This window comes from Ctenopharyngodon idella, chromosome 17 (assembly GCF_019924925.1).
Source record: "Ctenopharyngodon idella isolate HZGC_01 chromosome 17, HZGC01, whole genome shotgun sequence".
Classification (NCBI taxonomy): Eukaryota; Metazoa; Chordata; class Actinopteri; order Cypriniformes; family Xenocyprididae; genus Ctenopharyngodon; species Ctenopharyngodon idella.
The window spans coordinates 20,813,866-20,885,954 of record NC_067236.1 but is presented as its reverse complement, the minus strand read 5'-3'; the positions used below and the strand labels follow the sequence as shown (position 1 = coordinate 20,885,954).

Sequence of the window (72,089 nt, the reverse complement as noted above, 5' to 3'; positions counted from 1 at the left end):
GATTTTCACAATAAATAAGCAAGAATAGGTGTGTAATAGGAACAAATAGGAAGAATAAATCAGTCATACTATAAATTCTCTCTATTAACTAACTATTAACTACTACTTTTGCCACAATGAATTCCTAATTACTGGTAGTTGTTAAGTTTAGGTATTGGGTAGGATTAAAGGATGCAGAATATGGTCATGCAGGATAAGGCATTAATATGTGCTTAATAAGTACTAACAAATAGTCAATATAATAAGCAACTAGTTAATAGCAAAGACTTTATATACAGAAAGACAGTCCACTCGTATTACTATGATTAAGAGAAGTGCAACACTCAATATGGCGGAATAAGTCCCGCCTTCTAAATAAAAGAGCCAATCGCGTTTGGTAAATCATCATCGCGTCACTGCAGCTGCCGTTAGAAGCTCTGGTTTACGGCGTTTCAAAGATGGCCACCGAGTGAAATGACTTGTCTTAAAGGGATTTTGTTAATAGTGAGAAATGAACCCTAAACTAAAGTGTTACCAATAAATCTTTTGGTACCCCAAACTTTTGAAACGTAGTGTGTACATATTTTTTAATATACAGTATATAATAAATAAAGACATACTTCATCCAAAGATATGTTGGTATATTTTTTTGTGTGTCCAGATGGTGTAAAACAAAAATAACTTGCACCTTTGATTCCTGTGAGTGAGAGAGCTTACAGATAGAAAAGAAAAATGACCAGGAAATCTTATAGAATATTTTAAAGTTGGGACATTGTGGGTTAAGGGAATTTTTTTATTTTTTTTATTTTTGCATGGGATCCTGGATGCATTGGTGCAAATCAGTGATCAGAGCCAATTCCTACAATGTCACGCCTGCCATTTTTTGTACACACTCTTATCTTTCAACATTCTCAGGATGAGAGTGGCCGGCGCATTTAAGCTCTTTACTTCTCAAGTCTTTAGGCTTTAGAGATGAAGGGCTCAGTTAGAATGGACCATTGCCAAATGTGCAAGGTGGATATAGTAAAGCCCCTGAAAATGTACATGTAATGTGTCTGCGGGATGCTGGCGTGGTGTTAGTTGGATCGGAATGAGTACGGCTGGTCATATGGAACTGACCTTGAAGGGATGACATGGAAATATGCAAAGCCATCCCATCGTAAGTGTGAAGTGCGTTCCCCCTGACACTAATCTTTTTGCTTCCCATGCAAAATAAACCATGGCCTGTTCCCCGCAGTTTAGGATTTTACAGTTTGTCAGTCTAATCTGACCCCTGCTAAAACACGCTGATCCAGCTGCCTGCATTTAACCGCACATTGGAAGCCATTGTGTGTATACCAATCACTATTGGTTTCAAGGTGATTTAGTGGCTGTATGAATCAGTTCCCCTCAAAGTTCATCACACTGACTATGAACATGTTCTACTAATATTTGATAACCAGAAAGTGTCCAAATACTTTTTGTCCTCATGTGAAATGCTATTGTTTTATCATTGAAACTCTAATACAGTTCGTTTTATGGAGTGTTCTAGTTGAAAGTGTGCTTATACTATCTATAAAATAAATAAATAAACAAACAAACAAACACTTATATTTTCATACTTTTCATACATTTTTATGTGTTGCAGTAGCAATAGTTGACTAATGGCCAACTTTTTTCAAGGAAGTTTTACTTTTTTATGCCAATTAAGCACATTTTAACTGCAAATTATTGTGTTTGGATGTTTTTACAAAAAGTACAGCAATTTTGTACACACACACACACACATAATATACATATATAAAACATTTATTTAAATCAGCTACTCTATCGTTCAGAAGTTTGGGGTTGTTTTTTAAAGAAGTCTCTTATGCTTATACAAAGGCTGCATATATTTGATCAAAAAAACAGTAATATTGTGAAATATTATTACAATTTAAAATGGCTGATATTTATTTTAATATATTGAATGTGTCATTTTTTATATTGGGGAAAAGCTGAATTTTCAGCATCATTACTCCAGTCTTTAGTGTCACATGATCCTTCAGAAATCATTTTAATATGCTGATTTGGTGATAAAGTATAACATTTCTTACCAACGATTGACCGTGTGTCTGACCCCAAACTTTTGAACAATATTGTACTACTGTCACATCCACGCCTTCCCGGACTCCGTTTCCCAGAATCCTCCTGTTCCGCACTCCTGTTTGCACTTCCCTCATCAGTCTTCCCGCCATCTCCCCGGATTCCCAGCACCTGTTGTCCTCGTCAGCACTCCCTTTAAGTTGGACTCACTCCCTGCACTCCTTGTCCGTTATATTGTTAGCTTTCTGTGTGTTAGTGTTGTTTCTGCTCCTCCGTTCATTAAAGACCCTTACTTAGTGGATTTCCGTGTATTGCCTGATCCCTGCAGCACCACACGTAACAACTACCCTGATGAATAAAATAGTTTTCAATTTAAATATTATATAATTTTTTATTCTTTAAAAGATGCCGCCAAAACAGTCTACTTAAATACACATATCTTTCCCAATCACACACATTGATACGCACACAAACACACTGAATCACACCCCCTCCATATGAATCATCCGCTCAGCCTCCCTTGATTTTAGACAGAGCTTTTAGATTGTCTCTGAGGGAATGACACGCTTCCTCAGCCAACTTGATATTAAAAGCTCAACCATCCCTGCAGGCATGTATCCAGAGAGAAACCCCACTGTGGCAGAGCTGTTTGCTATCCTTGGCATGTGCATCTCTCACGACACGCATCCAGAGGTCCTCCCCTGCCATTACCAAAACACACCCTCACTTGCTGGAGATCGTTTGTCTCTGTTTCCTCTTTCAGTTGTCACAAAATTCTCAGATAAGTGAAAGTTTATTGTCCATTAAGAAAACTTCCACCCCAGTTCTCATTACCATTAGGCAAAAATCCATTCTTATATATATATATATATATATATATAATTTAAATTGGAAAATGGTAGTATTTCTTGGATTGCCTGTAGTGTATGCGGATTTAAATAGAACAAAATAATTGTATTATAATATTTTTTTTTCTTTAACATAGTTAAAACAATAAAAAATTAAGCGTCCCGACACATTTCGGTAGTTTCCCTTAAAATCTGCTTAATTGTCATGAAAATAATGTCATGATATAAAAAGTCAAAATATAATATCTTGGTAACACTTTATAATAACTCACGCTAATCATTAGTTAAGCATTAGTAAATAGTTAATTCATCATTTATAAAGCATTGTCCCTGCATTAATAGACATTAGTAAGCAGTTTATAAATACAGCTATAAATGCTTTATTCTTGATTCATAGGCATATCTATAATGTGCTTAATAATTGTATTTTTATACTTTATTAATAATCAATTAAACATTTTTACATTATTTACAAACCAGTTATTTAGGAGTTGTCAGTGGTTCATAAGATCATTTAGTAAGTGTAAGTAAATGATTAGTAAACTATTTAAATGTATATTTATACATCTTATTATTAATAGTTACTCAGTAATAGAAGTAATAGTAATAGTAATAGTTACTCAGTGTGTTAATAAATGCTTTATTGACATGTATTCCTACTGTAAAACCTGATTAAATCAGGTAGTTATCAAACGTGGTAACACTTTATTTTAGGGTCTTTTAACTAGTTGCTTATTAGCATGCATATTAATAGAATATTGGCTATTTATTAGTACTTATTAAGCACATATTACTTATTCTGCATGACCTTATTCTACATTCTTAATCCTACCCAATACCTAAACTTAACAACTACCTTACTAACTATTAATAAGCAGTAAATGAGTTGTTTATTGAGGCAAAAGTCATAGTTAATAGTTTGTATGTGTTCCCCATACTGAAGTGTTACCTAAAACATTTAGTAGTTGTCAGTTAACTATTTTTGTGAGCTTATCTAAAGTGAGGACTATTTATGCATCTTTATATATTTGTATATTTTCAATACATAAATGGCACAAAAATTATGTATTACACAAGTTTGGGGTCTTTAAGATGTTGTGATTTATTTTTAAGAAGTCTCTTATGCTCACCATGGCTGCATGCATTTATTTGATCAATACAGTAATAACAGTAATATTGTGAAATATCAGTACAATAACTGTTATATTTTAAAATGTAATTTACTCTTGTGACGGCAAAACTGAATTTTCAGCAGCCATTTCTCAAGTCTCAAGTATTGTTTATTTTCTTTTTAAGTCTTTACTGTTACTTTTGATCAATTTAGTGCATCCTTGCTGAATAAAAGTAAAAGTATAAATGTAAAAATACTTACTGACCCCAAACTTTTAAACAGTTTTCTTGTTGATTTTTGGGCAGATTGTGGCTGCATATTGAATTTTACCCAAATAAAAACAAGGCTGTGAGGGACTGTCTGACAGTCTGTTTAATGGCACACACTGTATAAAGGTCCTAGATCATGTAATTTTCACAACTTTAAACTGTTTTATGGAGTTTTTGTCTACTGAGAGTTTTTTCGTCAGCTGAAAAATTGCCATGTTGTTAAACAAGAGTACAATCCATTGAACTCACTGTACTTTCACCCCTCACAGCTATCATTCCTGTCAAATATGGTGCCACCCTGACTACGGTCTGTGGCCCAATTTTATCGATCTAAGCACATGGTCTGAAGTTCATGGCGCAAGTGCACTTAGGGCGTGTCCGAATCCACTTTTGCTAGTTTAACGACAGAAAAAATGGTCGGCAGGCCAGGTGCATGGTCCAAAAGGGTTGTACCTAGTCTCTTAATGAGTCATGGGAGTGTTTTGGGTGTAACGTGCAATAAACCAATCAGAGTGTCATCTCCCATTCTCTTTAAAAGCCAGGTGTGCTTGCACCATGGGGGATTGCTATTTACATATAGACACCCTCAACCTGACGAGTCAGTTTAAAGGGTTAGTTCACCCAAAAATGAAAATAATGTCATTAATTACTCACCCTCATGTCGTTCTACACCCGTAAGACCTTCGTTCATCTTCAGAACACAAATTAAGATATTTTTGATGAAATCCGATGGCTCAGTGAGGCCTCTATAGCCAGCAAGTTAATTTACACTTTCAGTGCCCAGAAAGGTACTAAAAACATATATAAAACAGTTCATGTGACTACAGTGGTTCAACCTTAATATTATAAAGCGACGAGAATACCTTTTGTGCGCCAAAAAAACAAAATAATGACTTCAACAATATCTAGTGATGGCCGATTTCAAAACACTGCTTCGAATCTTTTGTTTTGAATCAGCGGTTCGGATCGCATATCAAACTGCCAAACTGCTGAAATCACGTGACTTTGGCGCTCTAAATCCCTGATTCGAAACAAAAGATTTGAAGCAGTGTTTTGAAATTGCCCATCACTAGATATTGTTGAAAAGACATTATTTAGTTTTTTGGCGCACAAAAAGTATTCTCGTCGCTTTATAATATTAAGGTTGAACCACTGAACCATTGTTTTAAATATCTTTTTAGTACCTTTCTGGGCATCTGAAAGTGTAAATTAACTTGCTGGCTATAGAGACCTCACTGAGCCAGTGGATTTCATCAAAAATATCTTAATTTGTGTTCTGAAGATGAACGAAAGTCTTACGGGTGTAGAACGACATGAGGATGAGTAATTAATGACATTATTTTCATTTTTGGGTGAACTAACCCTTTAAATACATGTGTTTATTCCCACAATTGGTCAAATAATTAGCCAGTTTCATTTGTCATTACTGCAAATAGGTCATTCTGATGCATGCAATGACTATCCATTATGACATAAAGGCATTTTTATCTTTATGTACACAATAATAATCTTTTACATTGTAATCCTTTTATTTTTAATGTTTGGTTTGTTTGTGTGCTGCGCGTCCATGTATGTGTAACAAGCAGAGTGTATGCGTGTTGTGCACCCGCCTATAGGTGCATATTACTAACTCACCCTTTAAATAATAATAAAATACTGACTTTAGAGCAGGTTTTTGTTGGTCAATGATGCAGTCGTTTTCAGCTCCTTCAAAATAGCAACACGCCAACAATGTGCCTAAACACACCTTGTTTTTAGACCAGCACGCCCATGGGTGAACAGATGGGCACAAGTGCATTTTCTATTTAAACAACGTGGCGCAGGACGTGAAAATGATATCTGGGTCGGGCTCAAACTAGCAAAAAACACTTGCGTCACACCTAGCGCCACATTGCGCCGGGTGTATGATAGGGCCCTAAATCTGTCACGGGTTGTCTGAAGCATAATCCAAAAAACAATGCTTGATGCAGAATGAACAATAACATTAGCACGAGACAATGAACAGAGAAGAACTGAGTGCTTCCATGCACAGAGGGAAGATAATCAACAGAACCAGGAACAGGTGTGGATCTAATTAGAAACCATGATGACAGATGAGTAACTAGAATTAAAGCCAACGGTGACAAAGAAAACTAAGGATAGGTTTACACGGCAACGATATGCTTAAAACAGAGAAGTTTTTCCTTTGAGTTTTCTGCACACAGACGACACCATTGTCAAAACGATCCCCATTCACACAGATCCGCAAAAACGACTAAAAATGCTGTATTCTGCTGCCAGGACATTAGACGGTGATGAAAAACCATAGACTGAACATGTAATACGCATGTGCATGACGTCATCATTTCCACAGATTCGTGTTTTTGTTGTTTACACGGAGGCAGTTTTCAAAAAGCTTGCGCTTTCAGGCACCCGAAACGCTGCTGTCGTGTAAATGATCAGCTAAAATGCATTAAAAGCTTTACATTTTTAGTTGAAAACGGTGTCGTGTAAACGGCCCCTCAGACTGAAAACTAAACAAGACAGAAACAACATGACCATGATAATAGCAGTGATACCTTCAAGGTGGAAATGAGAATTGCACCTACAGCTCACCTTTTTTAGTCTCCAAGTTAAGGACAATATTTTCCCAGATCACTTTTCTCTGTCTCAGCCCTCTCACTCTATCTTTCTTTCTTGAAATGGCGTTTTGAACAAGACGAATACAATGCACGAATACAATACCGGTGAACCTTGGAGTTTTTGTTAGTAGCGTTTCTTAAGCACACAACAGTGAGGCTGTCAGTTGTCCTTTGTGATAATTGTGTTCCAGCCCAATGTTCTGCCTCCCTTCCTCTGTGCCTCCGCATATGAGCCCTGGAGACACTGCTTTGATCGTTTCGTGTTGTGACTGTTACACATGGGAGCATACCTTTATTTCATCACGTAAGCCGAGCGTTGATGACTGAATCTTTACTGTGAGGAATGACAGAAAGGAAATAGGGTATCAGCAATACAAAAGAACTCGTACCTGAATGTGAATCCGCTGAACGCTGCGATTCAAAGAAGTTTTCTGCATTTCAGGGGTTGTTTTGTCATTACCGAGTTTTAATGGGTGATTTTCTGTATCACTACATGACTTGTAGTCAAATGAGTGTTTCTTTAGGGAGTGTGGAGGCACTTCATGGTACCAGACATTTAGATGTCATTAGATTAAAGAGGTCATATACGTTTTCACACTGTGGTCTACTTGTAATCATCAGACTCTCATACGTCATACATGCCGATTCATAAATATTATATGTTGTCTTGTTTCCTGGGGAAAAAATCTAAATGAAGTGCATTTTGCTTAAAAGAAGTAAAATTATCTGCCAATGGGGCAAGAAAAACAAATTTCCATTTGCATTAAGATTATTTTTCATACCCCACTGGCAGATAATTTTACTTGTTTTAAGCAACTTAATAATGTCCGTGCGTCGCCTAACAATGACATCATACCTGCTTTACCCTCGATTTCCAGTTTTATTTTGTAGAAACCATGGATACACCAAAGATGCTTTAAAGGGGTGGTTGATTATGATTTCACTTTTTTAACTTTAGTTAGTGTGTAATGTTGCTGTTTGAACATAAACAACATCTGCAAAGTTACGACGCTCAAAGTTCAATGCAAAGGGAGATATTTTCTTTTACAGAAATCGCTGTTTATAAGGACTACAACGAGCTGGTAGGGACTACAACAAGCTTCTTCATGGGTTAGGGACATCACTATCCCTAAAATTTACATAAACCTTGCCTCCGAAGATATGCAACAAAGAGAGTGAGGCCATGTTGGGCTGCTTTAGAGAAGAGGAAGAGTTGTTGTAGTACTGCATCATTTTACGCCAGACTGCTTCACAAGCGAGGGTCAGTTCAACGCTGGATTTGCACAAAAGATTAACATGACGGCACATGCTAGTCGATGAGTTGAATCAACTCCACAGCAACTACATAAATTTATCCACTAACCATTCAGAAACGTCCAGTGTCATTCTACAAGTTGTAACTTCTTCCTGAGTCTCTCCATCAGTGTCGACTCCGGTTTGAACAATGTAAGGCTGAACACCGTTACTGACAATCCTCATTTTGGCTGCGTGAGATTCTCCTGCTTTGTTGTTGTTGTTGAGCAACAGAAGCGCGAGCTGTTAAAGCTCCACCCTCTTCTGGAAAGGGGACCGGGAGCAGCAGCTCATTTACATTTAAAAGGACACACACAAAAATGGCGTGTTTTTGCTCACACCCAAATAGGGGCAAATTTGCCAAGCTATAATAAATGATCTGTGGGATATTTTGAGCTGAAACTTCACAAACACATTCTGGGGACACCAGAGACTTATATTACATCTTGTGAAAGGGGCATTATAGGTCCCCTTTAATATATTATGTGTTTTATTAGACAGGTGAGCAACTGTTTGGATACATTCATCGACAGAAAACCAATCATTGTTATATAGCTCAACACAGTTGTCTTATTGTTTAAATTGTGTTTTCTTGATTTACCGCGTAACATGTTTTACCATGCCTAATATCGATCTAGCTTACTGCAGTGTGCATTAAGTGTCTCATAGTAGCTCAGTTTAAACTTTAACTTTAGGAGAGCTAAGGAAGTTTTGAGTTCTCAAAGTTACAATATGTTTTCATAGTGCAGCAAGTTCATGTGTCTCAAAAGATCAAGGAAGATTAGATTTCTCAAATAACCCCTCTAACCACAGGAGAGGAATGAGAGTTGTTTCATTAAGCAGGTTAATTTAAAGTATGTTCAGGTTCTGATGACTAAATCCTAAATCAACTGTAGAAATTCGTAAAAGGCTGAAGAGAAAATAGCCACCCGTTTCAGCATGAAAACTCTCTCTCTAGCTTCATCCATTTACCCTTATTTCACCTTTATTCTCTCTTGTTTTATCTATCTGTCTGACATGATCGACAGCTGGTTCTGGGGGGTGGGGAGCGGAGATGCTGATTATCTGGGTTGAGCTGGAACAGTAGAGAAAAAGTGCAAATGTCAGTGAAACTGTCTGCTTCATTTACCCAGGACCAAAAAAGTGGCTTATTACAAAAGATTGATTCAGGATAGAGAGCTCAGGAGACCTTGAGGACCTGCAATGAAGGCAACAGGAATTCATACAGCTGAGCCAAGCATCCTTAATAGAACAAATTATTACTTTTCTTTTTTTGTTGCTTTTGACCTAAAGCTGATAACTAATAACTGATATAAAGGGCAGAAATTAAAGGTATAGTTCACCCAAAAACTCTTTTGTTCACCTCATGTCATTCCAAACATCATTCTGTATGACTTCTTCCACAAATCGAGCTATTTTGAACAAATGTTAATTACATTGTCAAATAGACTGAAATCTCACAAAGCTAAAATAAACATCACAGTAACAGCTCCAAGTTTATTTTGAATCAGACATAACTCTCATACTTTTCCTGTATGTCATCATTCTGTATGACTCCTTTCATGCGTGGAACACAAATAAAGCTTTTTTGAACAAATGTTAATTACACACTGTTATATGAGTCAGTAGACTGAAATCTCACAAACCCAAAATAAACATCACAGTTCCCGGTTTATTTTGAATCAGGCATAATTGAAAAACTACTCACATGACTCATTTTCTGTACATCATTATTCTCCTTTTATATGTGGAACACAAATAACAAACTTTTAAATAAATATTAATAACATATACAACTGTTTTGAGGGGAAAAAATGAATAAATGTTAATAATACATATGACTCATATGACTGAGTTAGCAAATATACTAAAATCTCACAAATCTGAAATAGATCATAGTGACCCGTGGGTCAGAGAGGGAGTCAGTAGTGTACTTATCTCTGAATAATGGACCGACTAAGTCTGATTCAAACTGCAAACTCACTAACTATTTTGTGATTCTTTTTAAAAACGGTTCATAAGAGTAATTTGTTCATGAATTGGACATTACGAATCATGCTGTAGCCTATGGGATGTTCCATGCAGTAAACACTGGTTCTGAAATAACTAACAGCATCTCACAAAAAGATATCTGAGCCACATATTTACGCATGCAGTTTTCCTGATTATTTTAGTTTTAGTTGAAGTTTCTATCTGATAGCTTTACATGAAGAACATTTCTACTACATAAGAAAAAGAAATCATGCTATGGTAAATCATTTAATGAGTCAAAATTATGACATAAAACATCGAAATTATGACATTAAAAGTCTAAATGTAAATTAAAAGTCATAATTATGACTTATCTCACAATAATTATGAATTTATGTTATCTTAATTTCTTTTTTGTCATAATTGACTTTCTTTTTTGTCAATTATAACGTCTGTCAAAATTTCGACTCATGTCATAATTTTGACTTTAATCTCATAATTATGACTAAGTATCGCATTTCAACTCTCTATGTCAAAATTATGATCAAAGCATGACTAGTGAAAAATAGTGAAAATCAGGAATACCATTGGTTCTCATAAATGAATTACGCAGCACACCAAAGTTGAAATGTGCGAACACAGAAATTAAAGAAATTACAGGATTTTGATTGTTGGATGAATAAATCTTTAAGGCAAATAAACCTCTATCATGTTTCAAGCCATGATATGAGAAATATGTGCACCTTGACAAAAATCTCACACATTTTCTTCAAGATCATCATACAAGGTTATAGAAGTCCTGAAATGCAGTGCAAAACTGACCTTCCTAGAAGAATTTGGCTATTCATGCTCATCCTAGAATATATTAAAATAAACAAAGGAACATTGTTTGCATCATATGGCCTTGGTTCAGTAAAATTACCTCATGTTCCTGAACATTCATTTACAATGGATAGCAAGCTTCAAACCAAATTACTCCTGTGAGAAGGCTGCATGTGCCATTGTGAACCTCCAGCAGGTTTAACAGCTCGTCACAGATGTGAACCAACAGCATTCTTTGGCTTTCCCCAAACATAAACCCTTCATGGTGGAGAAAAGATGACACATCAGACCATATTGGGCAATGCGATTTTGTGCTTTGGATTTGAATATAAGCGATTTGCCGAATGGCAACCCTGCCACAAATTCCCCAGCTCCATGAAGTTGACAACAACAGTTTGAGATTTGAATAAGTTTAGGATCACAAAACAGCTGATTCAGGAGATTTGAAACTATCTGAAAACATTTCGAGCATGTACTTCTGTGCAGTGTTGGGGGTAACACATTACAATTAGCGTGAGTTATGTAATCAGACTACTTTTTCAAGTAACAGTTAACATTACTTTAAAATTTGCAACAACGTGCATTTATCAGATATTTTAAACAACCAACAAGGACTTTAAATACTTAGTAACTGAGGGCAGAGAGTACATTTGAGCCACACGTCTCATAACCGTATTAAGCGGCGCTGCCATACTATCCATTAACATTTGCTCTAGAGTTTTGTTTTAGCATAGCCTTTTGGCCTCTGTTCTTTCATTTGGTTTTGAAAAAACATGTCAAAGTGATAATTGTCACACCTCTTCTGTTGCTCACATGTGCTGCTAATTGGCAATCATTGTGACTGAGCTGTGCTTGCAGGTTAGAAGTATCACATTTCTGAAACATTTTCAGAGTTGTATAGAAGTATTGTTTAAAAATGACTATATTGCTGGCCTAAAATGATCCCCAAATTGGTTGGAAATTAAAAATCAGACACATAATTACTAGAAGCAACAATAATAATCAAAAGGTGAACATTTAAGCAATTTAATGAATGTTTATTATTTAATTATTATTTATTCAATGTATTAATAAATGTTCAACATATTTATAAATGTTCATTTCCAAAATATTTTGGGTTCATTTTAGGTGAGCAATACAGTAATTTTTAAACAATAGTTGAGTTAAATAAAACTACCCAGCAGGTTGGCCAAACATTTAACACAACCACTGGGTTAAAACAACCCAATCACTTGGTTTGTCCATTTTCAACCCAACTTGGGTTATTTTTAACCCAGCATTTTTACAGTGGAGTATTGCTTTTAGTTGGACAAATTTCTGATTACAAAATCTACATATATTTTCCACTATTTTTTCATATAAATTCTTAATGTGTTCTCTACAGCCATTTGTGGATGTGAATCATTATTGTGGTAGTCCATCATAAATTTAAGAAATATCACACTTACAAACATGATGTTCGTCCTAAAGGCTGTGCTTACCTGCAGCATACAACAATTTAATAAACACGAAGTTAATATTGAGTAAATTACACTTTAGAAACAATATTGCCAATTACTTTGTCCATTTTTGCTACGCCAACAAAACGAACGAATCCACAATGGATAGGCAGTTGCATCTGAAACACAAAGTAAAAAAGGTTGAGTGAGTGATTCAATGATTCACAATGAGTACGTTTACATATGCACCAATAATGTGATTATTTCTAATAATCAGAGTAAGGTCTTAATCGCAGTAAGATGTTTACATGACACGAACAGAACTCTTCACTTCAATTTACATGCAATTTTCATTACTCTAATTATTCACTAATAGGTATGGTTATAAACCACTCAGTATGCATGTTACCGGCCATTGTTTTAATCTACGCACATGAAATTCAAAATAATGTTTTATGGACGTACTGGATATTATTTGGAGCTGTGATGAACATCAAAATGCCAGGTTTGCCTCGGGTTCGCCTACGCTGCCGTTGCGTTCTTCATGCCGTCGGGATGAAGATACGGAGCAGAGACTGCGCAGTGAGTTTATTGATTTCGAGAAGAGAAAACATCAGAATAATGTCACGGAGTTCATTCATGAAGTCGTGTGAACAACACACGGCATCTGTGTACGTCCGAGCACATGCGCACTTTGGTCAGAGCAGGAATGATGCGAGTAAGGTGTTTACATGCCTGTTTATTGCAATTAAAATCTGTGTGCACCACCTAGTTTAATGTGATTATGGTTACTACAAGTAAGAACTTAATTGCATTCATTTGATCAAAGTATTACGTTTACATGAGGTAAAGTTTAATCGCAATATTGCCAAAATCCCATTATAATCACATTATGAGGGTGCATGTAAACAAACTCAATGACTCAGTCACTTGCTTGTTTCATTGATTAGCGAATCAGTGTTTTGAACGAGTCATTTTAATGGATGTTCACTTATAAAGACAGTCACTTGTTGTATTAATGTTCCCTATTACACCACTATTACAGTCTGTCTGGAAGGAGCAGACAAGTAGAGTGATACAAACAGTAAAAGTCCCAGAGCTGTCTGCTAATGCTGCAAGGAGAAAAGTGCTACCTGAAAGAGTGACAGTACTCTAATGATGTTAGTATGCTAATTGTTCTGGGTTCTGGGCTTTAACAAAAAGGTTATAAGTTCAGCCCCAAATTGGTGTGAACCCTGGATTGAAGTTAATGAGATCTCAATGCTTCTCCATCACCACTGTGCCCTTTGCACTCATTTAACCCTAGGTTACGCAAGAAGACTGTCCTTGCAATCAGTACACTGTCATTTTCATTGGATTAACAGCATATGTTTAAATGACAATTAGCTGAATGTATGGTAGATAAGAGAATAGATAATATGAAATCTAAAGGAAGTAAGGTAAAAGATAAAGGTAATATATTTATCTATTTGGTTAGAACTGTTATTTAAAACATTCGACAAAGGCTCCTGTCTTCTGCTTCTTCCATTACCTGTTCTCATAATGTGTTAACATCATCAGAAATAGAACAGTAGCGTCAAATATACTTACAATAAATATTGACAAATCTAACTTTTAATCCTTGATAATTAAATTTGAATTTGGAATACAGGATGATTTCAAAATTGCTCCATCTACTTTAGAGAAAATCTGATAGCAATGACAAAATAATGATATTTTGCATATTCTGATGCATAAATACAGCTGCTAATTAAAGGGGACCTATAATGCCCCTTTTACCAGATGTAATATAAGTCTCTGGTGTCCCCAGAATGTGTCTGTGAAGTTTCAGCTCAAAATACCCCACAGATCATTTATTATAGCTTGTCAAATCTGCCCCTATTTGGGTGTGAGCAAAAACACACCATTTCTGTGTGTGTCCCTTTAAATGCAAATGAGCTGCTGCCCCGCCCCCCTTTCCAGAAGAGGGCGGAGCTTTAACAGCTCATGCTTCTGTTGCTCAACAACAACAAAGCTGGAGAATCTCACGCAGACAAAATGAGGATTGTCAGTAACGGTGTTTAGCCTTACATTGTTCAAACCGGAGTCGACACTGATGGAGAGACTCAGGAAGAAGTTACAACTTTTAGAATGAAACTGGACGTTTCTGAATGGTTAGTGGATAACTTGTTACTTTGCAGATTTTATGCTCAAACAGCAACATTACACACTATCTAAAGTTAAAAAAGTGAAATTATAATCAACCACATCTTTAATAGTTACAAATAGATCCTACTTAAAATGAGAGAAAGTACCTAAAAACCACCATTTAGGGGCCATTTACACGACACCATTTACAACTGAAAACAGAAAACTTTTAATGCATTTTGGCAATTAATTTACACAACAACTGTGTTTTGGGGGCCTGAAAAATGCAAACTTTTGAAAACGGGTTTTAAAGTGCTAGTTTTTTAAAATGATAATGTTATCACCTCCATGTAAACTACAAAAATGTGAACTTATGAAAATGATGACGTAATGCGAAAGAAATTAAAATGCATTCTGTATTTATGTTGTGATCCATTAATTTAGTGTGCATTAAAATTAATTTAGTAATCCATTAAAAGTTGAAATGTTGCTATTTTCAAAATATATCAAGAATCATTGTGATATTCTCATTAAGCAGCATACCAACAAACTTTAAAAGCAGCAGAAAGTCTAGGTTCAGAACAGCTCTTGTATCCGGCTTTGATTTAAATGAATTTTGCAAACATAAGCTGCTTCATTTTTCTCTGTGGATGTTTCCCACGTCCTTTTACCCTTTTGGTGCATGATGAAGATAAAGTAAGACAGCGGAAGAAGAAAATTGCAAATTATTGCTGCAGAGTCACTGATGAACACGCGGCTGCATGTCTGCTGTTATCCTACTGGAGAAATATACACCCAAATACCATTAATGGGGGAATTATGCGTGCCAACAGCCAAGTCATTTAATGACTTATACAGCAGTATAACATCTCGGAACATTTTAAATGAGACCCTGGAGAGCTGTTCATATTTATGGATGCGTGAACATCACAGACATATACAGATCACATAATCTTAAAAATACTTGAGACATAATATGCACCGTGCCGTCTGAACAGTTGCACAAACAAAGGTGACAGGCACTTTAATTGAGTTGTATTTTTCATACTCAACATACAGACAGTCAAAGTGACACAGATCCATCTTGCATATACAGATTTTTGAAAAGTTGGAATTGTTAAAAAACATCTTTTGAGGCTAATGGCAGCAAAAAAAAAAAAAAAAAAAAGAGCTCACTGAAAACAGATCTTCTGGAGCAGCTCAGCCTGTGGTTTGAATATTTGTAGAAATAAAAATACATTAAGGAATTTGAAAAACTTTGTTGGTAAATTCATCATACATCTTCTTTAAATAACAGTAATGGAAACAAGAAAATGTTTTATGGACAACAGCACAGTTCTCTGCCTGGGGAGCTTCAGCTCTGACTAATTCTGAACCACCCAGAGGAAAACTGTATTTCTTAAGACATCGCTTTTATGTAGCTCTTATGTAGGAGAATTAATACATTTCCAATTATGTTTCTTTTAAGTATCGACTTTGTGATGTTTCTCGTAAAAGCCTTTGGAGAAATTAAAATAGACTCAAATGAGACATTTGTTGACACAGTAAAGACTATAGAGCTGATTAAGCATCAGAGGATTCTGATGAGAAACATTTGTGTTCATTTTAAAATATCTGACGCACGACAGCAGTATCTTCATATCTGAGCACAGTGTGAGACAATATTGACTATCTCTGGAACTCTAAAGGTAAGTCTTTTTCTCATGAGAAAAGTACGAGCGGCTAATTTAAGAAAAAAATCTAATCTAATACTTAATCTTACTACTGGCACAATAGAGGTGTAAGAGATTTCATTGGTAATTTTTTCTTAATTTAAAATGTGTAAATCTTTGGTCTATCTGTAAATTTTGCAATTGAAAACCCATGGACCATTTTACACTACCTACAGCACATCAATACGCATACAGACTAAAGCCCAATGTATACTTGAATGCGCAGCCTTGCAAAGCACACTTCATTTGACTCGTGCGCATACACAGGCGTTCGACGCATGCGCAGTTTTGAGCAATCTCTCACCATGTAAATACCCATGTAAATATCTTTGTATTCTTTCATGCTAGATTTGTACAAACGAAGGTAATTTCTAACTTCTTTGCACAACATCTCATCTATGTAGGCCTCTATCATCGCTGTAGCTTGCATGAGCTCCAGTCTGTTCTGTTTATGCAGTTTTTCTTTGACTACCTTGTGAATTGATGCTCACAGGGCATGGTTGCCACCTTGTGGATAAACTAATTACTGCAAAAAAAAAATTGTGCGACCTGCACGTACAAAGTACAAAAATTTCTTTGCAATAGATGCTATTTACACTAAGTGAAAATAGCGATATATTCTATTTACACTAGCCTATATAAAAGTAGCAATTCTTTGCAAAAAGTGGAAATAGTTGTTAGACGCAATTTATTCTTAGAAGTAGCAACAGATATTGTTGTACATTAGCAGGATGCAATAACAACATAGAGTGTAAATGATTAAATTATTAAATGGATGCTGCATTATTGAGACAAAAAAGCCCTCCCTACACCTACCCCTAACCCTGCCCGATAAATACTTTATTATTAAACACTAGTTAGGCACTTAGTTTCCACTTTTCGAATATTTTCTTAATTTTTATTGAAAATAAATGCCTTTCCGATCTGATATGTGATGAGAAAAAGGAGGCCCTGTTTCCACCTGGTATTAAGATGTGTTTTAGTCGATCGGATCACAAGTAGACGAAGGAGACACATTTCCGTTTACACCTGGTGTTTTAATCCGTCTCTTTTGTCCACTTTCAAACACTTCTGTCCTGATTTCTTCAAGGGAAGGGTCTATGGGCAGGTAAATCTAAGGGTTTTTTCAGATCTTTCGATCTAATGGACAAAATAAGCTTGCGCAATTTACATATGAATGCGCCCAGAGATGACTGAAAAACACACGGAGAGGAGCAGCTTTTGTTTCTTCTCTGACAGCCACAAGACTGGCCGAACGCTGTGAGTGAGTGTTAGAAATCAGGAATGGTCAAAAGAATATTGTGCTTAGTACATTTTTCATCTTCGAACCAAACTTGGGTCTTCAGCCGACAAAGTTTAAATACCGTCTGGCTAGCGCGCTTCCCATAATGTTTTCGTGTTGGTGGAGAGTAGGCGGTCTTTTGTGGCTGAACATTAGTGAATGCGTTTTCGACTACAACTGGAAGTGGTCGAAAGTGGACAAGCTTAAAAAGTTTTACACCCCGTTTACACTTGTATTTAGCGTCTTCTACTTGTGATCCGAATGACCAAAACGCATCTTAATACCAGGTGGAAACAGGGCTGGAGAAGAACTAGTTTGTCAAAAGCTACTTTGACACACCATTTTCCCTACGGACTACGCCACTACAGATGTTGAGTGATGTGCATCTTTTTTAATCTCATGTGGCCCAACCAGACATTGGTGGGTGAAGTTAGTGTAAATAGACACTCTATACTCTATAATGTGTTTAAGTTGAACTTCTTTTAACTTGAGCCTCACATTTTAAGAACACTGTGTCATGCGTGAGACTCTACAAAAGACAGCAGGCGCAAACACAAAAATCTAACATGGCTGTCAAGTGCATATTTACATAGAAAACAGAGAAAAAACATTATACACTGGAATGCAAAAATTACAAAAACACTCCTAAACTCTACTGAGTTAGCAGTTGCCAACACAATATGATGTACACAGACTGTGGAGGTCTAATACAGTAGGCTTATGTGAAAAAAAGCTATCAGTTTGCATTCATCACCCATTCATCTCAATGACAGTTGCTTGGCTGGCACAACCTCACATAAGTATACAACCTGCATACTTCTTTGCTCTTAGGCACTCAAGGTGCATTCAAGTAATCCTGGGATTTTTATTTTTACAAGTTGGGAAGTTGTAATTACGAAATCATGTGTGTTCAAGTATAACTTTAGTCAGAGCAAGGTGGTAATGTACAAAACAAACAAAATCTTTTAGCTCTACATCTACAAAATAATGAATAAATAATGTGCCTCAGGTGTGGTTTTGCTTTTTTATGTTTTTATTCAATGTACGAAGGTGTTGTACATGCAGCTTAGCTTTAATTTCTTTAAATTCAACACATTTTCCGATGGACGCTGACAGATGTTGTTGCATCTATTGTGTCCCTCGTATTTTCTTTTAGTAATATGCCCCCAACTCGGAAACTCTGGGCTTAGAAAAAGAGTTTAGAGTTTCCCACTCATAATTACAACATTGTGGTGTCATGTGAGTTCAACTTGTAAATACAATCTTTCCGACATGACTCAAAATCAATGATTTTTTTTGAGAGAATCACCTCTGGCTTACAAATTTCCTATCTTAATTCTTTAATTAAGATTAAAGATTACTAAGATTAAGATTACTAAACCATTATGATATTTTCTTTCTGTAATACAGCCCCTGGAGGTGTAAATGCCATGTGACTAATCACTATACTACAACAATGACATCATGTCAAAGCTGATTGAATTAAATACCAACTATTCTGAGCTGTGATATGAAAAATATTTCATATTTTCAATAAGTCCATTTTCACTTTTAAAAGCCTTCCAAGAAACAGTCAGGCACTGGTAAAATATTTTATATTATAATAATTGGGATTTTTCTTTTTTTTTTTTTTTTTCCAGAATACATGCCCATCAGTGGATTCTTTTGTACCAATAATGGTTTATTTATCTGCACAGGCTAACTGGTCCACACTAGCCAGCCAAATCTAGCCCCTGAAAGAATACTGAAATGTAATATCATGATTTTAAATTTCAATCTCCTCATTAAACAACAGGTATAACCCCAGTGAACAGGAAAATGTCTCTCTCTGTACCGAGAAAAGTGGAGAGATTTTTTAAGAAGCTGACTTCTGAAATCCAGGGCTCATGTGATATTGCCAGTGCTGGGGCTGCATTTTTGTGTTAAACCCTGCTGTAGGCGACTGTACGAAAACTCAGTGCTGCTCTCTAACACCTTGCAGTCAGACAGAATTTAAGTTTTAAATCTGTGTCCCAGCCAAATAAAGGTAGTGTAACCTGTAAAGTCTATTTTACTGTGCTTGAAAATGGAATTACTGCCACTCAGACTGATGAAAGCTTTAAAGAAGAGCACAAAATAGGTTTTTAGGGTTTAGGCCAATTAGTGATGTTTTTAGGTGTAATATTTTACTTGTTTTGTGTGTGTGGTCCTGCTAAATCCTATGTTATGGGGACAAAATATCCTCACAAAGATGGCAATATCCAAAATTGCTTATACATCATATATCTGTGATGTTTTTTGACAATGTAAAAAAGCAGAAAGTTTTCTGTAATGGGTAGGTTTAGGGTTAGGGGATATAATCTAGCCTGCAGTTTGTATAAAAATCATTATATGTCTATGGAATGTCCCCATAAAACATGAAAACTCAACATACTGTATTTGTGTGTGTAGGCCTACCTCGTATTCACTATGTTATGGGGAACAAATGTCCCCACAATGAGAGTAATACCAGTCATTTTTGACCTTGTGGAGACATTTTTTTGGTCCCCATGAGGAAAACATCTTATAATTCATACTAAATTACATGTAAGTGTTTTGAAAATCTAAAAATGCAGAAAGTTTTTTATTCCTTCAAGTGCTGTTCCAGTGCGGAAAAGCCAACAGCCGTACAACCAAAAGTCACACACCGCCATCTGCTGGCCACGTATTTCAGGAGTATTTCTATTACACAGCTGAAACCTTGTGCTCAATCTTTCTTAAAAAAAAAAAAAAAAAAGTGAACAAGTGCATTAATGTCTTCGAGTGACTCTATTATTACCAGATGAGAAAATGACAAAGTGTAGCTGACAAAGCAATTTCTCTCTCCTCTCACACGGACCTCCCATCTGAATGAGATGACAAGACAATTACGGCGCCAAGATTGATCTTTCAAAAGGCTCTTCACTTCTTCGGTAATTACATACTTGATATAAGGTCTAATGAAGATATTGTCAAGTTTGCAATGTAGTTAAGGGGGAAAAGGAAGAAAGTAACTCCTCACACTATTTCTTTTTCTGTCTTACTTCTAAGACGCTGCTGTCATTTTATTATTTTTTTATATTCTCTTAAGTCCCCCTGTAGTGAAAATCAAGGTTTTTATTTCTTTTTTTTTAATGTTGTTTATAGTATGTCTATGTTGTGTTTTAATATGCTTTAAGAAAAACCATGTGCAAATTCATAAGTCAACATCACAGTGATCTAAAGACAAGCAACCTTGTAGCCAATCACATCAACTTGCTTCAGCATATCATTAACTATGACCGAGTCTCAAAGAGAAGGTTATCCCGGTATCCCGGTATCCCGGTTTTTCTGTTGATATGAATAATCAGGTAGCTTTAGCAATATAGCGGGTTTATGATGTATATTACAATTATGATGAATATGCCTTAATAACGTTCTAAGGTGTGCAAAGCATTTCTAAGGATCCTGATTTTTAGAAGACAGCTGTCTGACTCGCGAACGGGAACATGGTTTGTGTAACATTAGCAAAACATAGTATTAGCTGTTTGATAAAGTATCAAGCAAAAGGCTAATCATATTAATTACCATAGTTATGTGTCCAACATTGTAAAAAAATGTTGATTGTGCAGCATTTACCTTGGTAAGTTGACCGAGTGGATCTCTAAGCTTGTGCGAGTGAGTGGAGGCGGGGCTAATTAGCATATTCATAGACCTGTGTATACTAAATGAAGGGTGTAGAGTTACATTCAAGTTATTTTAAGGCATGAATAATTTTTTTTTTTTTTTTTTCACAGGAAAAAAACATTTAAATATGTCATTTTGCTCATCAAAGATGATATTTAAGGGATAAAATAATTGACTACCTAGGGACTTCAAGGAAGAAATTTTTTTTTTGTTTGTGAATATAGTATTTGCCATGCAGAAAAGGCCTATAGCCTATAAGTTAACAGCATTCGTCATCTTGCTTCTGTGTGTATAAGAGCATCGTTTAGAGACAACTTATGGGCTAATTAATGTTTCTTGGGTTAAATAAAAAAGGAACTAACATCAAACCAAATTTATAGACAGATCATAGTTATATAGACTATATTGCCAAAAGTTTTGGGACACCTGCCTTTACGTGAACTTTAATGACATCCCAATCTTAATCCATAGGGTTTAATATTGAGTTGGCCCACCCTTTGCAGATATAACAGCTTCAACTTTTCTGGGAAGGCTTTCCACAAGGTTTAGGAGTGAGTTTATGGGAATTTTTGACCATTCTTCTAGAAGCGCATTTGTGAGGTCAGGCAGTGATGTTGGCGAGAAGGCCTCTCCGCTCTAATTCATCCCAAAGGTGTTCTGTCGGGTTGAGGTCAGGACTCTGTGCAGGCCAGTCAAGTCCCCCCACACCAAACTCGCTCATCCATGTCTTTATGGATCTTGCTTTGTGCACTGGTGCGCAGTCATGTTGGAACAGGAAGGGGCCATCCCCAAACTGTTCCCACAAAGTTGTGAGCATGAAATTGTCCAAAATGTCTTGGTATGCTGAAGCATTAAGAGTTCCTTTCACTGGAACTAAGGGGCCAAGCCCAACCCCTGAAAAACAACCCCACACCATAATCCCCCCTCCACCAAACTTTACTCTTGGCACAATGCAGTCAGGCAAGTACCGTTACTCTTGGCAACCGCCAAACCCAGACTCGTCCATCGGATTGCCAGACAGAGAAGCATGATTCGTCACTCCAGAGAACATGTCTCCACTGCTCTAGAGTCCAGTGTTGTCGTGCTTTACACCACTGCATCCGACGCTTTGCATTGCACTCTGTGATGTAAGGCTTGGATGCAGCTGCTCGGCCATGGAAACACATTCCATGAAGCTCTCTATGCACTGTTCTTGAGCTAATCTGAAGGCCACATGAAGTTAGGAGGTCTGTAGCTATTGACTCTGCAGACATCTGCACACTGTGCGCCTCAGCATGCGCTGACCCCGCTCTGTGATTTTACGTGGCCTACCACTTTGTGGCTGAGTTGCTGTTATTCCCAATTGCTTCCACTTTGTTATAATACCACTAACAGTTGACCGTGGAATATTTAGTAGTGAGGAAATTTCACAAATGGACTTATTGCACAGGTGGCAACCTATCACGGTACCGCGCTTGAATTCACTGAGCTCCTGAGAGCGACCCATTCTTTCACAAATGTTTGTAGAAGCAGTCTGCATGCCTAGGTGCTTGATTTTATACACCTGTGGCCATGGAAGTGATTGGAACACCTGAATTCAAGGATTTGGAGGGGTGTCCCAATACTTTTGGCAATATAGTGTATCATCCATGTCTTCTTCAGGTACAAAAAGTAGATTTGTTGTCAATGTCCGTAAATAAGATGCTATTAGTCTTGCGTTTATTACACAGCAGTCCTTGCATAAATTCAGAGGAGATTTTTCTCTCTCTACCGCTTCTGTGATTTCACATATGGAATCGTCCAGGAGATTAATAAGCTTACACTGGCTTTATGTGTGAAAATGTCAGCTGAGACTGCAGACCTGACTGAACAAACAAGTCACATTTCCATATTTCATCAGTCTGTGGTGTAGCCTACCTGCTGTGGCATCAGGCATTATTGGGTTTTTAATGTCTCTGGCTTTTGAAAAAAAATAAATCTGATGCAGCATCTCACTGCTAGAATCTCATTAGGGGTGAATGCAAATGTGCTTCCAACCTGTTAGAGCTTTGAAGGTGGGAGTAGAGCATGTCCTGGATGGGCTCTAATGAAGTACGCGTAGGAGAGGAGACACTTTCATTGATGGAACTGACTTACTCACTCGCATAAAGAGCACTTTATGTCTTTATCTCATTAATCTTAACAAAAAAAAAAACCTTGGGAAAATAACCACAATTTAGCACATAAACACTCTGTCATGATGGACGGGAGAAGTATGAGAGCTGGTCTGAGGAGTTATTGCACTGTCAGGTAGATTAATGACCACGGATGAAAACAAATCAGGTAGTTATGGTATCAGCTGAACCCCCTTTTGCCTTCAGAACTGCCTTAATTCTTCATGGAATAGATTCAACAAGGTGTTAGAAACTTTCCTCAGAGATTTAGGTCCATATTGACATGGCAGAATCCCACAGTTGCTGCAGATTTGTCGGCTGCACATCCATGATGGGAATCTCCCATTCCTCCACATCCCAAAGCTGAGCTGGATTGAGATCTGGTAATTGTGGAGGCCATTAGAGTTTAGTGAACTAATTGTCATGTTCAAGAAACCAGCATGAGATGATTTGAGCTTTGTGACATGGTGCATTATCCTGCTTGAAGTAGCCATCAGAAAATGGGTTCACTGTGGTCATGAAGGGCTGGACATGGACAGCAACAATACTCAGGTTGGCTGTGGCGTTTAACGGACCTCAGTTGGTATTTAGAGGAAAGTGTGCCCAAGAAAATATCCTTCACACCAGCAGAAGAAGCCTGAACTGATGATACAGGATGGATCCATGATTTTGTAACCCATGATTTGTAACCCTGGTCCATCTGCATGGGAGTCGGGCACTCTAACAAGAAGGATAAAGTCTCCAGTGTCGGTCGCTAGAGCACCTCTTGAGTTCAGGGGAGGTTTACACGCACAGCTCTTGCTGGCTTACAATAGTTACACTCACCCCCCTAAACCTCACTCCCATCCGGGTCACGGCACCAATGTAAACCCTCCTGTTCAAACCACCCGCTCTAAAGCCCAAAGTATAGTTCACTTTTTACAGGTACACGAGGGTCAGCGTACAGTGCATGTGATGCGAATTTCATCATCAGAAGAGTACGCACGTACTGTACGAGCATCACAGGATTTTTGTAACCGTACTTTATGCACAGGTCGCACATGCACATTTAATTGTTTTTGCAGTACTTTGTTTATCCACAAGGTGGCAACTGTGCTCTGGTGGTGCTAAGGCAGAAAAAATAAAACTGCATAAACAGAAGAGAACGGAACGCATGCAAGCTACAGCGACAATGGAGGCCTACGTAGATGAGAGATTGTGCAAAAAGGTTAGAAAGTACCCTCATTTGTACAAATCTAGCATGAAAAAATACAAAGATGTTTACATGGGTTGTTACTCGTGGCGAGAGATTGCTCAAAACTGCGCAAGCGTCGAACGCCTGTGTATGCGTACGAGTTGAATGAAGTATGCTTTGCAAGGCTATGCGTTCGACTGTGCGCGTTCATTAGCGAACACTTAAAAAAACAAAGTATACCCAGGGCTTAAGCGGGACTTGAACCCAGGTTCATCCACATTATTAGAGTTGGGCGCTCTAATAAGGAGGCTAAAGACTGCACTCTCCAGTGTCAGACACTAGAGTTCCTCTTCCAAATACGTCACAAATCGATTCTGATCTTAGTTTTTAACAGCAGATGGCGCTCTAGGCTATTTTTTAACCGCATGCTCAAATGCTCACGAAGAAGAGCACTCATGCATTCGGCTGAGTCTGAGAATGTATTTGCACTTCAGAATGCTTTTCTGACGCGAGATTAATGTAAACAGCCCACTGCAAACACCCTTGTAATTTGCTTCAACCTTTTCGAACTTTATGAATGATTATTTTATAGAAGGTTCAAGTGGTGTGTGTGTAAGGAATTCGAAGGAAGCAGAGTACAGCTGTTTCTAAAACACACAGTGCCATCTGCTGTTGAAAACTAAGCTCAGAATCGATTCGAAAGAGAATCGCGATACATACGGAAAATATCAGAATCAATCCAAAATCATTTCTCGATTCACAATGCATCGATGTATTGTCCCAGCCCTATTGTTTATGTCAAATTCTAACCCTACCATCTAAATGTTGCAGCAGAAATTGAGATTCATCAGACCAGGCAAAATTTTTCCAATCTTCTATTGTCCAGTTTTGTCTTGTGTGAATCGTGGTCTCAGCTAACAGGAATGTCACCGGTGTGTCTTCTGCTGCTGTAGCCCATCTGCTTCAAGGTTGGTTGTGTTGTGCGTTCAGAGATGCTCTTCTGCAGACCTCAGTTATGAATTACTGTTGCCTTTCTATCAACTCGAACCAGTCTGGCCATTCTCCTCTGACCTCTGGCATCAACAAGGCATTTTTGCCCACATTTTCTCTTTTTTCAAACCATTCTCTATAAACCCTAGAGATGGTTGTCTCTGAAAATCCCAGTAGATCCGCAGTTTCTGAAATACTCAGACCAGCCCGTCTGGCATCAACAACCATTCCACGTTCAAAGTCACTTAAGTTTGAATTTCAGCCGATCGTCTTGACCATGTCTACATGCTTAAATGCATTGATTTGCTGCCATGTTAATATTTATTAATTATTATAGATATAATACATTTTATCACATATTTTACAATTATAACAATTATTTAAATGATAAAAGCAATAAAACATAGTTTCAGAATACCAACTAGACTTTTTCACTGAAACAGTGTGAGATTCAAAATATAATGTAGAAAACTTCTAGTTGGAGAAAACTAGAATAATTAATGTTATTTTACAGAAGTGAATGTAAAGCTGCATTAAGCCAGTCCCTAAAAAGTGAAAGTGAAATTCTGCAAGATTTTTGTGAAAAATCAATTGACAGCCTATGTGACACTGCACTGAACTCTAGAATAGTGTAATAGAATTAGGCTACACAAATTCATCAAGACCTACAAGCAAAAATATTCATTCCAAAACATCTTCCCATTAAAATATAAATGCCTACTTTCAGTTTACAGACACCGAGCTAAAATATGTCGATGCATTTTCAAGGCTTGTACCGCCATCTTTAGGAAGCATAGTGATTTACATGTCTCTTTTGAAATGTATCACACACACATTCTCATAATTGCAGATTTGTAAGACTGTAAACCTCACAATTGTGACTTTTTTCTATCATTTTTAAGATTAAATATGACCTATTTTACAATTCTCAAAAGAAATATGGGGCACACAATAACACGAGGGGGAACATAGCAAACTAAAATGACCGGACTATGTGTTGTGCCGAATTCTGACCCCTGTCAGATTATTAACCCCCTAGTATTGGTAGGTTTAGGATTAGATGTGGGGGAGAGGGGTTAGGATTAGGGGTTGGGTTAGGATTAGGCAATCAGGTAGCGACTTCAACGAGGGGGGTAATAATTTGGCAGCGAGTCGAAATTGGGCACAACACCGGAACCATTGTTTCGGGGTCTAGTGTTACCCGTGCCATTCTACTGCTGCGCTCTTACAGCAGGCGGCGCTGAGCAGCTTTGCGGCTCGTGAAGTAGTTTGATGCTGGAAGTGTGACAGGGCCACTACGAGAAGACCGGGAGCAACGACATGGCACTAAACTTGACTATAAACAGTAGCAACCCACCTCTAGGTAAGTACACATGCGATGTTTTGCATATATTACAAGCTACATTGCATTTTGCAGATGATCTCGCGCATCGGCTCAATAGACTGACACGCAGAATATCCTCGTGCCGTCGTGGCATAATCTAAAATTATCTGTCTGCCGTTCACAATGTTCATAGGGCTTTTCTTGTCTTTCACCGCTTTTAAATTTTAATAGATTCAAAGCAAGATCATTTACAGTATTGCTAGTTTGGCACTGCTTCCCTAAAAGTGTTTCAGAAGTAAAAATTTTGCATGTTTTCATTATTATGAAGGTAAGAGGGAGTTTTGTGGGTTTTGCAGTCATATACAGGGCAAAACGAAGGTTTCCTTGATTTTTAGAGACGTTCTACCATATATTTAAGATGTAAAAATGTTGTTGTAGCTGCTGAATGATATTTATTGTTTGCCTAATGAATTGAAGTGCGCCATCCAGTGCTGGAGAAGCTGTGTCACCGGCTGATGCAAGTCATTTGAAAGAGCTGTCTGAATCTGTTTACTCCACGCCTGTCTTGGGCAGCAGGATTATCAGACTCTTTCTGTTATAAATCTTTGTTTTCATATGTGTATTAGGGTGTAATCTTTTTAATGGCGTTGGAGTAAAATTAGAAATTAGAAATGAAGTGGCCTTGCTTAATAAAATCTTTGCAGAATCAGTGGAAAATGCGATAAACCAAAACCAAAATGGGTGTGACTGGTTTAATGCAGTGTAAGTGCAGTAAATTTTGGTTACACCTTAATTGTCATACCTGATTTTCATCATGAATGAAATTCAGAGAACTAACATACATGCCAAATGCTTGCATGATATTCATGCAGATATGTGTTGAGGTAATAGTATCTAGCTGCAGTATCTAGTTTCAGCTTTTAAAAAGTTTAATTTTAAAATTCTAGTGAGAATTTTATATGAATAAATGCTATAAACAGTGCTTATTGATATTAGTTTTATCCAGTACATTTAACTAATGTAGCCCTGTTGTAAAATGTGTCCCATTTGACTGTATTGTGTGATAACATTATTTCCTTCAAGTTCATATTGTTACACGTAGCACTTAAAGATACAGAGTATAAATATATTGTATTTAATCATATCAAATTCAAAATAAACATTTAATACCAAGTCTTGAAATGTGGAATGTTCATTTGAAAACCAATAAGATATTGACATAATAAAATAAAACAAAAACAGTACAATTAAGCTCACATTTAAATAAATGGATATTTTGTCATGGCATTCCTACAGAAAGACCTCCATGTCATCCCTGAAAACAAAACTTTACTAAATAAATTGAGAATCACGATTGTTTTTTTGTTTTTTGTTTTTTTTGTAAAAAAAAAAAAAAAATGATTCAATGACTCACTCGTAAATACTTCACTTTAGGGCTGCATGATTTAACCGCATTAAACCGCACACGATTTGGCAAAGGCTGTGATTATTTTATGCACAGCTTGTCAGAGCTGTACGGCTCTGTGATCAGTAGTAAATGCTTCTCCATCTGAAAGCCAGAGGGCGCTCTCGTGCAGAAACTCCAAATATGTCCTGCCATAGAAGTAGATAACGCATGTCATTCCAGGAAATCCCTAAGGGCATTATACTATCGCTGTAGCTAAATAAACAGAAGATTGAAACGCTTTGATTGATTAAACATGACTAATAAACACATGACTGCCTTATTCTGTGTAAGAAGAAACATCATCTCACAGAAGGATGCTCAACTGTTGTTATGGAGTAAAAACATGTTATTAAATGTTGTCTTTTGTTGGACAAGATGTTAATAAATGCTTCTCGTGTCTGGAAAGATGTTTAAAGCGTGTTGCTTTTTCAAATGTACATTATAGCTAGCGTTGCTTTTGAGATATTCATATTTATCAGTTCATGCATTCTCTGAGAATCAAACCCATGACCTTGGTGTTGCTAGCCTAGCACCATGCTCTACTGTTTGCGATACAGGATCAGAATAATACAGGTTGTTCATAAAGGATTATTCAGAGGAACTGAACTAGATGAATCACAAAAATGATTTGCTAAGTGTTTAACAAGCACAGAATCTAGATGGACCAGTTTGGTTTGTTTGTTTTTTTGTTTTGAGGCCTTGACATATCATTATGTAACCCAGCCTTATAATGAAAGCACACCTGTTTCTGTTACATTTGAGGTTGGGCTTTTTTGTTTTCTGCTCGATCAACCTTTCATGATTAAAGAAAATGTGCAAATTATTATTATTGTGACAGTTCAGTTTAAGGAGTATTTTTTGCATCAATTTAATTTTTCAATGTATTAGGTAATGTACGTAAAAGGAGGGCAACAATGAAGTATAAACCAGGAAGTTATGTTAATTTTTTATAATGCAGGAACATGCCATTTTGAGCTTGGATTTGTGTTTGAATGGCTTTGCATATAGCAGCTACAGTATTAGATTTACATAGTCTGTTTTCTCTGTAATTCACCTCTCTGCCTGTAGGGGCACTGTTGACTGCTGAACATGTGAAGGGCAGCGTCAATCTCTCTGTGGAGGAGGGCAAAGACACCATGCTCCATGTCTCTGAGTGAGTATATGGCCTGTTTAAGAGTAGAAGAGCATGTCTTATCTATAATATAATAATTATAGATATTTATCAACAAATTAGGAGGATACACATACACAGTTTTTCTTGTTTTGTCATTTATATGCATCATTCTGTTTCATTTCCCATTTCTCTCATTCGGTGTGTCTCCTTCAGTCAGGTGCAGTTCAGTGATGTGAACTCCATCACGCGTTATCTTGCCCGAGTGGCTCCGGCGTTGGGACTGTATGGTTCCAACATGATGGAGCAAACTGAGGTTAGGTTTGGGAATCATTTAGATTACTACATTCCACTGACTCTCTATAGCAAATTACAATTATTTAATCGGTTAACAATGTTGTTGATTATGTTCTGTCTTTTGAAGGTTGATCACTGGCTGGAGTTCAGTGCCCGTCGTCTCTGTGGTCAGTCAGATCTGTCTTCTGCTTTGACAGATCTGGATAAAGCTCTGGCACTGAGAACCTTCCTGGTGGGTCACAGTGTGACACTAGCTGACCTCTGCATCTGGGCTGCTCTCAAAGGTCAGTCATTTGGCTATGAGACAAATTTGAATATATATATATATATATATATATATATGAATCCAAATCTGCTATGGGGTAATTAAATGTAGCAAATCATGTAAATTACATTTCATTGAAAATTAAACAACACTTGATCAAAGTTTAATAATTGCCTTAAAGGATTAGTTGACTTCAGAATTAAAATTTCCTGATAATTTACTCACCCCCATGTCATCCAAGATGTTTATGTCTTTCTTTGTTCAGTCGAAAAGAAATTAAGGTTTCTGAGGAAAACATTCCAGGATTTTTCTCCATATAGTGGACTTCACTGGAGTTCAACAGGTTGAAGGTCCAAATTGCAGTTTCAGTGCAGCTTCAAAGGGCTCTACATGATCCCAGATGAGGAATAAGGGTCTTATCTAGTGAAACGATCAGGCATTTTCAAAAAAAAAAAAAACACAAATGCTCATCTTGCACTAGCTCTGTGATGCGCCACGCATTACGTAATCACGTTGGAAAGGTCATGCGTGGAGAAAGGTCCACTATATGGAGAAAAATCCTTGAATGTTTTCCTCAAAAACCTTGATTTCTTTTTGACTGAAGAAAGAAAGTCATGGACATCTTGGATGACATGGGGGTGAGTAAATTATCAGGGAATTTTAATTCTGAAGTGAACTAATCCTTTAATCTTTTAAACCACTGAGACGATAGAGATCAAACTACATTTTAGAAAAATCACCTGTCAAGTTTATAATATATTACATCAGCATATGAGAGTCAAATTACAGAAAACCTTCACTAACCCGGTGAAGGTTTTCAATTGGATAGGCGTTTATTTTCTTTGGCATGCAGTGTGAAGTATTTCACTCAGTTCCCTGATCATTCCAATTCAATTACAACGAGTGAAGAACAAATTTATACTCACGTACGTTATGTATTACATACGTTATCATCACAGCAGCGTGACAGACAGCATGTTGAAGATGCTCAGGCCGCCATTTTCACCTCTTTTCGGAAAGCGTCAACATAGTCCAAATATCCGGTAGTGTGGGTTTTCCAGGAAATGCATGTACTCACTGGACCTCTTCTTCTTGTAAATACTACAGTATATTGTGCATGTTATTTTTTTGACAGACATAAATGTTGTGATATTCAAAGATGTGGATATGAAAAAGGATGGATGGTACGGTAATAATTATTAGCCGGCAAGTATTCAGTGAAGTAATCAATGTTTTTAGTTCTAATATTTCAATAATATTCTGCCTAAGTTTTTGACGGACATGATAATGTGCATAAGGGGTGAGCTGTGTTTGATTTTTAGGTAATTATAAAACATGCTGGAGATGTTTTTGCGTAGTTCGTTATTCTTATACTTATTTTATTGAATGAAGTTTATTTTGTGACTTAAATAAATTGCATGTTACTCAGAGACTGACATGTTTGGCTTGTCAAAAATGTTGCATTCAGCTGTCACAAATTCATTGACACTTGAAAATCAAGTTAATTTTTTACCGGGAAAAGAGTGGTTTTGATGCACAAAGTTGTTTTTATTGTCACTTATAACAAAAATCTTTTATTTAAACCCATGAAAAATGCAGCTCCTGTTGTAAATAATAGTGAGAAATCTGTTTAAAACTGTTTTTTCATTATTACCCCTTAGCAGATTTTGACTCATATATATGCCAAATCAAGACATCTTAACATTTGCAATAATTCTCAAAAGGAAATGGCGAGTCACAGGCCAAGCCAAGCTCCTACCCGCATCTGTGCCGCTGGTTTTCGTTCCTGAGCTCTCAGGTGCCGTTCAGTTCTGTGGGCAGTAAATGGGCCAGCAAGATCGCCCCCAGTAAAGCCACTGTGAGTTTATTATTTTGTTGGCCTTCTGACAGAAATTTTCTATTGCTGTTGTGTCTGTCCTTTTGGGGAAAAAAAAAGTTTGAAACAAGCCAGTTTTAAGTTTACAGCTAAAATTGGCTTTGAACATGGATCATACCTTTAAATGTTAATGTTGTTAATTTGCAGGATTTGTAGTAACTTTAAACCACAAACATGCAATGCATCTCCTACAGTGATTCCTTTTAAAGTTCCAAACTATGTTTTTAGCCTGTGGAGAAGGAAAAAAAGCAGGATCTAGGAAAGTTTGTGGAGCTCCCTGGTGCTGAGATGGGCAAAGTAATTGTGCGGTTTCCCCCTGAGGCTAGTGGGTAAGTAGTGTTAATGTCTATACAATCAAAGTCTTTCACAATATATACATATGCTCAGAAGTTTGGGGTCAGCAAGATTTTTTTTTATAAAGAAGTCTCTTTTGGTCACAAGGCTGCATTTATGGGCTAGGTGCACAAGATGGCGCCTGTGAGGTTTGGCAATTCGAGTGTGTGCATGTTTACTTGCGTTCATACTCTTCCGGTCTTAGCAATGTTTATATTTACTGTAAGGAGAAACTTATACATTAAACTTGTTTTGACTGCTGGGGGGCTAACCAACTAACCAACAGCTCACGCTTCGGTTGCTTAACAACAACAAAGCTGGAGAATCTCACGCAGCCAAAATGAAGATTGTCAGTACAACTTTTAGAATGCAACTGGACGTTTCTGAATGGTTAGTGGATAAATTTAAGTAGTTGCTGTGGAGTTGATTCAACTCATCGACTAGCATGTGCTGTCATGTTAATCTTTTGTGCAAAACCTGTATGGACGCCCACTATACATAGTGTACCTGTTTGCCAAACAGAGCCATACACACCAAGATAACATTTATGATTGCTATCAAATGCTGTGAATGGCCTAATGTTTTTTCCAAAATATCGCTCGGGCAGAAACGCTCCTTTTTTAGCAATCGAGCTTGCCAGGGTCAACTTGCAGGCTATCCAAGCTAACGAGACTCTAAATAGTGTTCTGTGCTCGTCTGTGCAGCCAATGACAGAACAGTTAGTATGCTTTGCTCGAACTTTTGCCATTGCCTTAGAACTGGTAGACCGTTGTCTCATGCGAAAACAAAATGGCGGCGCCGTGTGTGGAAACGTGTAGATTAAGCGGCAGCCAAACAAAGTTACTGAGTTGTCCTTTTTTACGTTTTTTTTTTTTTTTTTTTTTTTGGTAGATGTTGGTAGATGCACTGGGGACCTGATTTCATCATATGTCCCCTTTAATTACTTTTTTTTTTTTTTTTTTTTTTTTTTAAACTTACTCCAAACTTTTGAAAGATAGTGTGAATTAGTGTGTCTCTAATTTATGTTTCCATCTCAGATACCTGCACATTGGTCATGCCAAGGCAGCTCTCCTGAACCAGCACTACCAGGTCAATTTCAGGGGCAAGCTCATCATGCGTTTTGATGACACCAACCCTGAGAAGGAGAAAGAGGACTTCGAGAAGGTATTTTGCCTGCTTTCATACACAATTATTGCCCATATTCTCTATAAATAGCCCATTTATACTCTTTTACCACAAAAAAATAAAAGAAAGGGGTTTCCTCACACTAATTAACACAGTATTTAAACTGTACCTGCATCTTTGGCAAAACATCTAAAACATGCAACTTCCAAATAATTATCTGTAATAATTACCCTTGGCTAAGCTAACACCTTTTGCTACAGGTCATCTTGGAGGACGTGGCCATGCTACAGATCAAACCAGACCAGTTCACCTACACAAGCGATCACTTTCCCGCTATCCTGCGCATGGGGGAGAAACTTCTACAGGAGGGCAAGGCCTACATAGACGACACTCCTCCAGATGTCATGAAACAAGAAAGGGAGCAAAGGGTCGAGTCTCACAACCGTAACAACTGTGAGCATTACCAGTACTTGTCTTATTATTTGTCTTCATCACAAGAATTGTAATTTGAGGTTTTATACTGAACATGTTGTCCGTCTCTCATCAGCTGTGGAGAAGAACATGCAGATGTGGGAGGAGATGAAGAAAGGCACAGAGTTTGGCCAGACCTGTTGCATGAGAGCGAAGATTGACATGAGCTCCAACAATGGCTGCATGCGTGACCCCACACTGTACCGCTGCAAGAACGCTGCTCATCCTCGCACCGGCAACACTTACAAGTGAGTGAACGACATACTAGTGTTACCAGCATACTAGCTATTTTTTATTTAGTCTTAGTCTTGTCAAATGTCCTTTTTTTATTTTATTTTTTTTTTTTTAATCATTTTAGTCAACCAATCCTGTTTTTTGTCATGTTTTAGTTGACTTAGGTCTGGTTTCACAGACATAGCTTAGATTAAGTCAGGATTAGGCCTTAATTCAGTTAGGACATTTAAAGGATTAGGACATTTTCTTCAACAATACTGAGTATTGATATAATCACAGTAAGTGTTTAGGGATGTTGGTGTCATCTGTGTCCTAGTCATGGGAAAATAGGTTGTCATTATAGTTTTCATTAAGGAGTTTGACACTGTGTTATACATGCTACCGAATATGGCCAAATGATGGCCCTCATTGATGTTCCTCTTGTACTTTCTTTTCCATCCAGAGTGTACCCCACATACGATTTTGCATGCCCCATTGTGGACAGTGTTGAGGGGGTGACTCATGCCTTGCGTACCACTGAGTACCATGACAGAGACGAGCAGTACTACTGGGTAATAAATGCTATTGGTCTGCGTAAACCGTACATCTGGGAGTACGCCCGACTCAATCTTAACAACACTGTGCTCTCCAAGAGGAAGCTCACCTGGTTTGTCGACCAGGGCTATGTGGATGGCTGGTGAGTATCATGAGAGCCCTCACTGTCTTCACTTTATAGAAAAGAGCTCTTTTGGATTGCACGGTAAAATGTTTTTCTTGCTCTCCCCATCTTTTCTTCCTGCAGGGATGACCCGCGTTTTCCCACAGTCAGAGGTGTGCTACGTAGAGGAATGACTGTGGAGGGACTCAAACAATTCATTGCAGCTCAGGTATGTGTATTTCTTGCAATGACTTTTGGGCAAGAATACAAAAGTTGTAACAATGATTTTACCACAGCAGTGGCTGTTTTTTGCTGTGGCAGTGGTAAAATCTCTGTAAATTGCACACTTTATAAAATGGCGCAGACAGCAAATTTATAAAAGACATCAGTAGCTATGTTTCCATCAACCTATTTTTATGCGCATTTTGGGAAATCGCATAAAAACGCTGGATAGAAATGGCAAGATGCGCATAAATTCTAAAAATGGGCATAAACTTAGGATCTCAACTGAGGCGGATAAACATGTGCATAAACTACGATGGAAACACTTGTACAGAATAAATTCCTTGATTCGCATAAAAAAAGACGTGACTTTGCGATGGGACGGCGTAACTGGACCAACCAGCTGACTGATCTCGTTGCACAGCATCTGAAATGCTGTTTCGGTCATTCTGTAATGCCTGAGCAAATTTTGTTGTTAAAGTGGTTCGGTATAATTTCCTCCCAGAAGCGCCAAACACCAGGCATCTGAGTGCAAGGTAACATTACAGCGTTTGAGTTTCGTAATATATATTATATACGAAATTATTATATTCAGTGGCTTCTACTGCAGCTACTTCCATTTTTCCTAGTGATATTTAGCGCTAGTTTATCAGGAAGTGACGATTTTGTTCTCTTCGACTCACTGGATGGAAACCGTGCTTTATTAGCAAATGTTTTATGTGATATTCCAAATTTGCGCACAAGTTAAATTCGCACCTTTGATGGAAACATAGCTATTGGTCCATAAACAGTTTTTTTTTATTTTTTTTTTTTTATTAGCTTTTATAGCTATTAAACCTTTTCTTTTTTGATATATAAATTATAGTTAGTTTTTTTCCCCCACCTCTGCAGTCTTTACACTTCAGATTTAATTCTTTTACCAATCTGATTCACATTTTTCTTTTCTGTCCATTCCACTGTGTTACAGGGAGGCTCGAGATCTGTAGTCAATATGGAGTGGGACAAGATCTGGGCTTTCAACAAGAAGGTAAATATTAAAACCACATCCAGGGTCCATCATGGCTGCACCTGTTCTCCAGTCTGGTCCTTGTCATCCCACTCATTCACTAGTATAAATACCCTGAATAGCTGGCTAACATCTCTGCATTCTTTCAGCAATATTCTGTCAAGCAAAACTTTAATTTGAAACTAATTTTCAACACTTTAGCCTCTAATCTCTCTAGCCCCTCAGTATGCCATTTACATTTAGTGCTTCACTCGGCCTTTACATTTGCACGTCACCCTCCCTCCCACTCTTTCTCATTCTCTGTGACTAAGTTAAAAGCACTTGCATTTACTTGTTGTTTATTAAAGTCAGAGTAATTGAGAGTAATTTCTTAATATTAATTAAGTAGTAATAATTAAAACAGGAGCCACTTGTTCTGTGTTGCTTTTAATTGTGCTTTCATGTCTTATAGCCACCATCTTTCAAAAGCTGCACACATTTGTAATTCTGCGTCTGACACGTTATCTAGACCTCATTTCCTGCATCAAGCATGACCTGAGCTCTTTAACACACTGCTCATTAGCTGCAAACTTTAGTTGTCTCTTCTTTTCTTGGTTTGGTACCATTCATTTTTTTCACCCATTTCTTAAATGGAATACTTCACCCAAAAATGCAAATTGTCATCATTTACATTTGTGTTCATTTTTGGGTCAATTATTGATTTAAAGGGCTAGTTCACTCAAAAATGAAAGTTCTGTCATCAATTACTAGCCCTCATGTCCTTCCAAAGTTCATCTTGGAAATACTAATTGAAGGATTAGTTCACTTCAGAATAAAAATTTCCTCATAATTTACTCACCCCCATGTCATTCAAGATGTGTATGTCTTTCTTTCTTCAGTCAAAAAGAAATTAAGGTTTTTGAGGAAAACATTCCAGGATTTTTCTCCATATAGTGGACTTCAACAGTTACCAACAGGTTGAAGGTCCAAATTGCAGCTTTAGAGAGCTCTACATGATCCCAGATGAGGAATAAGGGTCTTATCTAGCGAAACAATTGGTCATTTTCTCATTTTCTTTAAATAAATATTTATATACTTTTTAAACACAAATGCTCATCTTGCACTGCTCTGCGATGCGCCAAGCATTACGTAATCATGTTGGAAAGGTCACACGTGACGTAGGAGGAAGTACCGATCTCATTGTCTCTTCCAACTTCAAAATCGCCCAACTTCAAAATCGTTGTTTTACCTTTTTTTTTTTTTTTTTTTTTTTTTTTTTGTAAAGGGCGTTTGACTAGTCTTTGCATGTTCGCTTTGCAAACACTTGCTCGGTACTTCCACCTACATCACGCGTGACCTTTCCAACGTTTCCATTGTGATGCGTGGCGCATTGCAGAGCTAGTTGCAAGACGAACATTTGTGGTTAAAAAGTATATACATTTTAATTTTTTTTGAAAATGGCTGATCGTTTCTCTAGATAAGACCTTATTCCTCGTCTGGGATCATGTAGAGCTCTTTGAAGCTGCACTGAAACTGACATTTGGACCTTCAACCCGTTGAACCCCAGTGAAGTCCACTATATGGAGAAAAATCCTGGAATGTTTTCCTCAAAAACCTTAATTTCTTTTTGACTGAAGAAAGAAAGACATAAACATCTTAGATGACACAGGGGTTAGTAAATTATCAGGAAATTTTAATTCTTAAGTGAACTAATCCTTTAAGATATTTTTAATGATACCTGAGAGATTTCTTTTACTCCATTGAAAGTTCATTCCAACAAAACCTTTGACCTTTAAAAGATTTCATAAAGACGTTGTTAAAAGTAATCCATTATAAATTGAACGGTTTGTAATTACATATAAATATTGATCACAGCACATACAAAAATGATGTACAGAAGCTCAAACATGCATGCTTGACATGTGACACATGCAAACCTCATATGTTCTTGCAAGTACGGGTGAGCTTCCGTTGACCATGTATGATGTGCTCTATCTATATACAGTGCTTAACAAATTTATTAGACCACCTTTCATAATAAAGAGAGAAAACAAATATTTTAGGAATCTGTCAAACTCGTTTAAAACTAAAAATTTTACTGTCATTTATTAGGCAAATAACAAACTGAAACAACCAAATAGTCTTTATTCACACATAATAACCAAAAAACGTAGATTGTTTATTTTTTATTTTGTATGGTCTCCTTTGGTCTTGATAAGAGCTTGTGTTCTTGCTGGCATTGTTTGTTTTTTTTTTATGTACTTTTTCCACAGTCTCTGTTGTTATTGACTTCCAAATAGTTTTTAGTTGTTCCCAAAGACTTGCTTCTGATGAAACTTTCGTTGCAATCTATCTTTCAATCCATTAAATTCAAACAATAATTATATTTTAGCATTAGAAACACTACTGTGACTGAAGAGTTACACATACTCGTGGATTAACCATTACAGAAACATAAAAAATTGATTTTGGTAATCATCAATTCTGTTAGTTTAGGGCAGCTGTAACACAAACCTTACATTGGGCAGTGGTCTAAAAAAAAAAGAAGCACTATGTGCTTTGATCAATGTTCATATGTAAAGCCTAATTTGGATCTTTACATCTTATAAAGTGAACTTGTCAGATTAAACCGCTCGATTCAAATGGACCTCTTTGACAATGTCTTTATGAAGCTTTTAAAGTTTTGGAGGAGCTTTCAGTGGAGTTAAAGAAATCAGGTTTCATTATTTCAAAGATGAACAAAAGTCATACAGGTTTGGAATGACATGAGGGTGAGAAAATGATGACAGTTTTCATTTTTGGGTAAACTAACCCTTTTACATCATCAACTCTTGGTACTAATTTGTCTAAGAGCAGGAATGTTGTTTTTGTAGCAAGGAATTATAAAACCTCTTAATTTGTTCAGAGAAATTTTAGCCATTGCCTCTGGTGGGTCAACTTCTGGTCAGAGTGCCCTGATTTAAGTTGGCACAGGAGCGGTAATGCTTGTGATTTCATATCACATTGAAACACTTCCCGTTCTGTCTGTCTCTGAGCTCTGTGTCCCCAGTTCTACATTAAATTGCATCTCACTCTTCTGTTTACAAGCTGCCAGTTAGCTGTAAAAAGGTACTCCTCTTCCTCCTTCCTCTTGTTCCTCTGCCTCGTGTTTCCCCTGCCCCTGTATTGTCTGCTCTTTCTTTCCCTATAACTTTCTATTTCCTGATCTACGGCTTTCACAAAAGTCCAAATTATTCATCTGGCAGATGGATTCTTCACTCAAAAATGAAAAATCCCTCATCATTTAGTCGTTCCAAACCTTATGATTTTCTTAATTTCTGTGAAACACAAAATATTTTGCAATTTCCTGGCTGCTTTTAACATAAAAGTTTGACCTTACAATCTGTCTATTATGATGTTAACATGAATATGAAAATTCAAATCTTCTCTCTTTTTCTTTTTTCTTCTGACTACTTGAATCATTACATGGGAGGAAAAAAACAAATATCTGCAGATATATATCTGCCTTGCCGATATATCGGTCAACCACTATTTAATAGTATGTTAGTATTTGCTGTGCTTAAGAATTGTAAAATTTCAGTGGTATTGTATCGCCTACTGAAATAATTGGTATTTGGACAACCCTGGTCTGCAATCTTGCTCTTTTTTTTCCTTCTGACTTCCTCTCATTTGCAGCTTCTATCTGTGTTTATCGCTCATTTCCACCCCTCATACAGCTTCTGGCAGATTCTATATTTTAAAGTGAAAATACATTAGAGCAATTCATGGTGTTCAGTCAAGCTTATTCAGCTTTAGCGCTCCCCAGTGACACATTTCAAACGTTTTGCTCTTGATTTCTCTCTGAAAACCTGATAACGGTTGTCAGCTCCCTCATTTCCCAGTCAGATAACATTAATACTTACTGTTTATGTTGTAAACCTACCAAAATAATGGCTCCAAGCAGTTTTGGGCAGTAATTATGTTTGGCTTCCCCTGCTCTTCATATCACTCTTCTCTACCTGTGTTTGCTCACCCTGTTTCATCAGTTGATCTGTCCACCATTCACAGCAATGTGAGAGCAAAGAAGCTTTGGTGGTTTTATGTGGATTCTTATCTAAAGAATCATTTGTTCCCCTCTCTCTCGCCCTCCCTGTATAGGTCATTGACCCAATAGCCCCAAGATACACTGCCCTACTAAGCTCGCAGGTTGTGCCAGTCTTCATTTCTGAAGCCAAGGAGGAGATGAAAGAGGTTGCCAAGCATCCTAAGGTAATAAAATCTGCATGCACACACCCCTAAAGAACTTGTCAGTAGTTCAGTTCATATGTAGGTAGGTAATATACTGAATAAAGAGAGACGGGTATATAAATTAGGCCTTGTGATTTGAGTCGCATCCTATTTTGTGGGGATTTTCAGAATGCAGATGTGGGAATGAAGCAGGTGTGGTATGGGCCAAAGGTCTTTATCGAGGGTGCTGATGCAGAAACATTCACAGAGGGCGAGACCGTGACCTTCATCAACTGGGGAAACATCATCATCACAAAAATCCACAGGTAAAACTTTAAAAATACAAGACCCCTTTGCGTGCTCTGTTACAATTTAAAATATCTGTTTTCAGATTTAATACATTTTAAAATGTTATTTATTATTCTGATGGCAAAGCTAAATTTTCAGCAGGCATTACGCCAGTCTTCAATGTCACATGATCCTTCAGAAATCATTCTAATATGCCGATTTGATCCCTTAAGAAATGTTTCTTTTCACTATCAGCATTGAAAACCGTTGTGTTGCTTAATATTTTTGTGGAAACCGTGATTTTTTTTTTTTTTTTTTTTCAGGATTCTTTGATAAATAGAAAGTTCAAAAGAACAGCATTCATTTGAAATAGTTTTTTTTTTAACATTATAAATGTCTTTACTGTCATTTTTGATCAATTTGATGTCATGGCTGAATAAAATATTTCTAGGGCTGCCCCCTTAATATTCGATGAGAAAAGGCTTAGTTGACCAAATTTTAATCAGTCAGTCGCAGAAAGAAAAACTTCAGTGCATGACGGACAGATCATTAACACAACTGGTCCATGTGGTAATTATGTCAGACAGGAAATCTAAACGTTTGCCTATTCATCGACCTCAGACATGACTTATCATTTGAAATGATGTAAGTAGTAGCCTAACATTAGCCACTTTACATGGCCGCTCACTCTCTTAACCTAGATAAATGTGCTCTATTATTAGGCGCAGATCCAAGTGTGTGGAGTGGAAGCTAAATTAGTACCTTGACGTTTTTAACTTAACGTGCATGTCTCTCTGTAGGCGTGTCCACTATATTGAGATTCATTTTTGCAGCTGACACTAAACCAGAAAACACTAGTTTATTAAAGGGACAGTTCACCCAAAAACGAATATTATCCCATGATTTACTCACACTCATCTTCTTTCAGACGAACACAATTGGAGATGTATTTAAAAATATCCTGGCTCTTCCAAGCTTTATAATGGTAGTGAACGGGGGGTGCGATTATGTTTTGAAGCCTCAAAAAAATGCATCCCTCTGTTATAAAAGTAATCCATACGGCTCCAGGGGGTTAGTAAAGGCCTTTAGAAGCAAAGCGATGTGTTTTTGTAAAAAAATATCCGTATTTAAAACTTTATCAGAAGCTCAGAGAATAAGAGCAAAACAAAACACCGGTCATGAATTAGAAGTCTAAAATGTCAGAGGATTTTGATACAAGAGAAGAGGAGCTTGAGGCGTCTAAGCTTATGCTACTCCTGCATCCTGCGTCATACATCATGTCAGGGGTTACTCATTTGGCGCAAGTCGACTTGTGCGGTATTCGTGCGGTCCTCTGGCTGAAGCTAGTTATTTGAATATATAAAGTTGTAAATATGGATATTTTTCTTACAAAAACCCATCGCTTCACTTCAGAAGGCCTTTATTAACCCACTGGAGCCGTATGGATTATATTTATGATGGATGGATGCATTTTTTTGGGGCTTCAAAACAGGCCCCCCATTCAATACAATTATAAAGCTTGGAATATTTTTTTTAATATAACTCCGATTGTGTTCGTCTGAAAGAAGATAGTCATATTCACCTAGGATGGTTTGAGGGTGAGTAAATCATGGGGTAATTTTCATTTTGTTGTTGTTGTTGAAACAGTCATAATCACTACTTTTGCCGGTGAGCTGCAGCAAGTTTTATGTGTGCACTTGAGAGCTTAATTTATATTTTAAAGGCTTAATATTTTGGTTTAGTATTTCAATGTTATGTAGAACTACAGGTATGTAAGCAATGTTACACAGGTCTATAATATTCTTTCTCAGCCCTATACATGTGCATTTACATGTAGATGTGCTGCTGATGTCTTCTGTCTTGGTGCCTGCAGGGACAGCAGTGGAGCGATCTCATCTCTAGATGGTCGTCTGAACCTGGAGAACACTGATTATAAAAAGACCACCAAGATCACCTGGCTCGCTGAATCCAGCCGTGCCCCCCTCCTGCCCGCTGTGTGCATCAACTACCAGCACCTCATAACCAAACCAGTCTTGGGCAAGGATGATGATTTCAAGGATTACATCAACAAGAACAGCAAGGTGTGGTACTCAAGTCTCAAATGTTATGTCATATTATTACAATTTAAAGTAGCATTTTTAAATAAAATAGAGAGGAGCTGTTTATTCATGTGATCAAAGCTGAATATTCAGCATCATTACTCCAGTCTTCAGTGTCACATGATCCTTCAGAAATCATTCTAATATGCTGATTTGCTGCTCAAGAAACATTTATCAATGTTGAGCAAAAAAAAGCTGCTTTTATAGTTTTGTAGTTGTTGTTTTTTTCAGGATTCTTTGAATAGAGTTTAAAAGAACAGTATTTATATGAAATACTATTTTTGTAGCATTAATACCTTTACTGACACTTTTGATCAATTTATTGTTTCCTTGCTGAATAAAAGCATTAAATTCTTAGAAAAATGACCCAAACAGTAATGTTTTAACAGTAGTTTATATAGTTTAAATGCTGAAGTGTGTTAACAATAATTTTGTTTCCAGATAGAGGAGAAGATGATTGGAGACCCTTGCTTGAAGGACTTGAAGAAAGGTGACATCATACAGCTGCAGAGACGGGGTTTCTATATCTGTGATCAGCCTTATGAGCCAATCAGGTGTCACCTCTAATCTGTTTAACACATTCTTATAAATCTGTTGTAACATTTAAAGTCCACCTGTAGTCAATAATTGTATCCCTTAAAACTCATCTTTGATCACCAAAATTACATATTTAAATGTTTTTTTCCTGTGGAAAAAAATATTCATGCCTTAAAATAGCTTGAACATAACTCTACACCCTTGCTTCATTTAGTATATGTGGATCTATGAATATGCTAATTAGCCCCGCCTCCACTTATTCGCATGAGCTCAGAGATCCACTCGGTCAACTTACTGAGGTAAACGCTGCACAATGTCGCTTTTTACAACATCGGACACGTAACAGTAATATGATTAGCCTTTTGCTTGACAACGTTATCAAACAGCTTATAATGTGTTGCTAAAGTTACAAACCATGTTCCCGTTCTCCATCTCAGAGTCACAGACAGCTGCCTTCTAAAAATTGGCATCCTTACAAATGCTTTAAACAACACAACGTCAGTGGAGAAAGGCATATAGTTCATCATAACATCGTAGCATACATCATATACATAATTCACCCGCTATATTGCTAAATCTACCCGATTTTTCATATCGATATAAAAATATACCAGGATAACCTGGCTTCATTTGAGACTCACCTGCTTTAGAGCGACCATAGTTAATGATATGCTAAAGCCTGCCCGCACATTGACGTAATTGGTTACAAGGTAGTTTGTGATGTCAGAAACACCAGCGATTTCAAACCACGTTTTTGAAACTGTCTTTAAATCACTGCTGTTCTAAAGAGAAAATACCCAGCAATGGTGTTGACTTGCCATTAAAAACACCACACAGACATATAAACAACATTAAAAACTTGATTTTCACTACAGGGGGACTTTAAATATTTTTTTTTTCTGTTTTTATGCTCCGTTTGTAATTCTGTACATCGTTTGATTATTGATTTAGTCCCCACAGCTGCAAGGAGAGTCCCTGTGTCCTGCTCTATATCCCAGACGGACACACGAAAGAGATGCCCACTGCTGGCTCCAAGGAGAAGAGCAAGAGCCAGACAGCTGCTAAACCTGTGAGCACAGAATTGGATCCATCCATTTGTTCTCCGAACAAGTCTGTTTTCAAACATTGAAGAAAATGATCACTTGTCATATTGTTCTTCCTTCAGGTGAAGGCTGAGTCTGCTCCTCCGAGCAAAGCCAAGCTGGCTCCTGTCTCCAGCCCTGCGCCATCAGCATCAGGAGACGTTTCCTCCCTATACTCCAGCATTGTGGCTCAGGGAGACCTGGTCAGGCAACTCAAGACAGACAAGGCGCCTAAAGAGCAAGTGGATGCCACTGTAAAGCAGCTCTTGGCTTTGAAGTCAGAGTTTAAACAACTGACTGGACAGGAGTACAAACCTGGCATGGCTCCACCTACTTCCGCCCCAGCACAGAAGAGCTCTGCCCCCACTCCTGCAGTAGGAAGTTCAAGCCCTGCCTCCACCGGTTGTCCGTTCACTCGTGTTGCTGAACAAGGCGAAGTGGTCAGAAAACTGAAGGCTGAAAAAGCACCCAAGGTCTGTTTCAGTCGCTGTTGCATAATTCAGTGAGCTGCCTGCCATTCAGTCACTTTTAAGGGTCTGCTTCATTTAGGGTGCTTTTGGTTGTTTTTTGAGTTTCATTGTTGACCACATCTTCATTTTACAGGAGCAAGTAGATGCTGCAGTAAAACAGCTCTTGGCTCTCAAAGCTGAGTTCAAACAGCTCACTGGTCAGGACTACAAACCAGGCATGGCTCCTCCCACAGCATCTCCCCCACAGTCCGCCCCTTCATGTGACTTCTCCCCTGCTGCCATATATGGGCTTGTGTCTGAACAGGGGGAGATGGTCAGAAAGCTGAAAGCAGAGAAAGCACCAAAAGTGAGACTATAGTTACATCTTGCCTTAGATTATGATGAAATTTTTAATTCCTTTTTTCACAGGGGCCACCCTAAACTATATATATATATATATATATATATATATATATATATATATATATATATATATATATATATATATAATATATATATATATATATATATTATATATATATTGCCCCAGATTAATATATAATATATTATCCTAACCTATTTTTGTTTTATAGTACTCAATATCTGTTGCAGATATGCATCTGTAGCTAGTCATTATTACAAAAATATATATATATATATTGCAAATAATAGCTTTATATTATATATAATTATTATATATAAATAACTTGTATTGTATATTTATATATGCATGTTTATAATATAAATAAAATAGATATATGTTTATTTAATATATATATATATACACACAATCTTTTTTTTTTTTTCAGGAAACGTGTGTAATTTGTAATTTATTTGTTGGTATTTACTTGTTGGTTTACTTGTGTGTTTTTTTTTTTTTTGTTTTTTGTTTTTCTCCTCAGGACCAGGTTGATGCAGCAGTGAAGCAGCTTTTGGCTCTGAAGGCAGAATATAAGCAGGTGACGGGACAGGAATACAAACCTGGAGTTCCCCCTGCTGGTAGCTCTCCATCAACTCCAGCTCCAGCTCAGCCTGCCGCCACCACGGTTTCAGCGTCTGTCTCCTCTGACAGCTCTCCTAAGTCCATTTACGATCGAGTCACTCAACAAGGAGACCTTGTGAGGAAATTGAAAACAGACAAGGCACCCAAGGTTTTTGACTTCTCTCAGTTTTGGTCATAGTTTTTTAAGGGTTATTTCACCCAAAAATGAGAATTCTGTCATTAATTACTCACCCTCATGACGTCCAAACCCATAAGACTTTCGTTCATCTTCGGAACACAAATGAGGATCTTTTTGGTGAAATCTGAGAGCTTTCTGTCCTTCCATAGACAGCTACACAACTACCTCTTTGACGCTTCAAAAAGTTCATAAAGAGATTGTAAAACTAATCCATATGAATTGAGTGGTTTAGTCCAAATTTTCTAAAGAGACTCGAATTTTTTTTTTTTTTTTTTATATATATAATGAACAGATTTAATGTAGGTTTTTATTCACATGTAAACATTCATCAACTCACACATCATGGTAAATGGAAACTCAAGCATGTTTGCTTGACGTGCAAAAACCAGTGAGGTTCATTCTCGTGCTACACAGCACGTTTGAGCTTTCGCAAGAACCAATGAGGTTCATTCTCGTGTTACGCAGCACGTTGATCAATTTTTATATGTGAGCAAAAGCCTAAATTTAGTCTGTTCATTATAAAAAGCGATTGAGTCTCTTCTTTTTGAAGAGTCAAAGTTTCAATTAAGTAGGAGGGACAGAAAGCGCTCAGATTTCATCAAAAAGATCTTAATTTGCATTCTGAAGATCAATGAAAGTCTTATGGGTTTGGAACGACATGAGGGTGAGTAATTAATGACAATTTTCATAAACTAACCCTTTAAAATATCTAATTTTTAAATGATTCTAAGTAGTATTCAACATTTCTTCATATTTTTACAGGATCAGGTAGATGCTGCCGTGAAGCAGTTGCTGAGTCTTAAAGCTGAGTACAAGCAGCAAACTGGTCAGGAATACAAACCAGGCATGTCTCCTTCCTCTGGCCCCGCCCCTGCACAGTCTAGTCCCGCCCCACCTCAATCCAGCTCCTCCCCTCAGGCTCAAGCACTGTTTTCAGACATAGCCCAGCAGGGTGAGCAAGTGAGACGGCTCAAAGCAGAGAAAGCTCCTAAGGTTTGTTTGAATTTGTTTGCAAACATTATCAAATATTACATTTTTATTTTAGCGCTCATGATATTCTAATTTATTTTTTAGGATCAAGTTGATAAAGCAGTGAAGACTCTGCTTGAGCTGAAGGGTCAGTATAAAGCCCTCACTGGGGAGGAGTACAAGCCTGTGACTACCCCAGGAGGCACAGGGAACACGGGGGGAGAAGACAAGAGCCGCAAGGAGAGGGAGAACAAATCTGAAAAGCAGGGAGGAGGACGTAAGCAGCAAAAGGGAGGAGAGAAACCTCAACAAGGTCAAGACTCTGGAGCAGCTGGAGCAGGAGATGGCCAAGGGCCAAAGAAACAGACACGGTGAGAGGCAAAATCGCAAAGTAACCCATACAGTGTCAAATGCCCTTTATTTGTTTCCTTGAGACATGGATAACTACTTAAACGGAGGCTTGAGAAAGTTTTGCAGTTGATTTAGTACTGTCTCAACTGGTTTTGTCCTCCAAAACTAAACCCAGAATGCAGCCTCTCTTGTCTGAATGTCTTTTTCAGACTGTAAGCTGTGTACATGGACACTTCACTAAAGGATATTCAGTTATGTATTAAGGAAATGTTGCATTTGCAAGAAGAATTTATAGATTCACTCACTTATTTTGTGTTTCTCAAATGTAGGCTGGGACTGGAGGCAAAGAAAGAGGAAAACTTGGCTGATTGGTACTCACAGGTACACTGTGCTTATATGATTTTGTAAACTGTTGAAGAGCTATATTTACAAAGTACTTTTTGGTCAGCTGTTTAAAAAATCTTCGTCTTTGCTGGTTTCAGGTCATCACTAAAGCAGAGATGATCGAGTACTACGATGTCAGTGGTTGTTATGTGTTGAGGCCCTGGTCGTATGCTATCTGGGATGCCATCAAAGAATTCTTTGACCGGGAGATAAAGAAGCTGGGTGTTGAGAACTGCTACTTCCCCATGTTTGTCTCTCAGGCTGCCCTTGAGAAGGAGAAAACCCACATTGCAGATTTTGCACCAGAGGTGATGAGTTGGAAAGAATGAAAGAATAGAAGTTTTTAAAGAAATTAATACTTTTATTCAGCAAGGATGCATTAAAGGATTAGTTCACTTCAGAATTAAAACTTCCTGATAATTTACTCACCCCCATGTCATCCAAGATTTTTGTCTTTCTTTCTTCAGTCGAAAAGAAATTAGGGTTTTTGAGGAAAACATTCCAGGATTTTTCTCCATATAGTGGACTTCAACAGTTACCAACGGGTTGAAGGTCCAAATGTCAGTTTCAGTGCAGCTTCAAAGAGCTCTACACGATCCCAGACGAGGAATAAGAGTCTTATCTAGAAAAAAAATAATTTATATACTTTTTAACCTCAAATGCTCATCTTGCACTGCTCTGCGATGCGCCACGCATTACGTAATCACATTGGAAAGGTCAAGCGTGATATAGGCGGAAGTACTGAGCAAGTGTTTACACACTGAGCAAAGTGTTTGCAAAGACTAAGTCAAACTGGCTTTAAAAAAAAGGTAAAACAACGTCTGACAATTTTGAAGTTGGACGAGAAAATAAGTTTTTTGCCCTACCGCGGTACTTCTGCCTACGTCACGCGTGGGCTTTCCAACATGACCGTTTCAGACAAGCATTTGTGGTTAAAAAGTATGTTTTTTTTTTTTTTTTTGTAATTTTTTTTTTAGAAAATGACTAATCGTTTCACTAGATAAGGCCCTTATTTCTTGGGTGGGATCATGTAGAGCCCTTTGAAGCTGCACTGAAACTGACATTTGGTCCCTGTTAAAGTCCACTATATGGAGAAAAATCCTGGAATGTTTTCCTCAAAAACCTTAATTTCTTTTTGACTGAAGAAAGAAAGACATAAACATCTTGGATGACATGGGGGTGAGTAAATTAGTTACAGTAAAGACATTTAAAATGTTTATGTATCACTTTTTCCACAAAAATGTTAAGCAGCACAACTGTTTTCAGCATTGAAACTTTACTTGATAATTTTATCAGAATGATTTTTGAAGGATACTGAAAACTGGAGTAATGGCTGCTGAAAATTAGGAAATTACATTTTAAAATACACTGCCTGGCCAAAAAAAAAAAAAAAGTTTTAGATTTAAAAAGGCATATGCTTAAGAGTCTGTGATTGGATCATTATTGTAGTGATTATTATGTTTTTAGCATGGTATATGTTTGGCAAAAGTTATTCTAACCCTAATTGATGGAGAGTGACCAATTTTAGGACAAGATCTTGTATTGACAATGCAAGAGTTGAGCACTCTGTAAAGTCTCCTCCAGCACATCCCAAAGACTTTGAATGAATTTAAGGTCTGGACTCAGAGGTGCCAATTCGTGTTTGAAAAATGGTTTTTCATGCTTCCTCCCAATCAATCTTTCACAATTTTAGCGTGATGAATCTTGACATTGTCATCCTGGAATATGGCTGTGATGTGTCTTCCTACATGGTTGTTTAAGAAATGAAAAGCTACACACTCCATCAATTAGGGTTAGTTGAACTGTTGCCAAACATAAAACATGCTAGAAACACAATAGTCACTGTAATAATGATCCATCCATAGACTCTTAAACATTTGCCTATTTAAATCCAACTTCTTTTAAATGATGTTTTTGATTAAAATAAGTGCATATTTTTTATATTATAGTAATGGATGATTGGAACAAGATCATATTATGGTGGATCATATTTGGGGCTTATCGGTGTGTGGATAAGGTATACATATGGTATGAACAGCCACTCAAAGATTTGTGCTTTTTATCTGCAAATGTCTTTAGGTTGCTTGGGTGACAAGATCAGGAAAGACAGAGCTGGCGGAGCCCATCGCTGTGCGTCCCACTAGTGAGACAGGTGAGCAACTGCAGCTGTACCTGAAATGGACTGGATTCTCATGTTTTTATTATGATTTTAATAAATTCTTCTTGCATTGATGCAGTGATGTATCCTGCCTATGCCAAGTGGGTCCAGTCACACAGAGACCTGCCAATCAAACTCAACCAGTGGTGCAATGTCGTGGTCAGTTTCAGCCTCAGTTGTACACAGTTGTACAAACACATCTAAATTAAAGGCCTGTGTATTCATTCACTTTCTTGCTGTTCTCAGCGTTGGGAGTTTAAACACCCCCAGCCCTTCCTGAGGACCAGAGAGTTTCTGTGGCAGGAGGGACACACAGCATTTGCCACCAAAGAGGAAGCTGAAGTAGAGGTTGGTTGGATGTGATCAGTCACACCTCACTCACAACTCTTAATATTTACATGCTGATCCTGAAATTATTGTACCATGTTTCTGACCCTCACACTCTTTTAACCATCATGTGTGCAGGTGTTGCAGATTCTGGACTTATATGCTCGGGTGTACGAGGAGCTGATGGCCATCCCTGTGGTCAAGGGCAGGAAAACAGAGAAGGAGAAGTTTGCAGGAGGAGACTACACAACCACTGTGGAGGCTTACATCTCAGCAAGTGGCAGAGCAATTCAGGTAAGCCTTTGGTTTGCAAGACCTCAAGGCCCTTAAAAATTTCAAGTGAAACTAAAGAACAAACTAGTGTGACATCATTTCAAACAAAATCAGGCTAAAACAGTTTGTTCTGGGAGTTCGAAACAGCTTGCTAGGGGTGTAACAGTACATGTATTTATCTTGAACTGTCACGGTTCGGTGCATACTGTCAGACAACGAATACAGTCAGTCATAGGCTATCCACACTCCAGTCCAGAAGGGGGCGCATGCGGTAATGCATTGTAGCCTAACCACTTTTCACCAGCATTAACCACCGGTAATCACAATAAGCTATGTGCTTTGTTACTTTCGATAAGAAACAAAGTGTCATCTTTCAAGTTCTGTCCATTTTATCATGAAATTCAAACAATAAATGCCTTTTTGATGCGGCATAACAGATCGCTGTATAGGCACCTCAGTTCAAGCGGCAGTTAAAGCGAATGAATGCGATCATCCCTTCCTCTTCACTACTAGTTATAGAATGATCTGAAGCTGTGTTAAAAGATACAGCACAACTGAAACATATATCGTGTAATTGCTCAATCAGTGTTTCAACCACAGAAAGACGTCAATAAAACGGCTTGTAAACAATGTCACATAGCATTACACTTACCTCAGAAAAGCCATTCAGTGTTCACAGCTTGTTAGTTCGCTCTTTCGCTAAATATATGCACTATATTAGCCTATATATTAATTATATTTTCCAGTGGCATCTTAAAAACACATGCGTGAGATGCTGCAAACCACTCAAGACACAAACACAGTGTTCAAAGATGTCCAACTAGTGCATATTAATGCAAAAAAAAAAAAACAATGGAAAAGTGCAGTGGAAAACTGTGGAAGTCGGACATATTTAAAAATCAATGTTTTTCATTTTGACAATTTAAAAAGTCGTTTGTCTCAAGAATCGTTTTTCCCCCCGAACTCTATTGTTTAGTAGTAGTGCTTACTAAGGCAAGAATCGCTATTACTACTGGTTATATTTTGGGTTAGGGATGTGCAACATGTTAAAAACACTCAGAACACCTTAGCGATGCCCTGGAGAAAACCTGCTGCACCCTAACATTCAGAAAATGTAAAAATGTACCTGTAGGGTGTGTAAAAGAAGTATTGTAGCTGGTATCAATGTGCTGCAGTAAGATCTAAAACTCGTCCTTATCGCTCTCAGGGTGCCACATCCCATCACCTGGGCCAGAACTTCTCCAGGATGTTTGAGATCATTTTTGAGGACCCTAAGAAACCAGGCGAGAAGCAGCTGGCCTACCAGAACTCGTGGGGAATCACCACTCGGACCATCGGAGTCCTGACGATGGTTCATGGAGACAACATGGGTCTGGTGCTGCCACCCAGGGTAGCATGTCTACAGGTGTGCTGGAGATCCATAATTTCTTCTTGGTTATAATGGATCATAGCATTGTATGCAAACTTACACTCTGATTTGCAGGTTGTCATCATTCCTTGTGGCATCACAGCCACTCTACCAGAAGCAGAGAAAGACCTTCTGTTGGCCCAGTGCTCCAAGTATCTTTCCAGACTACAGGAGGCCGATATCAGAGTCAAGGCCGACCTGCGTGATAACTACTCACCTGGCTGGAAGTTCAATCATTGGGAGCTGAAGGTATGGAGGTTCTCCATCTCAGCAGAATCACACCAATTAGAGCTGCTTGATTAAGGCAAAAATCATAATTGTGATGATTTTGGTCAGTATTGTAATCATGATTATGATGATTAGGAGTGGGTGATATGACCTAAATCTTTTATTATCTTTATATAATCTAGGTTTTTTGTTGTTGTTGTTTTTCGCTGATATATATCGGGTGGCAAACTCCGGTCCTGGAGAGCCACAGTCCTGCATAGTTCAGCTCCAACCCTGATAAAAACTTGCCTTTCTAGTATCCCCTCAGACCTTGATTAGCATATTCAGGTGTGTTTAATTAGGGTTGAAGCAAAACTCTGGCAGGACTGTGGCTCTCCAGAGCCAGCGCTCGCCACCCCTGATATATATCAAATATAATTTGCTGGAAATAAGGTTGCTATGATATCAAAATTTTGGATACCAGTGAAGTTTCACAATTCTTGATACCAATTTCGATACCACAGCTAGAAATTAATACTAGGCTGCAGTAAACAATCAGTAATACAATAAAACCAAAAAAGAAAATTACAAATAATTGGACAAATAAAAAGCTGTCACTAAGGATTGTTTTGGTATTCGAGTAATCGAACGACCCACCCCCCTTCGGGCACGGGCGAACATTTTAGGTTTCAGATGTTTAAATATACATAAGTACTACTAACAATACATTTAGAGTTTGTAAAATATACACTGATGTCTAAGGAAGCTGCAATAATAATCCTTTCCATTATAATTAGATGACGTGTTATATTTATATCAGATACATTACATACTGTGAGTAAGGCAAGCAACTATAAAGTTTACTCTGTTCTTGTCCCAATTCACCGGACCCTTACATCCATCCGTGTATTTTGCAAGAAATGGATGAATTGACGTGTTGTAAATCCGACAGATCTATTCTCTGAACCGTGGCGTAAACAAACATGGTGGCAGTACCAAAGTATACTTCACTTGTTCAGTCTTTCACAGCTTAATACGCTTGTAATAAGTCTTTTTAATATCAAACATGTCCTGCAGTAGACAGTATTTTACGACAGTCACATTACATGATTTGGATGTTACATTTGGGCTTTTATGGAGGGGCTAGGGTTGTCAAAAGCACCAGTACTTTGGTAGCAAGTCGGTACTAAAACTTAAAAAAAATTGACAAATTGATATTGACCATTTCTGCGTTTCTAGCATTTCTCATAGGTGTGTAAGTTAGTCAGAGTCCACACAACACCGCTCAAAACACCAGAGTTTTCGTTTTACCGCATGCTTTAGCATTCTGCACACTCACAAATCCTTTCATTATTATCAACAAAGTGGATGTAAATAAGAGATTGTGTAGATGGCTTTTTTGATTATAGCGGGGGTTTTCGCAAGCAATTAATGTAGCCTAAATGATTGACAGCCTCAGTGATTATCAAGGGAATGCTCTTTGGACCTGAACAAACTTTTGTTCAATGACTTATAATTATCATCATAAATAATCTCATTTAATTTATTTTTATTTACAAATGGTTAACTGAACTAGTAAAATAGTTCCAGCAGTTTTTGTTATGATACCAAAATTGGTACAAAGAACGTGAAATTTTACTGGTATTGGTACCAGCTACTGGAATTTTGGTACCGTGACACCCCTTTGATGGGGCGAAAGCCACCGCTTTAAAGGGATGGAACAGATTGAGGCACAATAATTGTTTTATCTCGATTATGGCTGACATCCTGTTTCTGAATGCAGGGTGTGCCCATAAGGTTGGAGGTTGGGCCAAAGGACTTAAAACAGGGCCAGTTTGTAGCAGTAAGAAGAGACACGGGACAGAAGGTTATCGTGCCAGAGGCTGATGCCGAGAAGAGAATCTCAACCCTTCTGGAAGAGATCCAGAACAATCTCTTTAAACGGTACAAACTCTGCTTTTTAGTTCTTCACCTAGTATCACTACATTTTGATCTGCCATTTCCTTCAGAGGCAGAATGATATACTATTTTCAACTTGTCACAGGGCCTCTGATGATTTGAACAAACACATGGTTGTGGCCGATACGATGGAACAATTCCAGAAAGATCTGGACCAGGGAAGGGTAAGTAAACTGTAGGGATCTAAAGCTCTTTGGATACTATTTATGCAAAACCATTGCCTAATTTGCCTAAAAAATATGCCTAATTTATGTGATTTCTTACAGATTGTGCAGATTCCCTTCTGTGGAGGCATTGAGTGTGAGGACTGGATTAAGAAGACAACAGCCAAGTAAGAGACTAGTTGATGGTTTTGGGTAGTTTTTCCTTGGTAACCAGGATTTAGTTACGTACTACATTCTTTTTTTAAAACATTTAAATGCCAAAAAAAAAAACCAAAATGATAATCATCTGCAATGGAATTCTTTTCCTACAATATAAACGCAGCTATATATTTTAATGTATAAAGAACCAAAAATGTTAAGTGTGATATAGAGACACAGGGTCCTTTAAAAAGTCTTAAATTCAGGGGCTGGTTGCATAAACTGCTAGTCATCCAATTTTTTTTCTGTAAGACTGTTCATAACTTTAATTCAGATACATAAAAACGTACATTGGTCTAATTTTTGATACCAAAAAGTAAGATTCATTGCTAGTTGGTCATAGTAATACTAGTTTATGCAAATGGCCTGACTGCATCAAATTTAAAAACTGCATTTTCATTTAGCCTGTGTGTGTGTGTGTGTGTGTGTGTGTGTGTGTGTGTGTGTGTTATTTCAGCCTTTAAACCGGGATATATGAAATTGGATATGTTAACATTTTATTAGGCTGTTTATTAGGCAAAAGATTTCATTGTATTAGGCTATTCGAATTTTTTTTTTTTTTTTTTTAATCATAGCTTTTACAGATATTTTATGGTTTAATGTTACCATAGATCTTTCTCTTCCTCACCCATATGGCATTAATTTTATTTGTGCAGGTCTTAAAAAGCAAAATTATTTATTTTTTATTATTTTTAATATTTTAAGTTTACTACTAAAGGCAAAACTAATTCAAATATTGGAAGTTGACAGCTTTTTTTTATACACTGTTATTGTTTTTGTTTTTCTTAGAGTCTATGACTGTCAAACTAAATTATAGGAAACTGTAATATCAAATTCTGTAATAGTGTTCAAAATTGATACATATGTTAATACATTAACCCAAAAAAATACACACACATATACATGCAGGGCCTAAAACTAACTTTTTGCCACACCTGCCAATGGCCGGTGACTTAAGAACATTTACTGGCCACGTCGATTTGCAGAACAGGCAGCTATGACACCAAAATTTTAGATACTAGTGAAAATTCACAATTGAATAAAGTAGGCTAATCAAATGTAAAATAACATAGTCTTCACTGTGTAAATTGAACCTAGATTAATCCTGAGTGTTAGTGTTTTTAACATTAAAAACACAGACAGCAGCAGGTATATTAGGCTGCTGTCACTTTGGATCCAATATAATAATACATTTTGTACACGTTTTCTTTTTCAACTGTTTACGTTCATGTAAGACATAACCGACTATGTTTACTTGCTCAGCACAGGCATTTTTTAATTTTTTTTTTTTTTTTTTTTATAAAATTTGCGTGAATTTTTTAAGCGCAAGAAGAAAGACATGAATGAGAGCTCAATTTAGTATTCGCGCGCTATCTGAGGCGCGGCTTTCTGGGCGAGTGTCCGTTCATGTTTGTTCACGCTCATGTTCTCACAACATTGTATTGTTAGAATTAGTAAAAATGTTACCGGCCAACTGGCGATTGACACAGTTTCATATACTCGCCAACGGCAATTTTTACTCTAATTTGGTGCTTGGCTAATGTGTTAATGTCATGGACCCCAGGAATCCCTGTTTTAAAACCTCTGGTCTTGAACACTAGAATATATTTATATCAATTTGAAGAGGAAAGATAAGCTAGATATGGTTTCTCTTAACACATACACTTTTTCCTGTGTCTTCAGGGATCAAGACCTGGAGCCTGGTGCACCTTCAATGGGAGCCAAGAGTCTGTGTATCCCCTTCAAGCCCTTGAAGACCCTGCAGGCCGGTCAGATGTGCGTCAGCGGCAAAGAGCCTGCGGAGTTCTACACGTTGTTCGGTCGCAGTTACTGAAACAGTCTGTCATCCCCAAAATAGTGACTCCCCTTATCATCAAGTGCACTAGTAGGATAACTGCAAGACATCCGTCATCATCTCTAATCACTCTAAATACTGCTTTTTACTATATTTTAGAGGAACCCTCTATTTTTCAGGTCACAGGTTTACTAACGGACAGGCAGAGAGTTTTAGGCTGAGATCTGACGTTCTGTGCGACCATACTAAACCTTTGCACATATTTGACCTAAATAAATGTCTGACAATTATAAACTAAAATAATCTGTAATAAAGGATTGTTAATTTCTATCGTTTTTGTGCTTTTTGTGACTTTTGTGTGTGGTATGTTTACATGGGGATCAGAAATTAAGGTGTTTTCTTAAATGATTGTGACATTCCATAAACCAAGGGATTTCACTCTTTCACTGTGATGAATGGTTGGTGTCCATGGAAATGGATGAGTGGCGGGAAACTCCAAGGAACATGTGACTGATGAAAACAAACTGAAATTCCATGAAAACAAAACTAAGGATAAACACAACTGTAAGGGTGTGACAGTTAAAAGTACGTGTCTTCAAAACACACAAGCAAAATACCATGAATATATATTTTACAGGTAATGGTATATGCTCCGTAATACCTTTGGTTTAATCCAAATACTAAAAATTGCACACTTTGTATTCAATAACAATAACCCAGCTGACTTTTCTAAAAACAAATATTAATGAACGGACATGCTCTGCCACCGAACACTCAGGTGGTATACAGGTGCTGGTCATATAATTAGAATATCATCAAAAAGTTGATTTATTTCACTAATTCCATTCAAAAAGTGAAACTTGTATATTATATTCATTCATTACACACAGACTGATATATTTCAAATGTTTATTTCTTTTAATTTTGATGATTATAACTGACAACTAAGGAAAATCCCAAATTCAGTATCTCAGAAAATTAGAATATTACTTAAGACCAATTCAAAGAAAGGATTTTTAGAAATCTTGGCCAACTGAAAAGTATGAACATGAAAAGTATGAGCATGTACAGCACTCAATACTTAGTTGGGGCTCCTTTTGCCTGAATTACTGCAGCAATGCGGCGTGGCATGGAGTCGATCAGTCTGTGGCACTGCTCAGGTGTTATAAGAGCCCAGGTTGCTCTGATAGTGGCCTTCAGCTCTTCTGCATTGTTGGGTCTGGCATATCGCATCTTCCTCTTCACAATACCCCATAGATTTTCTATGGGGTTAAGGTCAGGCGAGTTTGCTGGCCAATTAAGAACAGGGATACCATGGTCCTTAAACCAGGTACTGGTAGCTTTGGCACTGTGTGCAGGTGCCAAGTCCTGTTGGAAAATGAAATCTGCATCTCCATAAAGTTGGTCAGCAGCAGGAAGCATGAAGTGCTCTAAAACTTCCTGGTATACGGCTGCGTTGACCTTGGACCTCAGAAAACACAGTGGACCAACACCAGCAGATGACATGGCACCCCAAACCATCACTGACTGTGGAAACTTTACATTGGACCTCAAGCAACATGGATTGTGTGCCTCTCCTCTCTTCCTCCAGACTCTGGGACCCTGATTTCCAAAGGAAATGCAAAATTTACTTTCATCAGAGAACATAACCACTCAGCAGCAGTCCAGTCCTTTTTGTCTTTAGCCTAGGTGAGACGCTTCTGACGCTGTCTGTTGTTCAAGAGTGGCTTGACACAAGGAATGCGACAGCTGAAACCCATGTCTTGCATACGTCTGTGCGTAGTGGTTCTTGAAGCACTGACTCCAGCTGCAGTCCACTCTTTGTGAATCTCCCCCACATTTTTGAATGGGTTTTGTTTCACAATCCTCTCCAGGGTGCGGTTATCCCTATTGCTTGTACACTTTTTTCTACCACATCTTTTCCTTCCCTTCGCCTCTCTATTAATGTGCTTGGACACAGAGCTCTGTGAACAGCCAGCCTCTTTTGCAATGACCTTTTGTGTTTGCCCTCCTTGTGCAAGGTGTCAATGGTCATCTTTTGGACAACTGTCAAGTCAGCAGTCTTCCCCATGATTGTGTAGCCTACAGAACTAGACTGAGAGACCATTTAAAGGCCTTTGCAGGTGTTTTGAGTTAATTAGCTGATTAGAGTGTGGCACCAGGTGTCTTCAATATTGAACCTTTTCACAATATTCTAATTTTCTGAGATACTGAATTTGGGATTTTCCTTAGTTGTCAGTTATAATCATCAAAATTAAAAGAAATAAACATTTGAAATATATCAGTCTGTGTGTAATGAATGAATATAATATACAAGTTTCACTTTTTGAATGGAATTAGTGAAATAAATCAACTTTTTGATGATATTCTAATTATATGACCAGCACCTGTATATACTGCTCTGTGAACTGCACCTGTGACACCATTCAGTTGCTTTGCACGCTGGGGGGTGGTCATAATGTAATGGCTCATTGGTGTGTGTGTGTGTGTGTATATATATATATATATATATATATATATATATATATGGTGTGTATATATAACTTACAAAAACTAGTGAGTAATGCCAAGGTAGTGTCAAATACAGCTGTTGATGGAGTAATTAGACCATTTATTTCTGTTCTGTTTGTTATAATCCACCACTCTTTGTATTTCTACATCCATGGAATGCTGTAGAAATGCAACAATGAATGGGTCATTGACGAATAAGGTTTTTAAAAGTAAAAAAACATAATGGTGATATAATTAATTTTGAAATTGTAAGTGTTAACAATGAGATTGTGGCATCAGTTGACTGCTTTTTGTCTTTTTTTTTTTTTTTTTTTTTAACAAGATTGACTAATTTGGTCACCAAAATTGTCATTCGGTTTAACCAAAATTTCGGTTTTACCGAATGACACATTTGGTTATACCGAATGACAATACTGTCAAACAATGCTAACAGACTGATATCTAGTTAGCTAGTTAGCTTGCTAGCTAGCCAGTAAAAGGACAATCAAACATTTTATATTTAGTACAAGTTTTTAAAATATATTACATTTTCCATGTTTTATAGCGGTTGTACTGAATGACCTGAAGTTTCGGGACATGCGTATGAGCAAGTGAAAACATTAATTTTTTAAATAGTTAAAAGAGAGTTAGTTACTTTGCTTTACGACCATGTGGTCCTTTGCTGGTGTCTTAATGATGTCACATCCTGTCACATGATATTGACTGCATGACTTGATCCAAAATGGTCCCTTTTGATACTCAACGTCAGTATCGATATATCGATACTTCATATCAATATGCCCATCTCTATTTCAGATGCTGTGCAACGAGATTGGTCCACTGGTGGGCTCAGTTTTGTCATCCCATCGCAAAGTCTCATGTCTTTTTTGATTCGCCTCAAGGAATTAATTTGGTAAAACTGTTTCCATTGAAGGTTTGTATCGCATAAAAAAATTGTCCGACTCAGTTGAGCGCATACGTTTTTTATGCGCATTTTTAGAATTTGTGCGCATCTTGTTGAGTCCATCCAGCGTTTTTTATGCGATATCCCAAAATGCACATAAAAATAGGTGGATGTAAACATAGCTAAAGACACATGACATCCCGGTTCTCCCCTAAATGGAGGCTTATATTGACTCCGGTCTGTCATTGATCAAGGTCATGTGTGACTGAATCAATGCGTGATTCTTGTATCATACGCAATGCGCATGACCCTTTTTCACTATGTTTAATCATCTGTGGCGGTCTGAAACTATGAAATAGAACCACCCACTGGTCCAAAAACGAAAATAAAATGGCATGTCTGAAGGTATTCTGCGTGTCTTTTTCTTGTGCTTCTGTAAATGTCACCTGATTTAAAAAAATAAATAAATAAATTTGATTCTAGCTCTGTTGTTTAATCTCACTCCAGTTTCATAATAATGAGAAACTTTCTCGTAATTATGACTTAGTATCTCATAATAATGAGAAACTTTCTTATAATAATGACTTAGTTTCTCATAATAATGAGAAACTTCTACGCATGCGCAGAGCAGCGGAGCAGAAGGGCGTGGCACGCTAGCGACATCCGCTGGTCAAAGTCTCGTAAATGCGAGAACAGCAAACATGGCACGTTATGCAAAACAGTTGTTTTCGTTAAAGTAGTCTACAAAGTGCAGTCTATCTATAGTATCATTAAATAACATCAGTTATTATAAATGATCAATATATCTTCAATACTTTTCCACGCGCACGAGAAGGTGGAACGCAAAGTGGTTTCCGTGGAACGGTGGAAACTGTTGCATGAACGCGACGGCTTACAAAACTATCAGATTGACGAAGGAATATGACATGTATTCGTTAAGTTTAAGTGCAACGTCTTGGTTTATGTGTTAATGTTAACACGTATTTCGCGGATGAGTCTAGGCTATTTGATGTGCAGGTTTGCCTAGACAAGGCGCTGGAAAGCTTTTCTAATATAAACCGGGTCCTAAAGCACTTGCCCAGTCATAAACCTTCATTCCAGTGATATTCCTACAGAAAACACCTTTTAAGATGTTTATGACTCATTAGAATGTATGCAACAGACAGCTTTCCAGGTGAAGCGTTCTTTAACAGACTTGGATATGTAGGTGTGTGCTGTCCTATCATTCCTCTATCTGTTTGAATGATAGTCATTATTACGAGAAAGTTTCTCATTATTATGAGAAACTAAGTCATTATTACGAGAAAGTTTCTCAATATAATGAGATACTAAGTCATAATTATGAGAAAGTTTCTCATTATTATGACTTACAGAATTATATTTTTTTACTCAATTGTGGCGGAAACGGGCTTCCATAGTATTCAGCACGAACTAGGCTACAATAATATGTGAGCAACATGTATGTACATGTTTGTTTTTTTGAAGGAATAATGTTTAATAATAATAATAATAATGAGCTCTTTCAGTCAGGTAGGATGTGTGAAAAAAACCCTCTGTGATTATGCTCATAACAGGATTAATGTCCACTCTTGACAAAAAAAAACAACAACAAAAAAAAAACATAATTTTTGTGATCTCATGCACGTATTATTGCAGGTCTTCATTCCTGTGTGAAAATGTTCAAAGTAATGCCGGATTTACTGATTTTATTGAAAAAAAGAGGGGGAAAAAAAAATCACCTTTCTCGTTTATTTTCGATGTAGAGGACCCTGCGTGTGACTTTTTTATATATACCACATTACCAATTACCACATTTTACATTACTAGTGTTTTGTGTGTATAGATAGATAATGTAAAAAGTCACAAAATCTCATGCCAGTGAGATGAAGGCAACATTTTTTTTTTAATGCGGGAAACATCAAATGGGGTCCGAAGGCCCTAAAGGCCACATGAGGGTTAAACAGGCTGGAGCAAATACAAACTCAAAGTCTTCAGACACACTGAGATCTGCTGATATATTACAAACACCCAGTGCCCAGTTGTGCTAAAGTAATCTAAACGGATTTCGGCTATCACATTGGATCAAATCTTGAAATCTTCGCTCAAAAGAAAAAAAGGATATTATATTTAATTTAAAGTAATTTTACTAAACTACATTGGCACAATAATAAAAGATGTGTCCCTTTACTTTAGGGGCTCCACAGAGCACTAGTAATCCAGATATGGTCATCTGATAAATGTATGTCTGGATCTTTGAAAAACCAGCAAAAAAATCCAGATTAAACTTTTTGAGCAACTGGGCTCAGGAGATCAGGACCAGAGAGGGCATCTTTAATGTAAAGTGAACATATGTGAACCATTTATTAATGAGTTATAAACATTAATAACCTGTGAAAATGAACTTTAAAGTGAACATATGTGAACCATTTATTAATAAGTTATAAACATTAATAACCTGTGAAAGTGAACCTTAACGTAAAGTGAACACATGTGAACCATTTATTCATGAGTTATTAACATTAATAACCTGTGAAAGTGAACCTTAACGTAAAGTGAACATATGTGAACCATTTATTAATAAGTTATAAACATTAATAACCTGTGAAAGTGAACCTTAATGTAAAGTGAACATATGTGAACCATTTATTCATGAGTTATTAACATTAATAACCTGTGAAAATGAACCTTAATGTAAAGTGAACACACGTGAACCATTTATTAATGATTTATAGACATTAATAACCTGTGAAAGTGAACCTTACCGTAAAGTGAACACATGTGAACCATTTATTCATGAGTTATAAACATTAATAACTTGTGAAAGTGAACCTTAATGTAAAGTGAACACATGTGAACCATTTATTCATGAGTTATAGACATTAATAACCTGTGAAAGTGAACCTTAATGTAAAGTGAACATATGTGAACCATTTATTAATGAGTTATAAACATTAATAATCTGTGAAAATGAACCTTAATGTAAAGTGAACAGTTGTGAACCATTTATTAATGAGTTATAAACATTAATAACCTGTGAAAGTGAACCTTAATGTAAAGTGAACAGTTGTGAACCATTTATTAATGAGTTATAAACATTAATAACCTGTGAAAGTGAGCCTTATCGTAAAGTGAACACATGTGAACCATTTATTAATGAGTTATAAACATTAATAACCTGTGAAAGTGAGCCTTATCGTAAAGTGAACACATGTGAACCATTTATTCATGAGTTATAAACATTAATAACCTGTGAAAGTGAGCCTTATCGTAAAGTGAACACATGTGAACCATTTATTCATGAGTTATTAACATTAATAACCTGTGAAAGTGAACCTTAATGTAAAGTGAACATATGTGAACCATTTATTAATGAGTTATAAACATTAATAACCTGTGAAAATGAACCTTAATGTAAAGTGAACAGTTGTGAACCATTTATTAATGAGTTATAAACATTAATAACCTGTGAAAGTGAGCCTTATCGTAAAGTGAACATATGTGAACCATTTATTAATGAGTTGTAAACATTAATAACCTGTGAAAATGAACTTTAATGTAAAGTGAACACACATGAATCATGTATTTATTAAAGCACACACAGAAGATGATATTTTTTTCCTGGTGACATGTGCTCCCGCGCAGGTGCGGATGGCCAAAGCCAAATATTCAAGTTACAGTGGCCTTTATCATGATATCAAAAATAATTATTAAATGCATATTAATATGCTAATGTTCTGTAACGGTGCATTTGGTCATTGATTTAATGATTTACTAAACTGTTAATAAAATAATACAGTAACAGATGGGAGCAGGACAACAGAGTTGGAGATCCAAATACAGGCTTTAATAAAACAGGAAGAGCGTAGTCGTACAGGCAGAGGGTCAAACACCAGCAAACAGATACAAGAGGGCAAGGCAAAAGAGTAATCCAAAACACAGGCAGAGTCAAGTCAAGTCACCTTTATTTATATAGCGCTTTTACAATGCAGATTGTGTCAAAGCAGCTTTACATTGATAACTGGTATATAATTGTGGCTGCACAGCAGCTATTAAAGAAAATGGTGTCAATGCAGGCAGACCAAAGCACTGTTGAATATCAAATGTCAAGTCAAATGTCCCAGCGGCAAGGAACCCAAACTCCATCAGGTGACATCAGGTGGCAAACAGGTGGCAAATAGGTGTTAAAATGGAGAAAAAAAACCTTGGGAGAAACCAGGCTTAGTCGGGGGGCCAGTTCTCCTCTGGTGAACAGTGCTTTGTTATGATTTAGGTAGCTATCATAAGTCCGATGGGATTGCAACATTCAAAGAATTTATTCCAGTTCAATCCAGTTGAGGATCGTATTCATCACGCCGGTATGGACGGTTTGTTGTGGAACTGTGTCACTGGCTGTCGTGTCGATGAGGCCTTCACAGTGGATGATCTAGTTGACTCAATCTCTGCTGATACTTCAGGGCTGCGTTGTGGTCGTGTCAAGGCGCCGGTCCTCTGTCTCACCTGGATATGGCCCGGATCCGGTTGACTACGGTAAACCTCGGGATAAACAGAAAGACTAATATTAGCATAGATGCCATTCAGAGGTCAAGACAGGAAACTCAGGGACGACCTCCGTGGTCGTTTCGGGGCAGACAAGGAACTCATGGATGACATCTGTGGTCGTATCCAGGCAGAAAGTAAGTCCATAACCCACGAGGCTGGGTTATGTTTATAACTCATTAATAAATGGTTCACAGGTTTCCACTTTACATTAAGGTTCAGTTTCACAGGTTATTAATGTTTATAACTCATTAATAAATGGTTCACATGTGTTCACTTTACATTAAGGTTCAGTTTCACAGGTTATTAATGTTTATAACTCATTAATAAATGGTTCACAAGTGTCCCCCCTACATTAAGGTTCACAGTTAACTAATACTGGAATTAAATTTTTCATTATTAATATCTCATCACGTTATTATTTTCAAAAATAAAGTTGGAATTTCATCTTAAAAAAAAAAAAAGAAGAAATCAGTTTTTATACACTGCTGTGGATGAAATTATCCAGGAATCTGGTTTTGAGTTAAATAAGTGTTAATAAATACATGTATTAAGCATTTATAACACGTGAGTTAAAAACAACTCAAAATTTGGCAGGTATTGCGTTAAAGTCGCCCTTTTTATTCATGCAGTTATAACTTATTAAATTTATAATGCATTTGTAAATGACGTATTATTCATTAACAAATACCTTTATAAATCCTTTACAAAGGGAACCTTAATGTAAAGTGTTACCATTTTCATGGGGGAAAAAAAAAAAAAAAACTGGGAAAAATAAATGCAGAACATTTTCACATAGGACATTATTAACACAACTATATGCATGATATAATAGATATAAGTAATAGATCTGCCCCTGCCCGAGGGTTAAATGTTTCGAAATAGTTGGCTAACAATACTTTTGGGAAACACACCCCAGGCTAACGATGCCTTTGGGAAACACACCCCAGGCTAACAATGCTTTTGCGAAACACACCCCAGATTTCATGAAAATGGACGATATCATATTTCTATTGAATTTCTGTGGAATTTTTTTCCTTCAGTTAAACATTACATAAATAATGGGAGTATAAATATAACTACAGAAACCCAGTGGGCTTCAGAAGACAACATCTCTTTACATACCGAAGACACACAGAAACTCCAGGTATGAGTAATGCACTATTAATATTCTATTAATTACTATTAACTAACAAGAAACTCTGATTAATGAATTAGTAAGTAATAGTGCCTAGTTAAATGTGGTAGTTCACTATTAGCTAATCAATAACTATTTTCACACCTCCCAGAGGACTAACAACCTCTATATACAGGTTCATAGTTAATGTGAATAATGCATAATGTATAATTAATTAATTCTAAAGTGAAGATCATGGTAACCCACTAGTAAAGACTGAAGTATTACCAAATCCTTCAGAAGGAATTACTAATTATTTGGATCACTCATGGTAAATTTCAAGCATGGTAAATAATGACCGAAGTCATTGCAAGCTTTTGAGGTTTTTGTAAGGTTTTGGATAGTATTGACTCATGTGTTCCTACATCGTTCTAAAGGAATTACTAATTATTTGGATGCTAAAGTGTGAAATCTTACACCAGCATTGCAAGCGTGGCTAAACCCCCTAACTTGATTGGATATTTACTCATGTCAGCACGTAGACTCAGAGCCAATTTGGAGAGAAAATAAAATGCACATAAATTATTTAAACGCGAAACCGAAAAAATGCAATTCACAACTGCATATTGAAACGTATTGAAACGGTTTAATATTATATTGAGAATTGTGAACATCCCTAGAAGGAACAGTAGGCTATTCTAGTGTGTTACCTTGGATATTTTAAAAAAAACTGAATTAGATCACATATACATATATACATATAAGGGATTTAAAAATTTTGTGAGAACTAATACAATGAATACAGTTAAATGGTATCTTTAAAAAAAATGAAAGTTAATTCATAAAAGTCCAACATTTTATGTGTATCTAACCTGTTACCAGTTACCTGACTTAAATTTAAATTAAAAAGTTGCCTTAAGAATTTTAGAATAATAAAGGTGACAATTTATAAATATTATCTTTTTTTTTTTTTACCTATTTCTTTTATTTATTATAGCCATGGAATCAGAGCCATTTGAAGTTGTAGCCCTAGGAAGACCTCTGTTTCCTGGTATGCTGTATGACTGCCGCAAGGATTCCTTCATTCCAGGTGCTGTACACTTTTTTTTATGTTTTTTGTTCCCTTTTTTCACCCAATTGCTAAATTACTTAAGTGGCAGGATTAGAGGCGCACATTGCCAGAGCAATAGCCTATGCTGATCCTGTTCCCCTCTTTCTCTCTCTTTCTGCCCTGTTGTTTCCTGTCTCACCAATATAAAGGCATAAAAAGGCCAAAAATTCAGTCTTCTTTCTCGAGCAAATGCATCGAGTGCATCAAATGCCATTATGAGGCTTGTTTTAATTAATCCCGCCCTGAAGCCAATTCTAAAGATTTCATTGGCCATGTCAATCACAGTAATGATGATTGCCTACACCAAGCACTGATCCCTAAACCTACCCATCACTGTAACCTCAGCCAATGAAATTGGTTGCAGGGTAGGGCCGGAGTGGACTAATTTTTAGCCCTGGAGTTTCATGCCTTAGACCGGCCCACTTTAATTCACGACTGTACTGTTCTCTACCCCCCACCCCACCCCACCCCACCCCCACCCCCAATAAATAAATAAACAAAAATTAAGAATAGTACAAAAAATTATAACATTAATATATATATATATATATATATATATATATATATATATATATATATATATGATATAGTATGTAGTTAAAAATGTATGTTATTTAAATTTTTTTTCAAGTGCTTGCTTTCTAGTAGATGGCAGCAATCGTCCACTAAACCCAGGCCCATTTTTTTTGGGCCGTAAATTAAATTGAGAAATGCAGATCTTCTTTAAAGTGGATTTAACCTAAACTTTTGCTATTTTATATAAATGTATATACTTAAATTGTTCCAAATTGAGGCAAATAAATAGCAAAAAATCCCTAAAAACTGTTTGTTACATTATTACAAAAAAGTTACATTGTTACAAAATCACATTTTACTGTCTGGTTATGTAAGCAAATTGGACAGAAAAATGAATATTGTTGCCCAATGTGTAATGGCATAGCAAGCAAAAACATTTGTGATAGGCCCTATATTTTATTATTTGTGTACTATTATTACGATATTAGTAATAGCTGCATCTATGTCTTTATCTTTTGCATGTTTCCCCTCTTCCTTTTTATTTATTTACCTAAAAATGGCCTCCAGTGGTTTAGACCTTTTGTCTTACTATAATTTAGTGTTGATTTAGAACTTGTCCCGCTCCCCTCCCGCTCTCCCTACAGACGCCACCTCATCCTTTCTTGTTGTATGGCCTACTTTTGAGTGCGTTGTCTTCTCTGGGCACACATTCTGAGTCCCTCCCAACCAGGTTAATTTACCCACTGGGTGGGTTATTTCTTGTGCAGGTGCCCCGGGCCACCCCCGGCAAGGGGTCGTTGCCCATGTCGCCCATGCCTAAATCTGCCACTGACTGGTTTAATATGCGTTGACATATTCTAGATCATATTTCAACACAGTGCCATGACAACACCGACCCTCGCGGCCAAAAAAAAAACAGACAGGCCCACTGGGAATTCTCGTTGCTATCAGTGCTCCTGATTAGCCAATCCGGGCCTCACAAATACACCTAGGGCCCCACAAACACATACAGGCCAACCCTATCCCTAACAAAACTATTAAATCAGTAAAACTGTATTATAGATATAAGACCTGCACATTTACTTCAACACTACATCCCTTTCATACACAACTGTTAAAGCCTCTTCTCATTTCAGGTGTTACTCTGTGGGATAAGAAATCATTGAGTGAAGATTTGGACAGTCGTCCGCAACTCATGACAGATTTGAAGTTCAGTAGCTCTGATTCTCTCTCTAGTAAATCCAGTCTCCTGGATATAAGTGCTTCCCTGAAGGCCAGCTTTCTGGGGGGGCTGGTGGAGGTAGGAGGATCTGCCAAATACCTGCAAGACACCAAATCCTCAAACAAACAGTCCCGAGTTACAATGTATTATAGTGATACTTCCAGATTCGAACAGCTCACTATGACCCAACTGGGCAAGATCACCTACCCCCAGGTGTTTGACCAGAAAACTGCAACTCATGTGGTCACGGCTGTTCTGTACGGAGCTCAGGCCTTCATGGTGTTTGATATGATGTCTTCAGAAGGTGAAAGCAAGCAGGAGACTGAGGGAAAACTGAATGTCATGGTCAAGAAGATTCCTGAATTTTCTATTGAGGGAGAAGGATCTGTAGCAATGACAGATGGTGAAAAGAAAACCGCTGAGAATATCAACTGCACATTTCATGGTGACTTTCATCTTGAGCAGAACCCCACCACATACATGGAGGCCCTGGATTTGTACAAGCAGCTCCCCACTCTGCTGAAGGAGAATCCAAAGAATGCAGTTCCAATAAAAGTCTGGCTATATCCTCTTTATTTATTGGACAAAAAAGCCGCTCAGTTAGAGAGAGAAATCAGCACACGTCTGGTTTCCAACACTGCAGATATAATGGAGGAGCTGGGAAAGGTAGAGAGGACATGCAACGACCTGTCCAGAAGAACAGAGGTAAATTTTTTCAGTGACATTCAAGAGAGGCTGCACTCATTTCAGGACTCATTTAGCATTTACAAGACAGTGTTTCAGAAGGCAGTGGCCAGGGTCTTGCCTGCTATTCGAGGAGGAGGAGAGAAGGAGGAGAAACTGGGAGATATCCTGAAGATCCACTACAGCTCCCCTTTTAATGCTGACAAGCTTAACCAGTGGTTACATGATGCAAAGTCTGAACTTGACCTCTTGCGCACTCACACCAGGAAGCTGGAGCAGATCAAAATTGAAAACTTTGATGATCTGAACACCATTCTCCTTGATCCTGATATTGATGTTGTGTTGTGCTTGACCTTCACATCTCTGAAGTATAAAGACCCATATCTTTCAACCCTAAATGAGTTCCTGAAATCTGATAAGTTTAAAAAGTTAGTTGGAAACAAAAATGCATCTGTCGGAAAATGGTTTAATGATCCTGATGTAATAGAAAAGATGAGAGAGAACTTATCTCTCTTCAGAGGTTTTTTAGAAGCCAATAAAGATAAAAAGAGAATCCACTTCATTATTTCTGCTGTCTCTGATCCCTCCAATCCAGGCTCCTCAATCTATTTGTACGAAAAAGGGAATCTGACAGACAAACAGTTCCAGCCTGTGTCAAAGCCGCCCCCACCGATAGTGAAGGACGTCCAGGACCAAACTGTGTCCCTGATACTGCAGAAGTCTCCGAGTGGAGTAACAGTGCAGTACAGAGTAGAGTACAAGGAGGTAAAAGCAGATTCTGGTGCTGAGGAGAAGGAACAATGGCTTTTCATAAACACAGCTGATGAAGACTTTACTCTGACTGGATTGGAATCCGGAAAGCAGTATTTGATCCGCTACAGGACAGTGGATAAAGTGGGAGTGAGTGAAGCCAGTGATACTGTCCGCTCCATATCGTCTGCAGGTAAGTGTCATCTGCACATATTCATTAATAATCTATTTTCATTGGCTACATTCACACAGTCAATGTTTGGGTTTGACAACTGTATTTAATAACAGGACAGGAGTGACTCTCAAACTGTCCCATTCACACCGCGGCTTATATACAGTATTCCAGCTGCTACTATATGAATGAATACAGGGACTGGCCAACTGTTTTATGATAAAAAAGAAAAAAATGTTAAACAACCTACAGTAATATGTAGATATGCAAACTGCTCACCACTGGCAAATTTCACTGATTTGAATGTCATTTACGTTATTCGTCAGAAAATTCCTAATGTAAATCCTAATTGCGAATATGACAAACAAAGACATTGAAACAATAATGTGTCAGTTTTCGTCAAATCAAGCAAATGATAAAGAGTGAATATGTGCATATTGTGAATGTGACCTGGCTTTCATGGTAGTCTTTCAGTAATTTCACTCATCGTAGTTCTCAAAGTGGGAGAGTTATCATCCTCTGACTTGAACATGGTAAAACTTGTTGATTTCACTCTAGTGTGCTTTATATTGTGGTTAGGTCAGTGTCATCCACCCATCCACTCATCCATTTTTTTATACCGCGTAACATCTGTAGGGTCATGGGATGGCTGGAGCTTATCCCAGCATCTCAGGCCAAAGGAAGGGAAACACCCTGGATGAGCCCTGTGATGCTCAGCAATGAGTTGATGTTGTGGTGTGGTTTGTTACGGACCAGATGTGGTGGGCCGCTCTGTGCTAGAAATGCCAGAAGTTCCTTTTCAGTCCTGCTCCTTGTAGTCCTTGTTGTTGTTTTTTGTTAACTCTGAAGCTTAAAAAACTTCCATGATCACATTTACCCTTAAAGATTGCTTCTGGTTGTTTCAAATACCTGGGGGTCTTTTTTTAGTATTTATAAAGGGAGTGCGCTCCGCACGCTGTAATTACAGTTTTTCTCAATTGCTAAAACACTAAAACCCATTGGCTGAACAAAGTTCTCAGTTGCCTGACCTCATTTAGCTAATTGTGCAGTCTGTTGTCAATACCTTAAACCATTTCACATGGTAAAACACAATTTGCAGATCTCACTTAGATTTCTCAGCAAAACTCTAAACACATTCTGCACTCTAATGCACATGTCATCCATACTGGTAATCAAATACAAATAGAGAACACATGTCATTGATTGAACACAACCACTCAAAATTGATGTAACCTTTTTCAAATTATGTGACACAAACAATATAAGCCAGTTCAGAGAGCAAACAGGTTGTTACAGACGCTAGGACACATTTCTCAATACTTAGGTCACTTTTGCAAAACTTTTCACACAGTGAGCACAACAGAAGTCCATGTGGGCTAAACTAAGGATCAATTATCATTGCTTTGGCACAAAATGCATTTAATGACTACTTCTCTCAAATTTCATGAATTCTTTTCTCACTCAGACACAACAACTGCCAAAACTCTTTGTATGTACAGGCCAATTTGCACATGCTTACATACTGTTTTCAAAACTGTTAAACTTAAGTTCAAAACAATAACATAATACAAAACTGAATAAGACAGAAATTTGCTACATTCCTACAGTAATATAGTTATGAAATATATTCTGAACCTAGAAAATTAAATACTATCAAAACAATTAGATGAAACTGAACACCTACACAAGCATTAGTCTTTCAATTTCATTACCATCAATTCAAAAGGGGAAACTTTTTCAATATAATTTTGTTCTGTAATGTAAACATGGACCAAGTAACATAAACTGCAGTGAATTATAAGCAGTAGAGAGTGCCATTCTTGCTTTGTAAAGACATTTTAAAAAAGAAAACATTGTATAATACTAACTGATGTTAGTGTTTTTAGGTCGATGTTTTATGAGTGACAAAGTGTGTTTGCTCAGTGAAAACCTTTGCTAGTGTTCTGGAAGAATGAGTTGATTTCAGACATGTATGAAGTGTTTTGGTAGATTTAGTGCATTTTGAATGTGAAGTTAACCTCTGTGCCAAGATGAAGTTGGTTAGGAGAACTGTGTGAAGAGTTTTGAAAAAGTGACCTAAGTATTGAGAAATGTGTCCTAGCGATTGTAATAAACTGTAAAGGTGGGAAGGAGTAAGTCTGAGAATGGATAGAAGAAACAATGTGAGAGGATGAGGACAAATGCGTATGTGATGAGGGCAAGAAAAAGGAAGAGGAGGAAGAGGGAAAGAAAGAGGAGGAGGATGAGGAATATTACATTTCTTTTGAGATTAAAAATGTACTTCTCCCTGAGAATTATATGTTTTGAACAATGTGTTTTCTGTTTTTTAGGTGTATTGTTTACTGACTGCTTGATAGTGTATATCATTTTGATCACTTTGTTTATGATTTAAGAGCAGTGCTTGATTTTGAACACAGGTAAAACTGTTTTGAGGTGAAGGTTTCATTTTGCAAGAGGAGTCAGAGGTTTTGTAAATAGTGCTTGAAGTTGAGGTTTTGTGTTTAATGGTATCAGAAAATGGAGCAAGGTTTCAGAAATTGTGTTTTAGCAATTGAGAAAAACTGTAATATATATATATATATATATATATATAGTATATTCAGAATTTGAATAAAACTTTTGTTTTAAGGCCCATTTGTGTATAAATGTGGGATTCACTCTCAAAATTGCGATGACAGACAGTGATAAACCATAAAGCACCCTCTGTGATTTCATTCTGGAATTGGGT

The 72,089-nt window shown here is 37.3% G+C and overlaps 2 protein-coding genes across 3 annotated transcripts in view; both read left to right on the top strand.

Annotated features, from left to right (window-relative positions):
- The first annotated feature begins 26,621 nt into the window (after nucleotides 1-26,621).
- eprs1 (glutamyl-prolyl-tRNA synthetase 1) lies at nucleotides 26,622-56,189 on the top strand. Of its 2 annotated transcripts, XM_051867033.1 has the most exons (35): nucleotides 26,622-26,860; nucleotides 29,337-29,421; nucleotides 29,596-29,695; nucleotides 29,804-29,960; nucleotides 31,666-31,799; nucleotides 32,046-32,146; nucleotides 33,188-33,314; nucleotides 33,536-33,728; nucleotides 33,823-33,994; nucleotides 34,423-34,656; nucleotides 34,762-34,846; nucleotides 35,807-35,866; nucleotides 38,912-38,932; nucleotides 39,962-40,072; nucleotides 40,220-40,356; nucleotides 42,192-42,399; nucleotides 42,859-42,971; nucleotides 43,906-44,023; nucleotides 44,120-44,509; nucleotides 44,640-44,852; nucleotides 45,388-45,636; nucleotides 46,429-46,659; nucleotides 46,741-47,006; nucleotides 47,316-47,367; nucleotides 47,469-47,678; nucleotides 49,450-49,522; nucleotides 49,608-49,687; nucleotides 49,775-49,876; nucleotides 49,994-50,149; nucleotides 51,336-51,533; nucleotides 51,612-51,785; nucleotides 53,527-53,687; nucleotides 53,788-53,866; nucleotides 53,969-54,033; nucleotides 55,748-56,189. In XM_051867033.1, the coding sequence occupies exons 1-35, from the start codon at nucleotides 26,818-26,820 to the stop codon at nucleotides 55,896-55,898; spliced, it is 5,049 nt and encodes a 1,682-aa protein (XP_051722993.1). In that variant the 5' UTR covers nucleotides 26,622-26,817; the 3' UTR covers nucleotides 55,899-56,189. The 2 variants fall into 2 exon arrangements, with proteins under 2 accessions (XP_051722993.1, XP_051722994.1); XM_051867034.1 differs by lacking the exon at nucleotides 38,912-38,932 and having other exon boundaries at nucleotides 26,623-26,860.
- A 9,716-nt stretch (nucleotides 56,190-65,905) lies between these two features.
- Nucleotides 65,906-72,089, top strand: part of LOC127498089 (cytolytic toxin-alpha-like) — an 8,887-nt gene continuing 2,703 nt past the window's right edge. The window contains exons 1-2 of the mRNA XM_051867058.1: nucleotides 65,906-65,996; nucleotides 67,670-69,382. Coding sequence (XP_051723018.1) covers nucleotides 65,906-65,996; nucleotides 67,670-69,382 — 1,804 coding nt within the window. The remainder of the gene's footprint in view (nucleotides 65,997-67,669; nucleotides 69,383-72,089) is intronic.

What these genes read in the sequence shown, in the direction of transcription:
- eprs1 (XM_051867033.1), top strand. Translation starts at nt 26,818, where the DNA reads ATGGCACTAAACTTGACTATAAACAGTAGCAACCCACCTCTAG. An exon ending in CAGTAGCAACCCACCTCTAG is followed by an intron (nt 26,861 to 29,336) that starts GTAAGTACACAT and finishes CTCTGCCTGTAG; the next exon opens with GGGCACTGTTGACTGCTGAA. An exon ending in CAGGGCTATGTGGATGGCTG is followed by an intron (nt 34,657 to 34,761) that starts GTGAGTATCATG and finishes TTCTTCCTGCAG; the next exon opens with GGATGACCCGCGTTTTCCCA.